This window comes from Nannobrachium achirus, assembly GCF_963921795.1.
Source record: "Nannobrachium achirus genome assembly, chromosome: 4".
NCBI lineage: Eukaryota > Metazoa > Chordata > Actinopteri > Myctophiformes > Myctophidae > Nannobrachium > Nannobrachium achirus.
The window spans coordinates 69,888,499-69,960,436 of record NC_137813.1 but is presented as its reverse complement, the minus strand read 5'-3'; the positions used below and the strand labels follow the sequence as shown (position 1 = coordinate 69,960,436).

At 40.5% G+C, this 71,938-nt stretch overlaps 1 protein-coding gene across 1 annotated transcript; it reads left to right on the top strand.

Annotated features, from left to right (window-relative positions):
* Window positions 1-13,626: 13,626 nt before the first annotated feature.
* LOC308283167 (interferon-induced very large GTPase 1-like) lies at window positions 13,627-61,187 on the top strand (the record flags this gene model as incomplete). Its single annotated transcript, XM_080723545.1, has 10 exons — window positions 13,627-13,701; window positions 14,161-14,164; window positions 14,353-14,631; window positions 50,524-50,632; window positions 50,935-51,067; window positions 53,984-54,110; window positions 55,551-55,588; window positions 55,693-55,942; window positions 56,334-56,371; window positions 56,472-61,187. The coding sequence occupies 10 exons, from the start codon at window positions 13,627-13,629 to the stop codon at window positions 61,185-61,187; spliced, it is 5,769 nt and encodes a 1,922-aa protein (XP_080579671.1).
* Between the last annotated feature and the right edge of the window lie 10,751 nt (window positions 61,188-71,938).

Here is a 71,938-nt window from a genome sequence, read left to right as displayed (position 1 = left end):
CAAAACTTTCTCTAAAATTACACAAATATTTGTGACTCTTCCTGATAATATTCTCTATGTAATCCATAAACATTTTTTTGGTTTAATCATTAATAAAGGTATGATTTTTCACTATTTGGAATGTCACACCAAATGATTTAGTGTCACACCGTATGATCATATCTTCATGTGTCAAAGCAAACTGTGTTTTAACCTACCTATTAGTGAGTACTGAACTTTACTGATTGATTAAACAATTACCCAGGATAACATGGCCTTAATATTTCTGAACAGGATATTATTGTAGGGCTTTAACATGGGATAAGAAAGAATTGTAGTAGTAGATGGATGATGAGGATGTGCACAGGAATGCTACGCACACCTAAGTCTTCTGCCGGCCCACGGCAGAAGGATCCTAAAGAGACAATAAGGCGCATAGCCACACTTGGAGCCAAGGCAACATTTTATTAACACCAATTAGTGGAAACAGAACTCAGCATTCAGGTAAATTGCTTTTTTCCGAAGTCTCCTGAACTTGAACACAGCATTTTGTGTTGAACAAATGTAATTAGGAATCATGACATTACACCACATCTCCACTAGCTAAAGAGTGCTGGGTTGCGCAACTCCGAAAATAGCTGATCTACAAGCTCTCGCAGCACAACGTGTTGAGAGCTTGTAGATCAGCTATTTTCGCTAGTTTTGTCTCGGGTCCTACCTTAACACTGTCCACTGTCCAGTCCAGTGAGTGAAAGTACAAAAGTATTAGATCAGATTAGATTATACATTTAGACTGTATTGTACATCAGCCAGTCGTATTTGGTGAGGGTAGCAAACCGGCTGCCTTGTTGCGGTTCTGCTATGCCACAGACAACCTCCTGCTCTTCGTAGAAAATGCAGTCTCGCCCCTTTGGCTCCTCTCTCCTTGCTGGGTCATTGTTTAGTTTCTCCCTGTACTTTCTCGTTCTCTCAGCACTTGTCATTTTCCAGCTGACAAAAGAAAATGGAATGTATAGTTTAAGACAAAGAGAAAATATTGTTTAGATTGAAACAATATGTTAAGGTTTCTGTGAAGGGGTTTCTGCTCTGTCTGATGAATTTGAAGTATCACTGAATGAAGCTAAATTACATTTTATGTAAAAATGTTTAAAACAAATGTTTAAATGTACAAAAGAAACATGGAACTTTGTTATTTATTGTTATATCTGTAGTTAAATACAGTATAAATCATATGGTGTGACAATCAAGTCATATGGCGTGACAAGCAGACATGTCACACCATTATGATTAAGTGTCACACCATATTACGTTTTCTGCATTTAGGTTTACCTTGAGGCTACTATGTACACATTAGCATGCTAACAGCATGCTAGCTATAACAAAGCAACCTAGATCTACATGGAAATATGACCAAAACTTCAAATAACTTAAGCTTTTTTTAATGAAAAGGTGTCACACCAACAGACATCCAAAGTGGTGAGTTTATCAAAGTTTCAACAAGATGGCATTTCATGAAAATGTTAAAATCATAACTCACCTCAGACACCTGTCTTGCAGTTGTGCTGGGAGTGCTGAATAGCCTTACAGAAGAAGGACCTCTCTAGCCAATAGGTGTCCAAATAATTGCCTGTTTAATTTGTCCAAACTAGTGTCACACCAAATGATTTTGGTTTGGGGGACAAAATGTTTTTGATCAGAAATGACCGAAAACATTATGCTTTGACTTTGAAAAGATATAGGCTCACAAATAGACATTTTTTTTTAGCCTAAATTCATTTTCAAATGATTTTTAGCAATTCTTTTTCTTAGTTTTATTCAAGTTCCCACTTTGAGAAACAAGGTCAGGACAGTCACACCATATGAGTTTTGCCATGTTTGGTTGAAAATTCTGAAGAAATGAGGAATGAAATGTTTTAATCTTGAGTAAGTTCACATAAAGCTTAATGTCCTGCACAATATTCAGAAGGTTTTTGACAAATATATTTTTGCCAGACCCATGAAATGGGTAGGCCTACATAAGCAAATGTCTGTCCGGGTTTTCTATATAAAGGGTATATATGATGATGACATGATGATGACATGCCTACAAAAGGCATGATGTCATAAATGATGATGACAGACAGGGGGTCTGGCACAACCAGGTTGACCTGGTCTAGTTTATTTATACATGTTTGACACCGAGGACAGCGAAAACGTTACGTCACGTCACCCACCCATATACAAAGAAGGGGCAGGGGAGGGTAGGGTTGGGCTAGGTTCATTTTTTTACCAGTTGCGAACGGCTGCTGCCTGTAAGTGGTTTTTCAGGGCAATTTTAAAGGATGCTAGTGATCCACACTCCTTTATGGCCTTCGGTAAGGCTTTCCACATTTTGGTGGTATAGCAGAAAAAAGAGTTTGACCCTTTGTTGGTTTTGACTCTGGGTTGAAAGTGATCTGTGGCGCTGCCTCTGGTGTTGTAATTATGGACATCCTTAATGTTTATAAAGTATTTTGATAGGTACTTGGGTATCATAGTGGTGTAGTGTATCTTGTACACCAGGCCCATTGCAAGTTGCTGTACTCTGTCATCTACTCTGAGCCACCCCACTCTTAACTGGTGAGTAGCAGTGAGGTGAGAACCAGCATGTCTGGTTCTCGCGCAATGAGGGCCTATCCAACTTTTTTTCCCGGGCTGAATCAGGGGCCCAGCACGTCCCTGGCCTTTATATCAGAGAAGAAGCATTACAAATGATTTCAATGAGTTGTTCCATGCTCGCTGCTCAGTAATTGGTAGCCATACAAAACATGAGAAGAGCCTCATCTCTTCACACATTTATAAAATAGTTAGTCTCCCATGGCTCTGAGATAGATATTGAAAAGCGATTTTTATCTGAGAGGGTAATTGCGCACAAATATATTTCAAATTCTAGAACCAAGAGAAACTGAGGGACAGTGAATGAATGAATGGATGTGAGTAAATCTGAGTAATTCTTCCACTACTGGAGGGGAAGCTGTAGCAATGAATCAGTAGATACCAGATTCATGTGTATTGCTCAATCTGCAGATACAAAGAAGCTCATTGTGGTTCATGATACAGACAGCAGGATTAAGTGTCTTTCATCTCTGAACCAAACAAAGACTCTGATGTATTGTATTGATCTATAAGCTCACAACGTGTTACGTTGTGAGCTTGTAGATCTGCTATTTTTGTTGAACCTTCCCCCCAGAATAGGGATGCTGGGGTTCAAGTGGTTAAACATCAAGTATAACCTTATTTTCAGTCAGTTCTGATGGAAACAGATATTTCTCTGTGACATATAGCCTACCGTATCTCAAGGGAAAGATATGCATATTGATGTAGCATAATATGATGTAGGCTAAGATACTAAAAATTAACAGTGTAGTTCAGGGGTGCCGTGGATGAAAAAGTTATTTACACGGGTGCCCTGAGACAAAAAAAGTTTGAAAACCCCTGATTTAGAGGCCCCTTTAGTTGGCCCTGAAGCTTTTTCCCCCTATCGCCTATTTGCCTCTTAGCCATAGTCCCTTTTAAGATCTTGACAGTAATAAACCCCCTTTCCCTTTATACAGTATCTTACCTGATTTCCTTTTTATACTTCACTTGTTTGGGACCTAAATCCTGTGTGAGGTTCTCTCTCCTAATTGGATGAAATTGGTGTCCTGACCTGAAACTGTATTTCCTGCTTATTTAACACTAAGTTTAACCTACATATATTCCAGCTGCTTTAATTGAGACTGATTGTTAAAACCCACTGGTTGGAGGACATTTAAAGGTCATGTGTGTGTCTAGTTATGTTAGTTAGTTATTTAGTAGGCCCTGAAGCCTACTAAATAAGCCTACTAAATACGCCTACTATTGCCTATTTGCCTCTTGGGTTAGCCTTAGTCCCATTTACAGTAATGAATCCCCTTTCGCTTTATATAGTATCTTACCTGATTTCCTTTTTATATTATTTTTATTGTGGAATAAAGACACTTTTGATACATCAGCCTCTGGTGCTGGTGCTGGTGCACACACACACACACACACACACACACACACACACACACACACACACACACACACACACACACACACACACACACACACACACACACACACACACACACACACACATTTTAAATACTTTATTTGGTTCCACAAATTACATTTCATGAACAGGGAAACAAATATTAGGGTTAATCAATACTGAGCACTTATGGGTACACATAGCACCTCCTTCTCCACACTGCTAAGCTGCCAATAATAGCAGAGACAGAGCAATACTTTGCTACTTGTTTTGCTCTTGCCTTCACCAAGCCAGCAATCTGCAGGCCTCTCGTGGTGCATTTATGTACATGTCCAAGACTTCAAAATATCAGTACACTATATCTGCAAGTGTATCCTAGACTGGTGATGGTCTCAAGTAGTGGTTGGTATTTCACATACTTATCTTGGAATGCTTGGTCCATTTACAGGTCAAAGACACAGCCTACCTCTAGCATTAGCACCTCCTTGTGGCTGGTGTCAACAAAGACAACATCAGGTGTATTAGGGATAAGAGCAAAGACATCACAGGCAAACCCAAACCACTCTGGTAACACTCTTCTATACGTATACAATACTGAACTAGCAGGCATGATGTTATGGACTGCATCAGACACAATATCTACGATGCGGTCGTGGCGAGCTATGTACAGTTGTTTGTATGCATGACATCCATTTATTATGTGTGCAGTGGATTCTAGCTGGTGCTGTGAATCTAGATGGTTCAAGCAAAATGGGTTGTGAGTGTGAGGGTACCAGGTAGACAGATTGTATTTAGTGGGTAGTACTTGCAGTCTCGCTTTGATGGTAAATTTAACAATATCCTCACCAACAGCAGCGTTCTTATAAACTGTGTGTGAGACTGAGTGGTCAGCAAATCCTAGACATGCCAGTTTTCCCTGCATTCTCAGTCCACACCAGTGCTGCCTGACCTCAGTCTGCCTTTCATTAAGCAGGACTCTCCTCGCGGACTCGCTGGTCAGTCTGTTGGTTTCTCCCTGTTGTGTGGTGATAGTCGCCTCCACAGCTATACAGGGGTCTGTGACCAGTTCATCAGAGACAGGGACAGTCTGTGTGTTGGGTTTTGTCCATTTCAGCTGAACTCCGGAGCGGTTGCAGAGGTCATTGAGGTCTGGCCAATCAGACCAGACCCCAAAGCCCTTGTCCTGTGAGTCTAGTTTCCCAGACTCCTTTCTCCTGAAGCCCAGGAAGTTGTTATGGTCTGCAGTGGCCAGGGGGACCTTCCTCCTCCGTAGGTCCAGCAGCAGAGAAGCCCTGGCCATTTCTCGAACCGTGGCATCATCATTATTCACCATGTGGAGCAGGTGGGCCAGTCTTGTGGCTGTGTAGGTCCACTCCACGTTGGGGACCCCTAGTCCACCCTCCCCACATGGGAGGAAGATGATGCCCCGTGTAGAGTGTGAGTTGAGACCCACCCACATCCTGACCAGCTCCACTGTTGTGTTGGTCATCTCTCTCAGTGCCTTGAGGGGGATGTGCACGTTGGCAAACAGGTGACACACCTTTGCCAGGGCCACCTCTCTCACAGCCTGGAGTTTCATGAGAACGGGGAGGGGGGACAGGTCAACCAGGTGGAGACGGTGGAGGAACTCTGCTGTGAGCTCCTCGACTTGTTCCCCCCACTCGCCAGCGATGTTGAACCTGTGGCCGAGGTATGGGTAGGTCTCGTGACGGGAGTAGACTCTGATGGGTTGGCCCATTACAAGGAAGGAGGGGGGCATGTCTCTCTTGGCTTTATACCAGCGGTTTCCACCAGAGCGGCGCTCGTGAAACACAGCACACTTGGCCTGCTTCACCTCCAGCCCCGACCACTGGAGGAACTGGTCAGTGCGCGCCAGCATGTTAGTGATGACCTCCTCCTGTCGTGATGACACCTGCACGTCGTCCGCATACCCCTGGACAGGATTCGGAGAGCGTACATTCAGGGGAGCACACTGGTGAATCCACTTCATCCACTGGTTGAGGGCCAAGATGAAGTTCACAGCACTCCAAGGACAGCCGGTTTTTATTCCGACCTTCAGTGCAATAGGTTCTGTGAGCTGCTGCCCACATATGACCTGGAGAAATGAACCCTGGTACACGCTGGACACAATCTTCACGAAAGGCTGAGGGAGCTGGATTTCCTCTAGTGCATGCAGCATCACCTGGTGAGAGAGTGTTCCAAACGCATCCCTGAAGTCCAAAAACACTGTGTAGAATCTAGATGATTCATGCTTGAAATCATCTATTCCAGTTTTTAAACAGAACACATGCTCGTTCATTCCCTGTCCACACACACACACACACACACACACACACGCACACACGCACACACACACACACACACACACACACACACACACACACACACACACACACATAGTGTGAGGGTGGTGTAGTCATGTCTTTATATACTGTAGCTGTACCACACCTGGTTAACTGTTTTAGTGGTGCCTGTGCCAATAGCGGGGCAGATAAATGCATTTTTGCACTAAAATACTTCAGAAGTGGAAAGAAACCTAAAACTTTTCACAAGTACTCCTTAAGGGTTGTTCCTATGATAAAACACATTAGACACTGAAAAATCAAAATGGCTGCCATGTTTCCAAGATGGCTGCCTCTGAACAGTACGCCAGCCAGTTAATGTCCGATTTTCATAATATTAGAGTTGTTTTGTAGGTTTTAAAACATCCTGAGTTCATTTATTACACTTTTAAAGCAGCCAGAATAACTTTTCTGACTTTTGGTTGGGGTCTTTCCTCACCTGGGACCCCCCAAACAGACCCCTGAGCCTATCTCAGTAATCGCATTGCTCCTGCTCCAGAGCAATGTTAAATTAGATCATAACTGAAGCATTAAAGTTGTTGTAACTGGGCTCTGAAAGCAAAAATTAGTAGTAGCAAATACCCAGGGGTCTTCGACAGGGGGTCCGGGACCCCGAGGGGGTCCTCAGAGTTACTACAGGGGGCCTGCCGAATCTTGATGGGGAAGTTCTTTTCTTTTTTTAACTGTTTTAATTAGTATTCTCAGTATTATTTATTACATTTTTGTGTTAGACAGACAGGTTCACAGGTGTTACTGCAGGGATTGCAAGAATTAAGGTATTGCAAAATCTCACTTTGGGCGCGCAGTCTAACATGTCCATTTATTACGCTGCACCCACATTGACAACACAACACACACACACCTCTTTGTTATCATCACCCCAAAAAAAACCACACCCTATCCTCTTAAAGAGCTCACGGTCAATTGTACCCAAAGAAATTCACTATACATGTCCTCCCTAATAGTGTTGACAGTTTCCACTATAGCATTTGCAGGGAGGAGAGTGCAAGGCAGGTTATTGTTTGAGCAGCTGCACCGTCCCTTGTAACCTGCTTTGCAGCCACATGTGATGAGCTCAAGTACTGCCTTTGCAGCAGGGAGGGCAAGAAACCTGACTGTTCATACCCTCCACTCTCTGAATTCCATCTATTTTTTTCAATTGATGGAAGCTCAGGGCAATTTGTCAGGTATGACAAAGTAGGCATCATAATAGGATACCTTCATCAAGGGACATGATTTTGAGGAAGTGCAAACACATGAAGAGGCTGATACCCCGATTCCTTATCAAGTCCTTGCCTCCGGTACAAAAAAAGGAAATTTATATATTCGAGTGAGTTCAAGTTATTGGATGTTACAAATGTCAAGGGTTGCGTACATAGTTTTTCAGGTGCTGACTGGGGAGTAACATTTGTTGGAATCACCAAAAGGACATCAATGCCTACTTGATGATGATGATGATGACCAAGCCATTAACCGCTTCAAGGACCTTGGCAAGGTCATTGGCCATTCCTCCTGAGCTTATAAATGATGAGCTTCCATCAACATTGCAGTCGGAACATTTTGCATGCCATGTTTACAGTTCAAAAGGTCCAACAACCCTGGGATTACTCAGATGGGAACTATTTCTGTCAAAGAACTTGGAGGGTGAGATGCTACCTCCAACTCGTGCTGCACTGCTACCACATTACCTCCGCGCCAACTCTGTCACAATGCAGGATAAATTATACCTGACCATACCATACTCTGTGCTTCCACCAATCGAAGAAAATAGATGGAATTCAGAGAGTGGAGGGTATATTCCAGTCAGGTTTCTTGCTCTCCCTGCTCCAAAGGCAGTACTTGAGCTCATCAAATGTGTCTGCAAAGCAGGTTGTAAGGGACGGTGCAGCTGCTCAAATAACCTGCCTTTCACTCTATGCTATGGTGGAGACTGTGTCAACACTACATTGAAGATGATGATGAAGACGAATATATTCTGCATGTCTGAAATTACTGTATTGTAGTGAATCTCTTTGGGCGTAATTGACCATGGGCTCTAATAAGGTGAGGGTTTTGGGGTGACAATAACAAAGAGGTGTGTGTGTGTGTGTGTGTGTGTGTGTGTGTGTGTGTGTGTGCGTGTGTGCGTGCGTGCGTGCGTGCGTGCGTGCGTGCGTGCGTGCGTGCGTGCGTGCGTGCGTGTGGTTAGTGTGAGTGCAGTGCAATAAATGGAAATGTTGTTCTGCACCCAAAGTGAAAAGTTGCAATACCTTCATTATTGCAATCCCTGCAGTAACAGCTGTCAACCATAACTGTTTAACACATTTTTGTTATAAATAATACTGAGAATACTAATAAACCATCAAAGTACAATACATAAAACCAGGATACATAAAAACATTCGAAGTTTCAAAAAAAAAATTGAGATTTGGCAGGCCCCCTGTAGTAGCTCTGAGGATCCCCCCAGGGGTCCCGGACCCCCCGTGGAAGACCTCTGTTATTTGCTACTAGTCATTTTTTATTTCAGAGCATATTTCAGATCTAATTTAACATTGTTCTGGAGCAGGAGCAGAGCGATTACTGAAATAGGCTCAGGGGTCTGTCTGGGGGGTCCCAGGTGAGGAAAGAACCCAACCAAAAGTCAGAAAGGTTATTTTGGCTGCTTTAAAAGTGTAATAAATGAACTCAGGATGTTTTAAAACCTACAAAACAACTTTAATATTATGAAAATTCGATATTAACTGGCTGGCGTCCTGTAAAACATATCCGAAAAGGCGGCCATCTTTAAAACTGGCGGCCATTTTGAAAATTAAGTGTCTAATGTGATTTTTCTAAAGACTGACCCAAGAGGTACACTCTGTAAAATTTTGGTGCTTCTTTCCAGAACTGAAGTATTGTTCTCCTTAACTGCGCCGCTTTGTAAACATTGAAGCGGCCGCCCTACTGGCCAAAGCTGGAATTTCAGGCGGGGTGAAACATACATGCACGAGCATAAGAGCGCGCCGCTGGGGTCTACAATAGGGTTCAATGGACGTCGATGTCATTTGTGACATCATTACGTCTCGACGTCAAACATTTTGGCCTCTAGGTAGAGAAAGCACCTGGATTAGCTACTTCTGCATGCTTCAAAACGCCACTGAGCACTTGCATTGAAATGATAGCTGGGGGCGGGGCTGGTCCGCTCTCTATTATATACAGTATATATACTCTATGGCCTGTACTCATTCACTCATCTGTGTAAGCTTACAGATATACTTGTGATGTCATGCTGTAGGTGATTTTGGGACTTAAAGTACAACTGATCTACACATTAATGGTGGTTTAAGTGTTATTTTTAGTTAAAAAGTTAAAGGTCTATACAGGGGTCTTCAACAGGGGGTCCGCGACCCCTAGGGGGTCCGTGGGGATACTACAGGGGGTCCCCGAAATTGTTGGAGAAAACCATATTACATTTATATAAAATAAGATATTTTTATTTTAAAAATGCACGTTTAAAATAAAGGCATGAATATATTCATATATTATTTTAATAGCAGATGGCAGTATTGAATGCACAATAACATGGTGTGTTTGTACACATGAAACATAATTGTATACATAAATATAAAATATAAGTTGTAGCCCCACCCCCACCCTACAAGGTAGGGGGTCCCTGCTCCATCTCCCCATCAGTTTGGGGGTCCCTGGCCTGAAAACGTTGATGACCCCTACAGTATACAGTATTCTGATGATCTCTCCAGCTCTTTAGTGAACAGAAAATACATCAGGTCAAGATACCACAATTATTAGTTTATTAGTTCTCTCCCAATTTCAAGCTGAGGGCCAGCTTTCAAGCTGGATTCAGAGTTCCTCTTCTGGGCATTATATTCAGCGAAAATAGCTGATTTACACGCTCACATTGCGCTGTGACATGTTGTGAGCTTGTAGATCAGCTAATTTAGACATAAAGATTCAGGGCCCTATTTTCTAGCCTAGTAAACTGACTCCTCCCATCTTCAGTTCGAATCTGCAGAGGAGTCTAGCCTCAAAGCAATAAAAGCCATTCGGGCCGGAAGCAAGCGCTCTTCCTCGCCAATCAGCATTCGAGCTCAGGAGCTCTATGATTGACAGTGCGCATTGGCCAATCAGGGACCCACTACTTGGTCAACGTCACTACAGAGCGTCTGGACGGAGACTCGGAGAGCAAAACAAACATGGCGGAGCTAAACAACGGTAGCCTTAGCGTTAGTATAACAACAGCAATAAGTGAAGTTATTGCAGAAATAGACTCCATTACAGAAATAAAACAGGAGCAAGAGTCTGCACTTGTTGACTTTCTCGACGGAAAAGACGTTCTCGCTGTTCTTCCGACAGGATTTGGCAAAAGTTTGATCTACCAACTTGCACCGTTGGTGACAAAGAAGCTCTTCCCCAGCATAGATCCTATTTTCATTGTTATTTCGCCACTTGTCGAGCTCATAAACGACCAGATAAAAGAGGCAACAAAACTAGGAATCACTGCCATGCGGATTGGTGTTGATGTTCACAGCGACACGGAGATACAACAGGGACGGTGCCAGCTTGTTTTCGGGAGTCCGGAGACTTGGTTGCTGAATGAGAAGTGGCGAAACATGTTGGCAAATCCCGTATATCGTCAGAACCTCAAGGGGATTGTCGTGGATGAAGTGCATGTGACTTACAGATGGTAAATATATGTGGCCCAACGCCCCCAGCAGCTAGTCATCTCGGGGACTGTCATTATTCCCTACAGCCAAAATGATTTTTTATTTTTTTTTGCTCTCTAAAAAGATAATGCCACAACAGCATCTCATAATATCTAGGCTACATTTCACTTAAACGCCAGAGCTTAACTCTGCATGTAAATAAGACTTTTTTTAATTAATGTGAGAGATCGGTACATAATTCTGTTAGTCCTCCCAGTTTATATTAGCTAAAATGCTAACTAGCCAGCCTTTGTTAGCCGTTTGTAGCCAAATGCGGTAATATCGGGACTCCATTACTTAGCGATGCAACCCACAGTATTGATCCCATTAATTTAATGCCACGTGTGTTCCAAATGAACAATTATTAACCACGTAATGTATGATTTAGTGTATTATTTTATTTATTATTCTTCCGCCGTTCTTCCGCTTTTTCTTCTTCTACGCTGGTGAATGATCCGTTCCTGCCTGGAGCGGCCTGGAGACGTCTGTGACGTATGCGTGCGGAAGCTTCCTTTGGCACTGAGTTAGCTTAGCATTGGGTATGGCAATAGATCAGTGTCGTCCTAAACTATCTAATTCTAACGTTCAGGGCGTTTGTTTTTTTGGACAATAAATTGACAGCCAAGAAAACATGGATGGAATGCAATCGTTCACTCGCCGTCGGAAAGTTGACTTTAGAGTAGACTATTCTGGTTGACTGGCTATGAGTGGCTAACGGCTAACGCTAGCTAGCGTTAGCTAGCGCTAGCTGCAGCGCTAGCTGCAGGCTATAAACAAATAAAACGTGACCCAACTCTATTGTTGCTCTCTTCTACAAGCTCACAACGCGAGGCGGTTAAGCCTGTAGATTGTGTTTTATTATCAGGTCAGATAATCCTTCTGACTAAAGTTACACAAACACTGATTATGCTACATTTAGCACAGTTAGCCCTGTTGCGCACGTAATACATTCACTTCAACCTCGTGTTGAGCAGTTAATCCTATTTGCTACGTACGTCTACAAAAACCTTCATATTTCAAAGATAACGTGCTTACTGAAGTCTCACAGATGTCACAGTATGGTACGCTCAAGCAGAATTACCCGTATCTTTCGTATTGTTTAATAAACTGCATTTTAATCCGATCAGATGCCATTTCTGTTGTTTTTCAGCCATGCGACCCCATCGGTTGCGAGGTGTACTGCACTTAGATACATTAATACCTTTTTAAGGAAACGACGACCGATCGGATTAAAATGCTCCTCATTAAATAATACGATCATTACGGGACATCCTGCTGGAGCGTACCCTATGGTGACATCTGTGAGCCTTCAATAAGCAATTTATCTTTGTAATCTGACCGTTTGTGTAGACGTATGTAGCAAATTGGTTAAACTGCGTAACAGCAGATTGTGTTGAATTCACGGTTGGCGCAGCGTAGCGTCTTTACATTTAGCCCAATAATGCTTGAGATGCTGTTGTGGCATTATCTTTTTAGAGAGCAATAACTACATTTTAAAACATACATAAACCACTTTAGCCCTATGTTATTTGAAAATAGCCGATCTACAAGCTCACAACGCATTGCGGTGCGACGCGTTGTGAGCTTGTAGATCTGCTATTTTCAAACATTTTGTACTTTTACTTTTGGTACTTTAAGTACATTTGGATACCAATACTTTTGTACTTTTACTCAAGTACATTTTTAATTCTGGACTTTTACTTGTAACAGAGTGATTCTACATTGCAGAATTGATACTTTTACTTAATTATAAAATGTTGGTACTTTTTCCACCACTGTGTAAACGTTTGTGTTCTCATGCCAATAAAGCTTCTTTGAATTGAAGATTGAATTGAAGATTGCTCCCCATGTGGCGGAGTCAGGTCATTGCAGGTTAGAAATTTATTTAAAACTTGAATATCTCAAAAGTCCTATTTCAGCATGGCATCATTCTATAAGCCATATCTTCAAAACTGTTGGGTCAATCTCCACAACCAATATATCATTTTGTAGCTATGATCCCCAGCTTTCAAATGAAATGAAAAAATGAAAATGAAAAAAATTGCAATGACTGGCTGCTGGGGGTGCTGGGACACATATACGCAAATTGTATTTGTACATCTCCCTTAATGTCTAAAGTGTATTTGTGCTAGGCCCAATGTTATCTGTGAAGACGTCGCCAGCACACAAGGAAATCCTTTTCACATGATTTATTTACCAGTCTGGACCCAACAACTACGCGTTTTGACCTGGTCGTAAATAAATAATTTGAAAGGGTTTTCCTTGTGTGCTGGCGACTTCTTCTGTGCATCATGATATTGTTTAGCCGTGCACGAAACATATTTTTATTTAATTGAGTGTTGCGGGCTGTCGGCTCTGTTGCAGTCTCCTCCTCCAATGTTTTCAGTGAACAACAATGGAACGTTAGGCGTCAATGTGAACACGTCGCTAATTACCAGTGTTTTAATAGTCTTGGGTCGCCCTATATCTAAAGCGGGGGTCTCGCCTCTCACGCCAACGCTTTAGTGTTACATCTGGATGTTTTATCAAAGAAACGAGCCTATAGGTACTGCTAATTACTATACTGCTTCTGATTAAAATACCGTCTGCCTTATTATTATCATCAGGGGACATGGTGCAAAAGGAAAGCGCCCCTTCAGAGAGAGCTTTGCAAAGCTTGGAGAACTTCGATCCATTGTACAACAAGGTGAGTAAAATTGGCCCTGTAACTATAGTGATGTAGCCTCTCCCCAAAGAATTTGGACACATTTAAATTCAAAGGATTTCTATTGGCATGAGAAAGCACACGTTTACATTGCCAGAGCAAGTCAGTGTGAAATTATACTACTAATAATATTAAATGATGAATGGGGAACAAATATACATTTGGCATTGTGTAAACGGATATGTAAAATGTGCTCTTATGTTAATATAGACAGGTTATGAAGATAATTAAAACCAATAGCAGCAATCTTTTGCAGTCACTTTTGAAAAAAAATACAGCATTTATTTTGTCTTAAAATGATTTACATACCGGTTTTATACCTCCCCCTCCCCTACTACGAGGCTAGTAGTGAGGTAAATAATGAAAAAGTAGATAATGTAAGTACATGTGCTAGGTGATGTGTGTCCTTTATTTTCGATGTGTTCTGATCTCATCTGGTAGCATGGTAAACCAGGTGGCCATGTGATCTCACAAAAATCATCTGGTTGTTATTACCTTAAACCAATAATTAATGTATTGTAATCTGCCATTGCACCAATCGGCAATAAATAGCATTATTTGATTTATGACAAATTATGATCATTAAAATAAACATGCCATGTATTATAATTGTATTCTTCTGTGTTTTTTCAGGAACACCAGTGTTGGCTCTAACAGCATCAGCAGACATGCAGTCCAGAGACAGAGTCACCCAAATACTACACATGGGCGATGCCAAACAGGTGATTGTGAGCCCCAATCGTAGCAACATCCGACTAGGGCTGGCCTCAACACCACGACGCCAACTACAATGCCTGGATTGGATAGTGGATGATGTTCGAGCCAAGGCAGCATCGATGGCACCAATCATTATCTACTGCCGTTCTTTTAAGGCAGTAGGCGAGGTGTTTAGCTACCTGAAAGCAAAACTCGGTGAGGATCTTTGGTTAGACAAGGACCCAGAGCACAAAATAGACAATAAACTGGTTGGCATTTTCCATTCCAAAACTAAAGAAGAAAACAGGGACAATGGGCCTCATTCACCAATAAGTTCTTAACTTTCTTCTTAACCTGTTCTTAAATTTCTTCCTAAGTTAATTCCTAAGTGAAGTTGAGTCCGATTCATGAAACGTTCTTAGGAAGGCAAAATTGTTCTTAACTATTTTCTTATCATGATGAATGCCAATCCTCGTAACTTGAAGGGGTGTGCCAGCTAATACTAATTATCATAGGTAGACGCCCCACATATCCCAATTTGCATCCCTATTACCATAGGGAGCCACCCACAAATTCCCATATAAGGCACGACTTCATGACACTCTCTGCAGTCACACCTGTGTTTGATTGCTGTACACAGAAATCACAAGAAATCAGTCACATAAAGTTGAGAGAATGAAGTCAAGAATCCCTAAAGTGTAAAGATGGTGGAACACTAGACTCCAAACATTAAAAAGATATACTGTATATCAATACTTCTGTGGAGGTACTTCTGAAGTGAAAAGCTAATTATTTGTATTTAATGAATGAATGTATTTTATTATTTCACTATAGACATCAAGGTAAATTTGCTGAAATTAGAATGTTATCCATATTTCATGTTTGGAAATCGCATTATTAGTGGATATAAAACATTGTATTACTGAAAGCTGGTGGGTGGGTATAGAGAGGCTTTAAGTTAGCAGCTGCTTGGTATGTAATGGGGTGAAGTAGGGTAGGGGTGTGGTTGGGATATGGTGCAAGGGGGGCTTTCAGGTAGGAAGGGGACAGGAAAATGGGCGTGTGGCAGCTGTTGGGATATGGGGGTGAGGGTGTAGGGAGTTGGGTTATGGGGGGGGCGGGGGGGGGGGTGGTGAAGGGTTTTGGGGGGGGGGGAGGGGGGTTGGGATGCAATTTCAGACCTGCTGAAAACTAGTCTAAAGCAGTGGTTCTAAACATTTTCATGTCAAGGACCTCCACATTCTGCAGACCCCCACCTGAAAATATTTTCTGCCTGGGAAGATTTTTCAAGATTTATCATAGTGTTTAAAAAATATCCGATCTACAAGCTCAAAATGGGCTGTAATGGTAATGCCTTGTGAGCTTGTAGATCGGCTATTTTCAAACAAAGTTTAAAACTGGGTTAAAATGGTAAAACTCTTCCTCGTTTTACAGTGGACCCCCTGGAACTTGCTAAAGGATCCCTGGGGGTCCCCAAACCACACTTTGAGAACCACTGCTCTAAAGATATGATACAAATATGTTGGTGATTTAAATCATATTATTATACAACCGTAGAATTGAAGAAACTTAAAGAATAAATTATTTTTGCACAACATGTCACACTTAAGAACTAAAAGGCTGCCCTAAGAGTGCTCTACAGTATGCGTAGATTTCTTCTTAACATAAGAACAAATCACAGCTAAGAAAACATTGGTGTATGCCAAATCTTCTTAAAAAACGTCTTAAAAGGGTCTAAGAAGAAATTTCTTCGTAAGAACGTTCGTAAGTAGGTTGGTGAATCGGGCCCATGTGATTAGGTCACTGAATGGACAGGGGAATTGCAGAGTTGTCGTGGCGACAACTTCACTTGGAATGGGCCTAAACTTTCCCAATGTCTCCCATGTTGTAATGTTTGGTGCACCAGAAGACCCAGAAGATATAGTCCAGCAGGTTGGCAGAGCCGGGAGAAATGGAATGCAGGCTCACGCAGTTCTTTACAAAACAAAGCAGCCATATCCTGTGGAGATGTCAGTAAAAGATCTTATTAAGACAGGCAAAGAGAGCTGCCTCAGAAAAGCCCTGTATGGTAAATTTGAACAGAATACCCAAAGTCTAGAGCCAGGGCATATCTGCTGTACATTTTGTCACAAGTCTTGTTCATGTTTAGCTGAGGCTAGTGTGTGTGCTGCATCTGGTCTTTGTGTGGAGCCTGTGCCCAGCTATGAACAAATGAAAAAGATTATTGTACCTGTAAAGACAAGGGTGGTAACACGCAATCACAAAAAAATAATCAGGGACCTGTTGGAGAAGTACAAAAATGATCTGGTTTCAGCCCATCCATACCTCTTCACTTGCCAGGCTGCTTGTACAGGTTTTAGCACACAGTTGATTGATGCTGTTTTGGGAAATTGTGCAAACATTTTCACCTTAGATTACATTGATAACCACCTTCCTGTGTTCAACCCCCAACATGCAAGGCACATATTACAAGTGATGAGTGACGTTTTTGATGACATTGAAAATATGCCGCCTGTCTCTCCCCCGGAGGATAGCTTTTGTGAGCCAGACATATATTACCGTGGTCATTTTGACAAGGCAGATGACAATGCAGACTGTGTATCTGATGTTGATTCAAGTTCCAGCTCAGATGATGACATTTGAAGTTGGCCTGAACAGTTATTTTGTAATCTTGTATTTTTCTGAAATGCACCTGAATAAAGATGTCCTTGTATACTCAATTTTCTTTTTACTGTCAATTTTACAGCCAATAACTACATTAGTAGTGCTGGACTAAAGTTTCTTAACCAATGGTCCCTGAGGGGATTCTAGGTGGTCACTAAATCTATTTAAGTTTGTAACCAAATGGACCCTTACAGATCCATAACCCTAGAGTGTATAATTCATTCTAATTTACATTAAAGCTACCACTTTTGAGAATTGGAATAATTTTGGTTTATGTTTGCTTGTCATCTCTTCAATGCTACCACATTAATACAATATAGCATGAAATTGTGTCCCAATTCTTATCTGATGATAAAATATTAAAAATGTGGGTCCCAGAGCCTAAATCTCATCAAATGCTGGTCCTTCAGAAGCAGAATAAATGGAGCATTATATAAAAAAGATTGAAAGCCACTTTCCAAGAGTCTAGATTCCTGACAAACTGAATCCAGGTGTAGCTTGATTCATTTCGCCATGTTTTGGTGCAAACCTTTTGACTGGGACATCTTCAGATAGTTATATATTTAGATCTTTGACAACCTACAGCAGTATTTGAATATGGAGTTGCCATTGCCTGGTAAACCATTAATGCAGTGCTTCCCTCATCTGTACAGTTTTATTAATAGTGCTGCTGAACTGTGGTATGCTTTTATGATGATTACATACTAAACCAGTCAATATTGATATTAAGAGAGACTACTTTACATGTTAAATGTTCGAGTAGCCACCATAGATATTCTTTGTGATCTCTCGACAATCAGCAGATCCTATCAATCCACCTAGATCATGGGTGGGCAACTTTGATGGAGGGCCACCATGTTTCCACCTTCACGCCAGAGGGCCACGATGCATATTGCTAGACCCTACTTTGTCATTCGATAGTATCTCATACAAAAGAAGCAAAAATAGCCGATCTACAAGCTAGAAAATGCTGTGCGTTGCAACACGTTTTGAGCTTGGAGATCTGCTATTTTTGCTTTTTGATTTAATTTCAAATGCATTTAGTTATACTCATGTTAACTTTATGAACTTCAATACAAATATGTTGGACATAAAAAAAAAAAAATGTGTTGCCCATCATGTATGACCTAGATAGACTAACCACATATTTTACCTTCAGCTCTGTGGTCAACATAAAATGTGTCATATTTGATGTTTCAACTTATGCTGTCTTTCTGTTCTTTGAAGGACTGACGACTGCCTGAAACTCAATAGCCATCCACAATTTATGTTCCAAAGTACACAAACTCCACTTTATGTGTACCGTGAGACTGTTATTTGCTATATTTACACAATAGTGCTTTTAAAGAAATGCAAAATGTTGTTATTGCAAGCATTTTATTTTGAATTTACACAGATAGAAAAAGCAACATTTACTAATATATACAAACAAAATAACTGCGAACTTGTACATCTGCTTTCTTTTTACTGGAATAAAAGCAAATGCATATGGAAATGGAGACACAAAAAAGTCAGGCATTTTCACATTGGAACTACGCTCCAATCCTCCAGTTTCTCCCTCATCCACCACCGGAATTTCTCATAGTTTATTCCCGACAAGAGGTTCCTGTTCGTTGTCTTGCGATTTGGTGTTGGGGGAAGGGGTCGTTGTCTTTTCACTTTCTGTGGCGTTTTATGAGGCGATTCTCTCGGTCGCTTCTCCGCACGTTTCTCCGGTGGTGTAGTTTTGGGTGAGGTTGCAGCCGTTTCTTCGGATAGTTTCCATTTCTTGAGTGTTGATAACGACTCCACCATTGTTTTTACCTTTGTATTGCACTTATTGCAAATACGACATGATTTGTCGTCCTGTGGCTGCAATTGTAGTCCATATGAAGCCAAACGCAAAAAGATGCTTTGCTTGTCTGGTCCTTCGCGTTCGTAAATCTTCTTGGTGTGTGAAAATTTACCAGCTTTACGGCAATTCTCTTTGCAGAGACGGCAAAAATCATCTACAGCTGATTCAGACATAACGAACAATTTCTAACTATGATAATCGATACGTTACGTTGCTTGAGTAGCTTGTTCTGCTAATGTTGCTTGCTCGCTAGTAGCTAGAGGCAAAAAAGAATGGAAAGGGGAGCGCATATGGATGACGTCACTTGTTTTGAAACGCTGATTGGCTGAATGGGGTTGTCTGTCAACGCTTTACTCCCGCCCATGCTCCCGCCCAGTCCAATCGCTCACACACTGCTGGAGGCCAGTCTCTCCTGCTCGCATTCGAATGAAGGCAGGAAGGGAGACTGGTTTACGAGGCTACCTATTTTCGTCCAATGCCTCACCCCTTATACATAAACATTTTTTCAATTTTGAAAAACTATAATTTTGGCACAAATACTGTTCAGGACTCTACACATTAGGGACACTGTTGCTCCAAACCCGCACCCACCCTGTTTGGGAGCCTGCATGACAATAGTCACACCAACACACCTAAACTGTACATGTATCGGGCACTACAGCAGTCTTACAGCAGTGTTCAACACTTGAAATGGCTGCAACTCTGTGACCATTGCTCTGATCAGTGCAACATATAGGGCTGGATTTGAAAATGTAGTGTCATATAAATGCTATTTCACCCACAGCTTCTTCTGGTCCTGATGGCTGCATCCTACAACACGACTGACAAAGCCCTGGGTAGGCAGCCCGACCTGGTTGAGATATTTGAAGAGGTGAAAAGAGGTCAGTGCACTAACATAGACAGCTTTACAGTCAGTCAGCACATTTACAAGAAATGGATACCTGCAAAACCAAAAGTAAAAGAAGACCTTGTTTTTCAAGATAATCTTTGAACACTGTTAATTCTGCTGCAATATACAGTAGATAACAAGGTTGTATTAAGGTCTCATAAACCTCAGCATGACAGCAATATTTAAGGTTCATGGTTTGCCACGTGCACACGTACAAAGTGGAATGCTTGTGCCTGAACGGTTTGACAACAATAAAAATAATGATTGTTCCAATCATAATCTTCACTCATCACTAATCTTTTCACTGGTCTGGTCTGGTCTGGTCTGGTCTGATCTGGTAAGAGAAGTTTAAGTACTGTGACTCTGACCAGTGGGGGTGGCCTATTGTACAATAAGACACTTTTGGCTGACACCAGCATAGGGAGGATGTGTGTGTGTGTGTGTGTGTGTGTGTGTGTGTGTGTGTGTGTGTGTGTGTGTGTGTGTGTGTGTGTGTGTGTGTGCGCGCGCGACTGTGTGCATGAGTGTGTGTGCCCTATTTGTCACAAGTAGTTTAAATCCAAGTAGAAACAGTTGAGGAATAGAGTTCAAAATCATTCTTATTGTCCAAGCAGATTAATTAATACAAATAATGAATATTAATGACTGATCAAGATAAAACACAAGAATCATAACACACAAAAAACAATGAATGAAGAAAGATGGGGGGGGGGGGGGGGGGAATAAGCACGTCAAAGTGAACTTAATACAATGAAGAAATTGTATTCAGTTTCAACTGTTAATGATAAATAAAACACAACCCATGCAAGCCATAAACCCATGAACCTTGGTGTATGGCTTTTTAGACCTGAATTCTAACAGCCACATTAAGACAATACAAACTCAACCATAACCAAGGATTGAAGGACTTCGTAGACTTGTCTACTGTAAGGCTTTGGTCTCCCTAAAAACGACTGCAGTTGATTCAGAATGCTGCTCTGAGTTCTTACTAATACCAAAATGGTGGAGCTATTTCTCCAGTTCTTAGATATTTACATTGGATTTTATTTTATTTTCATTGTTTACACAGACAGTTGTATGATCATGGAAAACAATGTAGCCTAAGTTGCAAGTATTTCAAGACTAGAAAAGAAAATTTCCAAGAAATTTTAAGTGTGCCTGCAGCTCGCTAAGTCTGTGCAACCTTGTGTAGCGGTTGGTGTTAGCATTAGCGTTACATTTTTTAACATTAGCATTTTTTGCATAAGCTTTAACATTATGGTTCTTCATATGACACCACCCACAGCCATTTCGACTAATTAGTGGCGTTTTGGCGCATTTTTGGCCGTTATCACGGGTCGCACTTTAACGACAGTTTTTTTGAGAAAAAATTGTTTTGTGAGAAAAAAATTGTTTTGTGAGAAAAAAAAAGTTTTTTGAGAAAAAAAAATTTTGAGGAAAAAAAAATTTGAGAAAAAAAAATTTTGAGAAAAAAAATTGAGAAAAAAAAATTGAGAAAAAAAAATTTTGAGAAAAAAAATTTGAGAAAAAAAAATTTGAGAAAAAAAAATTTTTGAGAAAAAAAAATTTGAGAAAAAAAAAATTTGAGAAAAAAAAAATTTTGAGAAAAAAAAAAATTTGAGAAAAAAAATGTTGAGAAAAAAAATTGAGAAAAAAAAATTGAGAAAAAAAAATTGAGAAAAAAAAATTGAGAAAAAAAAATTGAGAAAAAAAAATTTGAGAAAATTTTTTTTTGAGAAAAAAACATTTTTGAGAAAAAAAATTTGAGAAAAAAAAAAGTTGAGAAAAAAAAAAGAATTATGATACCAGCCGCGAGTCTGTACGACAAACGGTTCATGAGTTATAGAGGCACTTCCTGTTTGGCGAAGGACACTTCCTGTTACAGAGGGGGCGGGGCTTAATCAATTACAGCTCATCCCTATTGGCCGGAAAAAGACCAAAGTTGTGTGTGCATTTTAAAGTTTAAATCACGTTGCTAGGCAAAAGTATGGCAGAGTTATGTGGCGCCAAAGTTTCTGGGTTTTTTTCGGAGTCCCCCATTCTAAGTCAATGGGGTTTTTGGGCGTAGTTTTTTGCGAATTACATCGCAATCGTATCACGGATCGGAAAGAAAAAAAAAATTGAGAAAAAAAAAATTGAGAAAAAAAAAGAACTAGAAGAGAAAATTTCTAAGAAATTTTAAGTGTGCCTGCAGCTCGCTAAGTCTGTGCAACCTTGTGTAGCGGTTGGTGTTAGCATTAGCGTTATTTCATTTGACGCAACCCGCGTGTCTGTATGACAAACGGTTCACGAGATCAAGGGTCACTTCCTGTTTGGTGAGGGGCACTTCCTGTTTGGCGAAATAGGCCCCAATTAAGGTCATGGACGATTAATGAATTAAAGCTGCAAGCAGCGATGACCAGGCCCTCGCAGCTCTACCCACGTCACAAGGCCAGCAGCCAATCAGAAACCAAACAGGAAGTCAGCCATTTCGACTAATTAGTGGCGTTTTGGAGCATTTTTGGCCGTTATCACGGGTCGCACTTTAACGACAGTTTTTTGAGAAAAAATTGTTTTGTGAGAAAAAAAATTTGAGAAAAAAACTTTTTTGAGAAAAAGAAATTTTGAAAAAAAAATTGTGAGAAAAAAAAATGTGAGAAAAAAAAATGTTGAGAAAAAAATAATTTTGAGAAAACAATTTTGAGAAAAAAAAATTTTGAGAAAAAAAAAATTTTGAGAAAAAAAAAATTGAGAAAAAAAATTTTTGAGAAAAAAAAAAATGAGAAAAAAATGTTGAGAAAAAACATTTTTTGAGAAAAAAAAATTTTTGAGAAAAAAATTGAGAAAAAAAATTTGAGAAAAAAAAATTTGAGAAAAAAAAATTTTGAGAAAAAAAAAATGAGAAAAAAAATTTGAGAAAAAAAAAATTTGAGAAAAAAAAATTTGAGAAAAAAAATTTTTGAGAAAAAAAAATTTGAGAAAAAAAATTTTTGAGAAAAAAAAAATTTGAGAAAAAAAAATTTGAGAAAAAAAAAAATTGAGAAAAAAAAATTGAGAAAAAAAGAAAAGGTATGACACCAGCCGCAAGTCTGTACGACAAACGGTTCATGAGTTATAGAGGCACTTCCTGTTTGGTGAAGGGCACTTCCTGTTAAAGAGGGGGCGAGGCTTAATCAATTACAGCTCATCCCTATTGGTCGGAAAAAGACCAAAGTTGTGTGAGCATTTTACATTTTAAATGACGTTGCTAGGCAAAAGTATGGCAGAGTTATGTGGCGCCAAAGTTTCTGGGTTTTTTTCGGAGTCCCCCATTCAAAGTCAATGGAGTTTTTGGGCGTTGTTTTTTGCGAATTACATCGCAATCGGAAAGCGGATCGGAAAGAAAAGTAATAGCACACCATTCCCGGCCGAGCCGCACATTTTGATGTATATATTGCGGGGGTGGCGTAAATCGTGTGGCAGTTATTACGTGCCGAAGTTTCCCCCATTCTAAGTCAATGGGGTTTTTTGGCGTCGTTTTTTGCGAATTACGTCGCAATGGTAACGCGGATCGGAAAGAAAAGTAATAGCACACCATTCCCGGCCGAGCCGCACGTTTTGATGTATATATTGCGGCGGTGGCGTAAATTGTGCGGCAGTTATTACGTGCAGAAATTCGTGGCGAAAGACTTAATGACTTAAGTATGGCGGATTACAATAAGTGTTTTGCTATTGCATAGCAGGCACACTTAATTATGATACCAGCCGCGAGTCTGTACGACAAACGGTTCATGAGTTATAGAGGCACTTCCTGTTTGGCGAAGGACACTTCCTGTTACAGAGGGGGCGGGGCTTAATCAATTACAGCTCATCCCTATTGGTCGGAAAAAGACCAAAGTTGTGTGTGCATTTTAAAGTTTAAATCACGTTGCTAGGCAAAAGTATGGCAGAGTTATGTGGCGCCAAGGTTTCTGGGTTTTTTTCGGAGTCCCCCATTCTAAGTCAATGGGGTTTTTGGGCGTCGTTTTTTGCGAATTACATCGCAATCGTATCGCGGATCGGAAAGAAAAGTAATAGCACACCATTCCCGGCCGAGCCGCACATTTTGATGTATATATTGCGGGGGTGGCGTAAATTGTGCGGCAGTTATTACGTGCCGAAGTTTCCCCATTCTAAGTCAATGGGGTTTTTTGGCGTCGTTTTTTGCGAATTACGTCGCAATGGTAACGCGGATCGGAAAGAAAAGTAATAGCACACCATTCCCGGCCGAGCCGCACGTTTTGATGTATATATTGCGGCGGTGGCGTAAATTGTGCGGCAGTTATTACGAGCAGAAATTTGCAAGAACATTACTTACTTACTTACTGACTGACTTAAGTATGGCGGATTACAATAAGTGTTCTGCTATTGCATAGCAGGCACACTTAAAAACAAAATAAAATGTATAAATCTTTTTTTGATTGATTGATTATTTTATTAGACAAAAATGGAGAACAGTACAAGTATAGTCAATACAATTGAAATGTAGTACAGTACAAGTACAGTTAAACACCCTGCCTGAAATGAACGTCCCAAATAAGACCTTTTACAGTCTTTTTTTATGTTGGAAGCCCTCTGTATTTAATGCAAGGACATAATAAATAGCAAGCAAAGAACATATTCAATAATATCACAGTACGTGCACTCCATAGAGGCTAAGGAAAAACCTTTGCCTGCATATTTCATATCTGTCTTTTATAGCGCCACCAGGAGGAAGAGTTATGTTAAACTTTTTTGCCTCAAATCATGAATGCAGCTTGTGCTTTCTGTGAAACTTTACGCACACATTCCCACTAGGTCATGGAACAATGCCACCCTTTTCATATTGGCCTGTTATAGCACCACAAGCAGGTCGACCTTTGCACAACTCATTTTTGGAACAAAATCATGCATGCAACGTCCGATTGCTGTTAAAGGCTGAAGAAGACATGGCACCCTTTTAGTAGGGCAGGAGAGAGGGGTCTACCAGCACCCGAATGTTTTCGAAACCTGTTTTTTTAGAACCCTTATGGTGTCTAGTTATGATTTCTGCTTGTTGCTGTGGTCAACTAATGTCCCATGGGGTTCATTTTTAACCTTTTCTTACTTCTATCCCCAATTTGAACCATACATGGACATAACAGAAAATGCCATAACTCTTGAAGTAAACAACCTACAGGGAAAAATTAACACATTTTTCTATGTGATTTTGAGGAATTCATTTCCGTCATCATTTTTAACATTCAAGCACATCTTGACCCTATTTCAGGTCAGAAACAGCGAAAAAAAGACCAGACATGTTCAAAACACATCTATATTTCTCTTTGTACAAATAAATTAACGTGTATTCTTTTTATACCACATATTTTTAGGACCCTTATGGTGTCTAGTTGTGATTTGTTCTTGTTGCCGTGGTCAACTAATGTCCCATGGGGTTCATTTTTAACCTTTTCTTACATCTATCCCCAATCTGAACCATACGATGGACAACATAAAATTCCTTAACTCTTGAAGTAAACAACCTACAGGGACAAATTAACAAATGTTTCCATATGATTTTGACACAAGGATTTCATTTTTTACAGTAGAGTCAGCTCTGGATATAGTGGCTCCTATGAAAACTAAAAAGAAACATAAAGTAAAAGAAGCACCCTGGATAAACGATCATATACGCTCACTCAAGAAACAATGCCGCAAAGCAGAGCGAGCTTGGAGAAAAAATAAACTAACTATCCATCTACAGATTTTTAAGTCATTAACAGCCACGTACAATAAAACCATGCGTCTGGCTAGGCAGGCCTATTTTTCCGGAATTATTAATGAGAACAAGAACAATGCTAGGGTCTTATTCTCCACTATTGAACGCCTCTTAAACCCCCCCCAGTCCTACAAGCAGTCACTCCTTGCCTCTAAAGCAAAGTGTAATGAGTTTGCATCCTTCTTTGACAACAAAATTGTGAACATTCGAGCTGGTATTATGAATAATACTGTCACAAATGCAAATGCGGTTAATGGTGCCATGTGTAAAAGTGTAGATAAATCTAGGGGCAGCCTAGTATCATTTTGTGAAATTGATGAAGAGGAACTTCGTAAAACCATATCGCAAATGACATCGTCTTCTTGCTCGCTGGATGCAATACCCACGCCATTTCTCAAAGAGGTTGTAGACTGTGTGATTGGAGATATCCTAAAAATAGTAAATAACTCTATACAATCAGGTGTCTTTCCAGAAACACTGAAAACGGCCGTAGTTAAGCCCTTACTCAAGAAACACAACCTCGACCCGTCCATGCTGTGTAATTATAGACCCATTTCCAATTTGCCTTTTCTGGGCAAGGTCCTAGAAAAAATTATCTTTCATCAATTGGATGTATTTCTGCAGAACAATAAGGTGCACAACAAATTCCAATCCGGTTTCAGGAAAGGACACAGCACAGAAACTGCACTTTTAAAAGTAATTAATGATCTTAGGGTGTCTGCTGATAACAAAAATGTATCCGTTCTCCTACTGCTGGATCAAACGGCGGCTTTTGACACAATTGACCATACAATTCTAATACAACGTCTTGAACACTGGGTAGGGCTGTCAGGCACAGCTTTGTCCTGGTTTTACTCCTACCTAACAGGCAGAAGCTACTTTGTTAATCTAGCTGACTTTGAGTCAAACAAACACAACATCTGCTCTGGTATTCCACAGGGCTCAATTCTTGGTCCTTTATTATTCTCCCTCTATATACTGCCGCTGGGAGAACTTATTTCCGCTCACGGTGTGAATTTCCATTTCTATGCTGATGACACCCAGCTGTACCTTTCGGTAGCTCCGGACGACCCCTGTGCTCTAGACCCATTGCTGACGTGTGTGTCTAGCATAAAATGCTGGATGAGTGAGAACTTTCTCAAACTAAATGAGGACAAGACAGAAGTTCTCATAATTGGTTCTACTGCGCAGAGAGAATCAATAATAAGTAGACTTGGTAACCTGTCTAAAGAAAGTAACACTTCTGTAAAGAACCTGGGAGTGATCATTGACGCTGAATTGAATTTTAATACACACATTAATCATGTCACCAAGATTGCCTTCTTTCACCTTAGAAATATTGCGCGAATTAGAGCCTATCTAACATTGGACGATGCAAAAACGCTGATCCACGCTTTTGTTTTCTCTCGGCTTGATTACTGCAACGCACTTCTCTCTGGTCTGCCAAAGAAAACAACTGACAGTTTGCAACTTGTTCAAAATGCGGCAGCCAGAGTTTTAACTAAAGCTAAGATGAGAGAACATATTACTCCAGTCTTAGCGTCGCTACACTGGCTCCCGGTTGTTTTTAGGATTGATTTTAAAATTATTTTACTTGTTTATAAAGCTCTAAATGGTCTGGCACCTTCGTACCTCTATGACTGCCTGCATAGATACGTTCCAAACCGCCCACTCAGGTCTTCTAGTGCTGACCTACTCGATGTGCCTAAAATGAAATATAAAAAATATGGTGAAGCAGCTTTCTGCTTCTACGGACCGACAGTTTGGAATAAACTCCCACTACACCTAAGACAGGCAGCCTCTGTGGATAGCTTTAAAGCACAGCTCAAGACCTATTTCTTTACTCTTGCTTTTAGCTGAATTATTTTTTTATCTCTTTGATGCTATTGACGTCCACACTGTTCTGAAATTGTTCTTCAATGTTTTATGTTTTTATTGTTCTGCTTAGATAGATGATAGATAGATAGATGCTTTATTTGTCCTTGCGGAAATTCTTTTTGCACCAAGCAGTCATCAGGACACAAAATCACAACACATAATACACGATACATGAATGACAAGACAAAACTCATAATTCACTGACAACATGGTACACACCACAATACATGAATAACAAGACAAACTCACAGTTCACTAACAACATGATACAAAACAGGCTACCAGTCATAACACCTTATGCACGGAACTGAGCTGGGGCTTGTTTGTTCAGAAGCCCTATACTAGTGGGGACAAATGTCCTCGAGGCCCTCGCCTTCAACGCAGGTACTGTGTACCGTCGTCCTGAGTGCATAAGGTCGTATTGACTGTATAATGGGTGTGTTCTATCCCTAGAAATGGCTTTGCCCTTCCTGAGCACACGGGTCTCATACATAGAGGTCATACTCTCCAGCTGTACCCCAGCTATCTTGCTGGATACATTTATGATTTTATGGAGCCTGTTCTTGTTGACCAACGATAAGGAGCCATACCAGGCAATAAAACAAAAAGTTAATGCACTTTCCACAAAGGAGCGATGGAAAAGTAACATTAAACTTTTATCCACATTATACTTTCTCAGTCTGCGCATAAAATGCAGCCTCTGCTGGCCTTTCTTATAGATGGCATCGGTGTTCGAATTCCATGTCAGCTTTGAATCAATCGTTGTACCCAAGTACTTGTATTCATCAACAGTCTCTACCTCATCCCCATCAATGACTATTTTCTGGTGTGCAGCATCACAACTGGTCCGGAAATCAAATATAACCTCCTTAGTTTTTTTAATATTCAACTGAAGGAAATTATTCTTACACCAACCAGAAAACTCGTCCACTGTTCTTCGATAGCCTATCTCGTCATCCTCGATCAAACCAACAATGGCTGTGTCGTCGGCAAATTTAACAATACAGGTGTTATCAGAGTCGCTCCTACAGTCGCTTGTGTACAGAGTGAACAATACTGGTGAAATCACGCTCCCTTGCGGGGCCCCCGTGTTGGTCGTAATAGGGAGAGATATTGCTTTATTCACCCTGACATGTTGTACCCGATCAGTCAGGAAGGACTCCACCCATCTGATGATATTGGTGTTAACACCCATATCATACAGTTTTCTCATCAGTATGTGAGGTCTCATAGTGTTAAATGCCGACGAGAAGTCTACAAAGAGTACACGAGCATATCGTTTCTTTTCAGGTTTATCTAGGTGACAGTAGATCTTATTAAGCATCACAAGAAGAGCGTCATCAGTACCCCTCCCCTTTCTATATGCAAACTGTAACGGGTCCATTTCATGTTGCACGTTACTAAGAAGGTTATTTAAAACAATGCGCTCCAAAGATTTCATAATTAGTGATGTCAAGGCAACAGGCCGATAGTCATTAAGGACTTTGGGATTGGACATTTTCGGCACTGGGACTATGAGCGAGGTCTTCCATGCTTTTGGAATATAATGTGTATCTATAGATAACTGGAACATGTGTCTCAGTACAGGGCTGAGCTGTTCCCTACACTCCTTGAGCACATAACCCCTTATCCCATCGGGACCCGGTGCTTTGCGTGGGTTAATTCTTTTGAGTGTTCTACACACCTCCTCCTCTGTTATAATAAGTAATTGACCACTGCCAAATTGGTCCTTTAACAAATTACGTTCGGTTGAAAAATCAGAGGTATCAAATCTGCCATAAAAGGTATTTAATTCATTGGCAAAAGACTGATCATCACTAGTGTTAATGACATCTTTCTTTTCCTTTATTCCAACCATTGTGTACAGCCCCTTCCATGCTTGTCTTACATTGGAATCCTTCATTTGTTTTTCAATCTTAAGTTTGTAGTTGTGTTTACATTCAGTGGCTATGCGTTTTATCTCTTTCTGCATAGCTTGCACTTTAATCAGGTCACCCTGTTCAAAAGCACGTTTTTTTCTAAACAATGCTTCTTTCATTTCCTTATTCATCCATGGTTTATCATTTGGAAACACTTTGATCCGTTTGGATGGAATAACACTATCTACACAGAACTGTATGTAGTGTGTTTGAACAGAGTTAAGCTCTTCAAGATCAGCACATGTCTCATTAAACATGTCCCACAAAGTACAATCAAAACACCCCTTAAGACAGTCCAGTGACTCCTCACTCCACTTTAGAATGTTTTTTACTTCGGGTTTGCTTGATTTGAGTCTCTGTTTGTAATGTGGGATCAGATGGACCGCATTATGATCAGAAGTCCCAAGCTTCATTTTCTTGTGACTCCTATATGCGTCCTTTATGTTTCCAAAGCACAAGTCCAGAGTATTTTCCTTACGTGTGGGGCAAGTGACATATTGGTAGAAATTAGGCAGTGTCTGTTTAAGTGAACAACCGTTGAAGTCACCCAGGATAAACTTGGGCGAGTCAGGAGAAATATTCTCCTGCTTGGCTATCGATTCATATATTACCCCCGCGGCTGCATTCATATTCGCCCGGGGATGAATATAGACAACAGTGACAAATAGCTGACCAAATTCCCTTGGCAAGTAAAAGGGTCTTAGTGAGACAGAAAGGAGTTCAATGTCTTCCGAGCAATAGGAGTCTCTGAGTGTGTAGTCTTTGCACCACCGTTCATTCACAAATATACACACTCCCCCGCCCGTATCTTTATCCGTCACCTCACGGTCTCGGTCAAGTCTAATGGGCTCACTGAACCCTGGAACACGGATGGAATCATTGACAATCGTGTCGTCAAGCCAAGTTTCACTGAAACAAAGCATGCAGCTTTCCCTGTACTCAGAGAAGTACCTCACCGCGTTTTGTAGTTTGTTGTACTGCCGCGGGAGAGAGCGGACGTTTGCGAGGAGTATTGTCGGCAGTGGTGGCCTCGATCCGCGGCTGCGGATTCTCCGCCGTACCCCTCCTCGTCGGCCCCTCTTCCGCGTTGATCGCTGGTCTCTTCTCACGCATTCCTCCGGTACATTAAGTGGAACGTTGCCACGATCGCTGTATTCCCTCAGCTGGTATAGCTGATCATGGCCGTAGCGGAGGACCAAGTGGCCCCCCGTGGAGGTGCGATCAGCGGTGTTGAGCGTCAGCGTCGCCGGCAACAGCAGGTAGATGACATAAGCAGTAATATACAAAACAATGGCTATATGCATTGTAGCCAACTTCGGTTGTTCCAACTACCAGTACTTAATGATAGTATAACTGGTGTCTGTCTTGGGCCAGGTGCCCAGTGAACGTACAAAAAAAACACAAAACAAACAAACAGTCCTGACGAGCTACAGGTACCCGTCGCCACAGTGCAGCGCCAGTACTTTAAAGTTGACTTTTTTTTTGCTTTATTGTATTCATATGTATTTTATTTTTTCTGTTAAGTAACTGTGCTTCATTTTCTGCTCTGTAAAGCACTTTGAGCTGCATTTCATGTCATGAAAGGTGCTATACAAATAAAGCTTTATTATTATTATTATTATTATTTCCGTCATAATCTTTAACATTCAAGCACATCTTGACCCTATTTCAGGACAGAAACAGCAAAAAACTACCAGAAAATGTTCAAACACACATCTATAGTTCCTCTTTGTACAAATAAATGAAGGTGTATTCTTTTTATACCACATGTTTTTTGGACCCTAATGGTGTCTAGTCAATATTTCTTCTTGTTGCCGTGGTCAATCAATGTCGCTTGGGGTTCATTTTAACCATTTCTTACACCTATCCCCAAAACAAAACATAAGATGGAGATAATAGAAAGTACCATAACTCTTGAAGTAAACAACATACAGAGACAAATCAACACATTTTCCCACATAATTTGCACCCAAGGAACTCATTAAAGTGGTTATTCGAGCAGCTGAGCCAATCTTTGGTGCGTGTCAGTCCCCATCTCTCTCCCCGTTTACTTGTCAGTCTACTGTCCTGTCAATAAAGGCATAAAGCCCAAAAACATATCTGGGGAAGAAAGTTGCCACATGAACCCCATGGGACATGAGTTGGGCAACAAGACTAAACCTTGACACTAGACACCATTAGGGTACTAAGAAACATGTGGTGTGACCTTAAAGATTTTGTAGAAAGAGAAATATAGATTTGAATATTTTCTGCAATTCTTGTGCAGTTTCTGCCATGAAGTAGTGTCAAAATGTGCTTGAATCTTAATAATAACCACTTTAATGAGTTCCTTGGGTGCAAATGATGTGGCAAAATGTGTTGATTTGTCTCTGTATGTTGTTTACTCAAGAGTTATGGTATCTCCATCTTATGTTTTGTTTTGGGGATAGGTGTAAGAAAGGGTTAAAATGAACCCCAAGTGACATTGATTGACCACGGCAGACATATTGACTAGACACCATTAAGGTCCAAAAAACAGTTGATATAAAAAGAATACACCTTCATTCACAAAGAGAAATATAGATGTGTGTTTGAACATTTTCTGGTTGTTTTTCGCCGTTTCTGTACTGAAATAGGGTTAAGATGTGCTTGAATGTTAAAAATAATGACGGAAATGAAATACTTGTGTCAAAATCATATGGAAAATGTGTTAATTTGTCCCTGTAGGTTGTTTAGTTCAAGAGTTAAGGAATTTTATGTTGTCCATCGTATGGTGCAGATTGGGGATAGATGTAAGAAAAGGTTAAAAATTAACCCCATGGGACATTAGTTGACCACGGCAACAAGAACAAATCACAACTAGACACCATAAGGGTCCTAAAAATATGTGGTATAAAAAGAATACACGTTAATTTATTTGTACAAAGAGAAATATAGATGTGTTTTGAACATGTCTGGTCTTTTTTCGCTGTTTCTGACCTGAAATAGGGTCAAGATGTGCTTGAATGTTAAAAAACGATGACGGAAATGAATTCCTTAATGGGTCAAACTCATATAGGAAAATGTGTTCATTTGTCCCTGTAGGTTGTTTACTTCAAGAGTTATGGCATTTTCTGTTATGTCCATGTATGGTTCAAATTGGGAATAGAAGTAAGAAAAGGTTAAAAATGAACCCCATGGGACATTAGTTGACCACGGCAACAAGCAGAAATCATAACTAGACACCATAAGGGTCCTAAAAAAACAGGTTTCGAAAACATGTCATTCGGGTGCTGGTAGACCCCTCTCTCCTGCCCTACTATTTTCACATTGGCCTATTATAGCGCCATCAGGAGGACACAATAACCTTCCAGACCTGTGTTCGGAAGAGCAATGCTTCTAGTTGTTGTTGCTTTTTTTTTTTTTTGGCCTTGTCTTGACAAAAATACTTTTCTTATGTACTAACAGTACTAACTACAGAGACAGCTTCACAGTCAGTCCGCCCATTTCCAAGAAATGGATACCTGCAAAACACTAAAAGAAAATCTTGTTTTTCACGGAGACACCACAGTGCACGTGTCTCAAGTCCTGGCGCCCCTTTGCCACACAGGCCCAGGAACTGCTCCACACAACACCATCTGGTGTATGAGAGGGTGGCTGGATTCAAAGTTCATCTTCTGGGCATTATATTCAGGGAAAATAGCTGATTTACACACTCACATTGCGCTGTGACGTGTTGTGAGCTTGTACTGTAGATCAGCTAAATTAGACATAGAGATTTGGGGCCCTATTTCCATCCATGCCTCACCCCTTTTTTCAATTTTGAAAAACTATAATTTTGGCACAAAAACTGTTCAGGACTCTACCTTGGGCAAAGTCCCACATCAGGGACACTGTTGCTCCAAACCTGCACCCACCCTGTTGGGGGGCCTGCCATGACAATAGTCACACCAACACACCTAAACTGTACATGTATCGGGCACTACAGCAGTCTTACAGCAGTGTTCAACTCTTGAAATGGCTGCAACTCTGTGAAACTGTCAAACTGTGACCACTGACCATTGCTCTGATCAGTGCAACATATAGGGCTGGATTTGAAAATGTAGTGTCATATAAATGCTATTTCACCCACAGCTTCTTCTGGTCCTGATGGCTGCATCCTACAACACGACTGACAAAGCCCTGGGTAGGCAGCCCGGCCTGGTGGAGATATTTGAAGAGGTGAAAAGAGGTCAGTGTAGTAACATAGACAGCTTTACAGTCAGTCAGCACATTTCCAAGAAATGGATCCCTACAAAACCAAAAGTAAAAGAAGACCTTGTTTTTCAAGCTAATCTTTGAACACTGTTAATTCTGCTGCAATACAGCAGATAACAAGGTTGTATAAAGGTCTCATAAACCTCAGCATGACAGCAATATTTAAGGTTCATTGTTTGCCACACACACACACACACACACACACACACACACACACACACACACACACACACACACACACACACACACACACACACACATACACACACACACACACACACACAATGGTGTGTGTGTGTGTGTGTGTGTGTGTGTGTGTGTGTGTGTGTGTGTGTGTGTGTGTGTGTGTGTGTGTGTGTGTGTGTGACTGCGTGCGTGTGTGCGTGTGCATGCACGTGTGCATGAGTGTGTGTGCCCTACTTGTCACAAGTAGTTTAAATCCAAGTAGAAACAGTTGAGGAATAGAGGAATATAAATAGAACATTTTTGTTAAAAATCGTTCTTATTGTCCAAGCAGATTAATTAATAAAAATAATGAATATTAATGACTGATCATTCAGATAAGTACAGTAACGCTGTGGTCTCCCTAAAACGACTGCAGTTGATTCAGAATGCTGCTCTGAGTTCTTACTAATACCACAAAAAAAATGTTGCACGTATTTCAAGTAAACAGAATAAAATGTATAAATCCTTTTTTGATTGATTGATTGATTGATTATTTTATTAGACAAAAATGGAGAACAGTAGAAGTATAATCAATGCAATAGAAATGTAGTACAGTTACAGTACAAGTACAGTTAAACACCCTGCCTAAAAGGAACATCTCAAATAAGACCTTTTACAGTCTTTTTTATGTTGGAAGCCCTCTGTATTTAATGCATGGACATAATAAATAGCAAGCAAAGAAAATATTCAATAATATCACAGTATGTGCACTCCATAGAGGCTAAGGAAAAACCTTTGCCTGCATATTTCACATCTGTCTTTTATAGCGCCACCAGGAGGAAGACTTATGTTTAACTTTTTTGCCTCAAATCATAAATGCAGCTTGTGCTTTCCGTGAAACTTTCCACGCACATTCCCACTAGGTCATGGAACAATGCCACCCTTTTCATATTGGCCTGTTATAGCGCCACAAGCAGGTCGACCTTTGCACAACTCATTTTTGGAACAAAATCATGCATGCAACGTCCGATTGCTGTTAAAGCTTGAAGAAGACATGGCACCCTTTTCACATTGGCCTATTATAGCGCCACCAGGAGGCCACAATAACCTTCCAGAGCTGTGTTCGGAAGAGCAATGCTTCTAGTTGTTGTTGCTTTTTTTTTTTTTTTTTTGCCTTGTCTTGACAAAAATACTTTTCTTATGTACTAACAGTACTAACTACAGAGACAGCTTCACAGTCAGTCCGCCCATTTCCAAGAAATGGATACCTGCAAAACACTAAAAGAAAATCTTATTTTTCACAGAGACACCACAGTGCACGTGTCTCAAGTCCTGGCGCCCCTTTGCCACACAGGCCCAGGAACTGCTCCACACAACACCAGCTGGTGTATGAGAGGGTGGCGTAGTCATTTCGGTCCCATCCTAATTTACAGTACACTAAGACAGATTAAGACATAATAAAGCCATAATGAGAAATAATGTGTTGGTAACTAATAATTATGTTTTATTAGACAGAAACAAAGACAGAATAGCACAAAGAGCGACTACATTCTCTGGCACCGGCACCTGCCGACCTGCAGTTCGACCATCAGTCGTGCTGCATCGCCCGGCGACTGCTGGTGGAACTGCCTGGCCTATCGCCAGCGACGCAGTGCGACTGCCGTTCGAACTGCCGGTCGTGCGGCGGTACCTGCCGCGATAGTTCCGCGGCAGGTGCCGGTGCCAGAGAATGTATCCGCTCTTTTTGCTATTCTGTCTTTGTTTCTGTCTAATAAAACATATTAGTTCTAATTACCAACACATTGTTTCTTATTATGGCTTTATCATGTCTTATTCGGTCTTAAAGTGTACTTTAAATTAAGATGGGACCGCCACACCTGGTTAAACTTTAACTGTTCTAGTGGTGCCTGTACTCATCTGTGTAAACATACAGATATACTTGTGATGTCATACTGTAGGTGACTTTAGGACTTAAGTTGAAGTAAAATTCAAATACACATTAATGGTGGTTTAAGTGTTTATTTTTAGTTTAAAGATTATGATGATCTCTCCAGCTCTTTAGTGAACAGAAAATACATCAGGTCAAGATACCACAATTTATTAGTTTATTATAGTTCTCTCCCAATTTCAAGCTGATGGCCAGCTTTCAAGCTGGATTCAGAGTTCCTCTTCTGGGCATGCTATTAAGCGAAAATAGCTGATTTACACACTCACATTGCGCTGTGACGTGTTGTGAGCTTGTACTGTAGATCAGCTAAATTAGACATAGAGGTTCGGGGCTCTATTTCCATCCATGCTTCACCCCTTTTTTCAATTTTGAAAAACTATAATTTTGGCACAAAAGCTGTTCAGGACTCTACTGTGGGGAAAGTCCCACTAGGGACTTTCCCAAACCTGCTCCAAACCTGCACCCACCCTGTTGGGGGGCCTGCCATGACAATAGTCACACCAACACACCTAAACTGTACATGTATCGGGCACTACAGCAGTCTTACAGCAGTGTTCAACACTTGAAATGGCTGCAACTCTGTGACCATTGCTCTGGTCAGTGCAACATATAGGGCTGGATTTGAAAATGTAGTGTCATATAAATGCTATTTCACCCACAGCTTCTTCTGGTCCTGATGGCTGCATCCTACAACACGACTGACAAAGCCCTGGGTAGGCAGCCCGGCCTGGTGGAGATATTTGAAGAGATGAAAAGAGGTCAGTGTAATAACATAGACAGCTTTACAATCAGTCAGCACATTTCCAAGAAATGGATCCCTGCAAAACAAAAAGTAAAGAAGCTAATTTTCAAGCTAATCTTTGAACGCTGTTAATTCTGCTGCAATATACAGTAGATAACAAGGTCGTATTAATGGTCTCATAAACATCAGCATGACAGCAATATTTAAGGTTCATAGTTTGCCACACGCACATTTACAAAGTGTAATGAACACGTCAAAGTGAACATAATACAATGAATTGTATACATTCAGCTTCAATTGTTGTTTGATAAAAAAAAACACAACCCATGCAAGCCATGAACCCATGAACCTTTGGCTTTTTAGATCTGAATTCTAACAGCCACATTAATACAATACAATTCAACCATAACCTTATGAATATATCAAGGATTGAAGGACTTCTGTCCTGTATGTAGACTTGACTACTGTAAGGCTGTGGTCTCCCTAAAAACGACTGCAGTTGATTCAGAATGCTGCTCTGAGTTCTTACTAATACCAAAATACGTGGAGCTATTTCTCCAGTTCGTAGATATTTACATTGGATTTACACTGCAGCCAAATCCAGCCTGAATCAGATCTTTGTCACTTCCAGATTGGAATGTGATTGGTTTCATATGACCATGTGACCACTTAAACCAATCAGATTCCAATCTGGATGTGACAGAGATCAGATTCAGGCTGGATTTGGCTGCAGTGTTCGGAATGGGGCTTCGGAAGGGGGGTGTTAGAAGTGGGGGTGACTGTGTGTCTGTGTTTTGGCATAATACTGTGTATTTCTGTGCATCTGTGCTTCCGGGTCAAAATGACCCGAACAGCACTAAAGGTTCAAAAAATATGAGGGGGGTGTAGCATGGGTGTAGTGCAAAAATATTTTTTTTACATGTTCATCTCAGAAGAATCTTTAAGGCCAGTGAGTTTCAGGTGGAAAATTTTTAAACGGCTACCGTTTTTTTTTTTCAAATGAAAATGTAAAACGGGTCAAAATGACCCGAACAGCACTTAAGGGTTAAGTAAAATGTGTAGGTATTTGAACTTTACTTGAGTATTTCCAATTTCCAACACTTTACTTCCACATCTCGGATGCAAATATTGTACTCCACTACATTTATTTGAAAACCTTAGTCACTAGTTACTTTGATGTTGATAATTATTACAAAACATACAGTAACCAATTCAACTCTATTTACCTTTCGACCATTTGAAATTAGCCGATTTACAAGCTCATAATGTGTCGCGATGTGACACATTGTGAGCTTGTAGATATGCTATTTTCAGATTTCAAATGTTTGCACGTTTGAAAACTTGAAGTGGGACATTTGCGTACTGAGTACTTTTACTTTTGGTAACCCATTCAGGCCAGGAACACATTTTGCTGTTTGGGAGGGGCTTACAGTACATGTACAGTATATAGCAACATATTTGTTTTGTAGGCTAATTTCTGATTTAGCCCTATTCTATAGGTTAGGCCTAAATATATTTTGATGCCAATACTTTTATACTTTCACTGAAGTACATTTTGAATTCTGTACTTTTACTTGTAACAGAGTATTTCTATATTGCATGTTCTGCACCCTGTCCGTCCGTGTGTGTGTCCGTCCGTGTGTCCCGTCCTTCTGTCTGTGAACAGATAATCTCCGGGACTGGGTAGGCAGCCCACGGCGTAGGCAGCCCAGCCTGGCGGAGATATTTGAAGAGGTGAAAAGAGGTGAATGTACTAACATAATAGACAGCTTCACAATCAGTCAGCCCATTTCCAAGAAATGGATCCCTGCAAAACAAAAAGTTAAAGAAAACCTTCTTCTTCAAGCTAATCTTTGAACACAGTTAATTCTTCTGTGTGTGCGTGCGCGCCAAGTTAATATTTACACACTAGGGCCTAGTCCATACGGCGCCAGGCAGGAAATTAACCGGGGTGGTAGAGCCACAATTTCCCATGAGTGTCCACATGCAAACGCATGAAAACGGAGGACTAGACGAATAGTTTCCAAAACTCCGGCTGCAGTGCATTTGTGTTACCCGGGCGTATTTATTTTGCCGTGTGGACAGCATAAACGGTGAAGTTCTTTGCCTGCTTACGTCACCTTGTGCTCCTCCTCCTAAGAATATGCATTATGAGGAGCCCGTTACCATTAGAGAGCTGTCTTATTTAGGGATGGAGCCCTAAACAACTTCATAGATGGTGGTCAGCCACAAACTCACAGTCGCAAAAGATACCAGTTGTTCTGAATTTGTCGTCTCATATCTTTCCACAAAATATTAGAAAACGCTCAACAGTGGGCTCGGTAAAAGCCCATAAGCAGGATCGATAAGGTTCTTATTATCAATAAAAATTAACGAGCTACATGCCTACATCCCTAGTCTATCTATAAATGCGAGAAGTCTCTGCGTGTCTGTCTGTCTGCGTGTGTGTCTGTAATCCGCGTATCTCGAGAACCGTTCGTCCCACCGGCTTCAGATTCGGCACGCGCGTTCCCCGCCGCGGCACGGAGTGCAGTGCCGGGCCTCGACCCGACCCGACGCACGTTTTTCCGAAACGGCGCAAAACGTTCGGAATCTCCTTATGCGGAGCTGATTGTTGACATCAGGCTGTTCCGGAGGAAATCGTGTCATTGTGACATCACTTCATAAAAGGCTCTGACATCACGTACACCACATGACCCCACACTCCTATGACAACACAGGCATATTTACATTGTTCCCGAGTTGGCCAGGGCGCCGACTAGACGCTCGGCCGCCCATCTCCATATATGGGCATAAATGGACGTATCGGCGCAAGCGCTGACTCATTGTGACATACAATGGACGCAATCTCCGTATATGGGCATAAAGGGGACACAGATACAGAGATCTCTATATCTGACATCACTTCTGCTGACTCAAAGACAAACAGGCAAACAGATGGTCAAAACGGGTCCTACAGAGATCTCCATATATGGGCATATTTACATTGTTCCCGAGTTGGCTAGGGCGCCGACTAGACGCTCGGCCGCGCATCTCCATATATGGGCATAACGGGTCCTACAGAGATCTCCATATATGGGCATATTTACATTGTTCCCGAGTTGGCTAGGGCGCCGACTAGACGCTCGGCCGCACATCTCCATATATGGGCATAAATGGATGTATCGGCGCAAGCGCTGACTCATTGTGACTTAAAATGGACGCAATCTCCGTATATGGGCATAAAGGGGACACAGATACAGAGATCTCCATATATGGGCATATGGGCATTCTGACATCACTTCTGCTGACTCATTCTGACATCACTCCTGTACTTTGCACGTGTTGAATCTCTATATATGGAGATAACCGACGCATCTCACAAGCCATGGGCATAAATGGACACACGCAAACAGATGGTCAAAACAGATCCTATGACAACAGGTATAATGGGGTTTGCATTAAAGGGCGGGGCATTCATCCCCTATTTACATTGTTCCCGAGTTGGCCAGGGCGCCGACTAGACGCTCGGCCGCCCGAAGGGCGGCCGAGCTTCTAGTCTTAAGTAATGGAGCATCTGACGCGACGCAACGTGCCTCTTCTCATGGTCAAAATCTGGATATTAATAAGCAGCCATGAAAAGAGCACTCGCATTATTCATAAGCCAGTGATTGTTCTCAATAATCTGTGAGAAGTCTGTTAATTTGCTGTATGAGTCATGATTTTATTCTCTCTCTCTCTCTCTCTCTCTCTCTCTCTCTCTCTCTCTCTCTCTCTCTCTCTCTCTCTCTCTCTGTCAAACGATATAAGCACAATAAAGCGTCCAAAAGGCAGAGAATTATTTTCACTGCATTACAGGCCATTTGCAGGTTTTTAAAATGAGTTCCACTAACAGCGCAAGGTCTCCAGGTGTTTTTATTTATAGGCATATAGCCTATATTAGGAGCAAACGGAGAAGAACATTAAACGCAGAAGGAAGGATGATATATAGGTCCTATTTGTGGATTTATAGATATTTCTGGACAACTGCCAATTCAACCAGCATATCTCTTACGGGTTCTGTGAGTCTATTTATTAATTTGCTGTATCAGTAATGAGTTCATTTTCTCAGGCCAATATCGATTTCAAGCATACATATACGCACGCATGCAGGCATTATTCACAGCATTATTGCCGTGAATAATGCCCTAATTTAACCTCACAAAATCTTGTAGAGGCTGAACCAAACCAGGACACAAGACAACAAAATCAAGGGTTGCCAACTCTGGGCAACAAAGGTTCTTCCCCGGTTGGGGGCTGCTGCTCTTCTTTTCTTCTTTCCTCTTAGCCCAGGTTCGAGGTAAGTATAGGTGTTTAGTTAGGGTTTTCTTTCCACAGGGTTACGGTGAGTATCAGGTAGGTCTAATCTTTTCTTTTCCCACAGGTTTTATGGTAGGTATGGGTGAGTATGGTATTTCTTTCTTTACAGGTGGCCGGTAAGTACGACATAAGATAATTATGCATAAGGTAAAGAAAAGGTGAGTATGGTTCTACTCTAGGTTTCCCCGTAATGTACGGTACTAGGTATAGCTTGGATTCCCGGGATCGGCAAGTAAGGTTGCCCGTCCTTTTCCTTCTCCTCTTCACAGGTTTCCGTGAGTACTCTCTCTCTCCAGAGGTTTTGGTACGCTTTCCTCAGAGGTTCAGCTATAAAGGGTAAAGGATAGCTAAACAGTCTGGGGACATTCCATTTTGAACAATATGCCTGAAATCATGAATGCAGCAGGCGATTTCTATGACATTTTGCACGCACATTCCCACTAGGTCGAGGAACAAATGCCAACCTTTTCACATGTTATAGCGACCATGCAACAGGTTGACTTTTGCAAAACGCAATTATCTATTGTCTTGTACTTCATGAATCATACTTTATAATGGTTAGCAGAGGTCAGTATGTTGATTATTACAGAAGGTTTATATACACAAGAGGTAAGGTAAACTATAAACCCTGCAGTCACTCGACTCACTGACAACACAATACAAATAATATGATAGTCAAACAAGTAAGGCTGTAATCTAACCATGTTTTAAAGATTCAAACTTTTTTTTTTCAAACGGACAATCCAACAATTGATTTTTAATTAATTTAATAAAGAACAAACAATCGGACCATCGAACGATCGAAAGTACTGTACCTTTAACCAGCTACAACAGTTTAGGAAATGTATTAAAAAAATGTTATTTTACCCATTAAAAACACGTTCATGTTGTGTTTAAGCTTAATTCGATGGGTTATGTGATCTGTTTTGGAAAATCCAATCGGAGAACATGTTGCGCTGTTTGTTTCCTGATGAATAGGCTCATCTCTGTCAATGTATGGCGGAGAGTTGCATGAATGATGTAATGGTGACCGCGTCACGGACAGGCTGAGCCTGAACTGGTCTTGATGTAACAACCCAGAAACAAACGGAGGTTCGAACCTCTGATTGTTCGCTTACAGCCCTACAAACAAGTTGGAGGTTTCTGAGTTGAAAGGTTAAAGCTATACTGTGTAAGTTGCTAAACTAGTGGTCAGTAGCGGTATTGCTTTTTTCTGCCGTTTTTCGCCTGGGGTCGCGGACCACCGGAGCGGCGCCGCAAACCACCACGACGATACGAATCCATGGAGGGGTAGAACGTAATTTTCTGGCCAGGATTTGGGGATTAAGAGGTTAAGAATCCTTCACCATGGTAAACACTGTAGCTGAGGGAAGCTACTTCCTGAAGATACGGCAGATACGCCTGTGATCTGCCTGTGATTGGCCGGTAGTGTATCATGTGTGTATGATCCGCGATGTGATTGGCCAATGTATACACAATGTATACAGATGATGCAGATGACGTAATTTTTCTGCGAAATCCGGTCCCCGGCCAGGATCATGGAAAACATATAAAGAGAAAGGCTAAGGCTTTAGAAGCTGAAAATAACAGAGTGGGTGTTCTAAAACTTTAGCGATTTAACAGTTAGGACAATTTTAAGATTTGTTTTATAAAAAAAGTTACATGTATGACTTTAAGTTAAGGTAATGTGACATTACGTTTTATTTTTTTGTTTTGGACAGATTACATTATGTCACAAATAATATGTTGATTTAGTGTCACCTGATTAGTAACACATTCATACTGTACACTTAGGTGCTTTTTTAAAATTCAGATTTCTTATTGATATCTGATGAATGTGAGAGCTCTCTCTCTCACACACGTACGCACGCGCGCAGCCGCGCACACACACACACACACACACACACACAGACACACAGACGCACGCACGCACGCACGCACGCACGCACGCACGCACGCACGCACGCACGCACGCACGCACACACACACACACACACACACACATACACACAGTTTCTCTCTCTCTCACACACACACTACTTATCAGAGGTTGGCATGTTACATATTACAGGAAGAAGGGAAGAAGTTTTTATTATGCCACATGTCTGGAATGACTGTCAGGTCCAGGGTCAGCCAACAGTGTCTTATCGTACAATAGGCCACCCCCACTGGTCAGAGTCACAGTACTTAAACTTCTCTTACCAGTTCAGATCAGACCAGTGAAAAGATTAATGATGAGTGAAGATTAGGATTAGAACAATGCATGTGTTCTGTTTAGAAGATAGTTTTAGGTAGGGACTTTCTAAACTGAGAACTAAGAAGATAGAAAGTAAGTATGTTCAGCTTTCTGGTTACATTTAGTTGCAATTAAATTAGTTAAGTTGTTTTATATCAGTCAAAAGTCATTGTAAAATGAAAATTTCACCACTTTTCAACATATCTTCATATAACTGATCCTCACTAATGTCCAAGATAAAATAGCACACTTCTTTTCTGTCTGTGTCTCAAAGGAGGGCAGTTCAGAAACCCACACTGATGCCGCACTGACACAGTTCCTTGTTCGCCAAGCGGTCTGTGAAATAAGCATGTTGATTATTTTTTTATTTTTTTTATCTAACTCTGGCTGTTGTTGTTTAGGCTAGTTGTATGCAAAATTGCAAATATAAACTGCTGGGTAACCAGAAGTGTGGTCACCTGAGAAGCCTGATTTGGAAATATAGTCTGAAATGTTAATATTTCAACAATTGCTATACAACCTTTGGGTGTCTTTATGGCATACAATAAGTTGAAGGGTAATTTTGCAGGTTCAAATCATGTGTATTTCACTTTGCATTATTTCATACCATTTCCCAAAGCATACTTCTATTCTTGACTCATTTACATTTTTGAAAAGTGCAAAACATACATGCATTATGTCTTTTGTATGGTTGAAGCATTGCATTTCCCTGTGATTGTGGTATGAATAGGAATTGTTTGTTACAGTAAGTGTAGTAATACTGCTGTAAAGACCTGCCGTGTTTGTATTGTGTTATAACTACACAGTACCTGACTGTGCCTGTGTGGTTTTCTGTCAAATAATTTACCCATCATTACTGTGAGTTGGCAACCTTAAACTCTGTGGCACACTATGCGCTGTTGGTGCACAATGTGTGTGCAGGCATGTAAAGCAGTGTTGTTTCTCATTCGTCTGTTTTTCAATCATCAACCTCAATTACTGATTAATGGTGTTTTTGTTTTTTGGCCAGAAAGGCCAAATTTGGCACAAAACCTTCTGTCCTTTTCCCCCCGGGAATGTGGTTCAAAGTTTTACCTTGATAGTTCCAGCATGTCTGAGATTAGCTGTTCACAGATATAAAGAGAGCTCACAGGAGCAAAAACATAATCCAAACATAATGGCTGTTCAGGCACCAGGCCTAGCAGGGATACAATAACTTGAATGAGAGCGTTCTCTGCATGTATAAAGTACATTCAAGTTTTGTTCATTGATTGAAAAATGTATTAGAAGTTTGCAATAGAAAAAGGTACAGTTTCATGACAGTACAAATCACTGGTACAAGGTCAACTAAAAGGAGATCCCAGAAAGCAGAGGCTTATTTCCACAGGAAACTCACTTTAAGTATCTCATATAACATTGAAAGACAGACGGATAGAACATACTTTATCTAAGATAATATCAGTTTCAAAAGCATAACATCAAATACAAAGACAGAAAAAAAAGTGGGGGGAGCATGGGGCATTAGTCTATTTACAAGTCACGGGTAGCAGCCGCCTGAAGGTGACTTTTCATACAAATTTTGAAGGAGGCTAGGGATTTGCTCTCCTTTAAGGCTTGTGGAAGGGCGTTCCACATGTTGATGATAGCAGGAGAACGAGTTATAGCAGGGGCCAAACTGGGAAAGTTTGTGCACTTGGTGAAGAGTTTTAGATTTTTGGAATGGTGTTAGGTATGGGCATAAGGTTTTCAAAAACCATCGCAAACAAGTTGGGCTCACCCCCTAGTGGTCTGTTTGCAATGAATCAAATATTAGATATGTTAGTATATGGTTGAAACCCCAAATAATTCATAAAAGAGATGTGTCAATGGTTTCTGTTACTATTGGGTATTAGTGTGGTACGATGTGTACTTCCGTAGGATTTTTGTGCTAAAATTGTTTTTTTTTGCAGATCCTGGTTCTATAGAGTCCAAACTATGAGAAAATGATGGGTGTCAACTTTTCCGGACCCCCACCCCCTTTCTGGGGGTCATCTAGTTTGGGACCTCCCAGAACAGTACGCCAGCCAGTTAATGTCCAATTTTCTTAATATTAGGGTTGTTTTGTAGGTTTTAAAACATTCTGAGTTCATTTATTACACTTTTGAAGCAGCCAGAATAAGCTTTTTGACTTTTGGTTGGGGTCTTACCTCACCTGGGACCCCCCAGACGGACCGCTGAGCCTATCTCAGTACTCGCTCTGCTCCTGCTCCAGAACAATGTCATATTAGATCATAATTGAAGCATAAAAGTTTTCTCTGAAAACAAAAATAAGTAGTAACAAATACCAGGGGTCTTCCACAGGGGCTTTGGGACCCCTGGGGGTCCTCAGAGTTACTACCTAGTGTGATACGAAGTGTACTTCTAAGGATTTGTGTGCTAAAATGTATTTTTTACTGCTTTGGCTTTTATAGAGACCAAACTGTCAGAAAATGATGGGTGTCAGATTTTCCTGACCCCTGCCCACTTTCTGGGGGGTCATCTATTTTAGGACTTGCAGAACAGTATGCCAGCCAGTTAATGTCCAATTTTCTTAATATTACTTGTTTTGAAGGTTTTAAAAGTCCATATATTGTACCTTTGAAGCAGCCAGAATAACCTATCTGACTTTTGGTGGGGGTCTTTCCTCACCTGGGACCCCCGGGATGACCCCTGAGCCTATCTCTTTCAGGTATCATTTATACTGCATTGTGACGTAGTTGGCATGGAGGATATGTGGTAGCAGTGCAGCTCCAAGTTCTTTGACTGAAATCCCATCCCATTAACCTGCATTATCACAGATGTGGGGTTGTTGGACCAAAGTGTTCCAATGACTCCAATGTTGATGGAAATTAGTAAGCCTTGCCCAGGCCTGAGGCTCTTAGGGCAGGAGTCTATGTCCTGTTTCTGTGAGGCAGCTTGATGTACAAGTACCCCTGGCCAGTGGACATGATAATAGTTTGTCACAGGGACATACCCCAATCCAGCCTTTGATGCTGAGGTCATACATTCAAGATGTATGACAAGGTCCATATATGGAGTTCCCTGATGTCTTCAATATTAAGCCCATATCTACAGTAACAGGACTTCATATGGGAATGCCCATATATGGAAGCCACATCGGCCACATACCACACTAACAGAATCCATATTTGGCCAAGACAGATGGCCAAGACAGCCCATATCTGTGTGGCTGGTTCTACAGACAGGGATCTCCATGTATGGGAATAAAAGTGATTGTATGTATGATGTCAGATGTCATAGGACTTTCACATAACAAATAACTGAGTAAGCATGTTTGGGCTCTCACAGCATATCTCCATATACAGTACATGGATCTCCATATATGGGTACCAGGGGTCTCCATATATGGGTAACAGGTCCGATATACATCACTGGCCAGATGGCAAAGAATTGGCGCCCTGAGGCATCTTACTAGTAAATAATACTGATAATACTAATAAACCATCAAGTACACTACATAAACCCAGGATACATAAAACTAACAGTTTCTAATATTATTAAAAAATAGATAGCAAATTGCAGAACTGGTTGCAAGAATAGGGCCAAAACTGAAACAGCCGTTTGGCTGGCCCCCTAGTAACTCTGAGGACACCTGGGGGTCCCGGACCCTGTGGAAGACCCCTGGTATTAGCTACTCATTTTTGTTGTCAGGTACAGAGCCAAGGTACAGGTACAAAAGCTTTTATGCTTCAATTATGATCTAATTTGACACTGTTCTGGAGCAGGAGCAGAGCAAGGACTGTACTGAAATAGGCTCAGGGGTCATTCCGGGGGTCCCAGGTGAGGAGAGACCCCCACCAAAAGTCATAAAGGTTATTCTGGCTGCTTCAAAAGTGCAATATATGAACTTAGAAACTTAAAACCTTCAAAACAACTCTAATATTATGAAAATTGGACATTAACTGGCTGGCATACTGTTCTGCAAGTCCTAAAATAGATGACCCCCCAGAAAGTGGGCAGGGGTCAGGAAAATCTGACACCCATCATTTTCTGACAGTTTGGTCTCTATAAAAGCCAAAGCAGTAAAAAATACATTTTAGCACACAAATCCTTAGAAGTACACTTCGTATCACACTAGGTAGTAACTCTGAGGACCCCCAGGGGTCCCAAAGCCCCTGTGGAAGACCCCTGGTATTTGTTACTACTTATTTTTGTTTTCAGAGAAAACTTTTATGCTTCAATTATGATCTAATATGACATTGTTCTGGAGCAGGAGCAGAGCGAGTACTGAGATAGGCTCAGGGGTCCGTCTGGGGGGTCCCAGGTGAGGTAAGACCCCAACCAAAAGTCAAAAAGCTTATTCTGGCTGCTTCAAAAGTGTAATAAATGAACTCAGAATGTTTTAAAACCTACAAAACAACCCTAATATTAAGAAAATTGGACATTAACTGGCTGGCGTACTGTTCTGGGAGGTCCCAAACTAGATGACCCCCAGAAAGGGGGTGGGGGTCCGGAAAAGTTGACACCCATCATTTTCTCATAGTTTGGACTCTATAGAACCAGGATCTGGAAAAAAATCAATTTTAGCACAAAAATCCTACGGGAGCTGTTTTTTGGACGCATCGTACCACACTATATGATAAACAACATACTAAAAGTTTAGGAAAAAATAACTACCGGAAAGGCATCATTTTCAAGATGGCGTCCACGATGGCTGCCGGGAGCTAAAAATGCCTATTTAATGTGTAAGAATTCATATAAAATATGCACTTGTTAACTAGCATTTTCATTTTTACATGGTGTTAGGTATGGGTATAGGGTTTTTAAAAACGATCGCAAACAAGTTGGGCTCACCCCCTAGTGGCCTACAATATACTGACCTATCTAATTTCGGATTCATTGCAAACAGACCACTAGGGGGCAGGCCTTTCCGGTAGTTATTTTTTCCTAAACTTTTAGTATGTTGTTTTATCATACCCAATAGTAACAGAACCCATTGAAAAATCTCTTTTATCAATTAGTTGGGGTTTGAACCATATACTAATATCTCTAATATTTGATTAATTGCAAACAGACCACTAGGGGGCGAGCCCAACTTGTTTGCGATGGTTTTTGAAAACTTATACCCATACCTAACACCATACCAAAAATCAGAAACTCTTCACCAAGTGCACCAAATTGATGATTTTTGACCAGTTTGGCCCCAGCTATTAGAGCCTTGTTAAGTGTTAAATCTACATTGATGATGATTAGTCGAGCTGCCTCTGGTGTTGTGATCGTGAACATCCTTGATAGTCGGGGACCCCAGGGCAATAAAAGGACCGTTTGGTTCAGTTTCTCGCAAATTCCCTAAATTTGGCACAGATGTTGTCCAAAACATACTTAATCATTTGAAGATGGGTGCCAAGATGGGCACGCCATGGTACTGCCATATTGCGCAATCCAATTGGTGTCCCATTAACTTTACATTACAGGGAAAAAACGCAACAAAAAAAATCTGCTTTAAGTAGCATATAACTGGTCAAACTAGGGGGTTTTCATGATTCTGAATCCATTGCAAACATCCGTTTTGCATTAAAAAGAAACATTCATTGGGCTAAAACGGCCGCCAAAAAAGTGTGAAAAGTGATGACTCATCACTTTTCATCACTAAACCATAGTCTTGTAGGGCAGTTTTTTAGCCCAAGGAATGTTTTTTGTGCAAAACAGATGCTTGCAATGGATTCAGAATCATGAAAACCCCCTAGTTTGACCAGTTATATGCTACTTAAAACAGATTGTTTATTTATTTATTTTTTTGCTTTTTTTTCCTGTAATGTAAAGTTAATGGGACACCAATTGCATTGTACAATATGGCAGTACCATGGCGTGCCCATCTTGGCACCCATCTTAAAATGATTAAGTATGTTATGGACAACATCTGTGCCAAATTTGGCGAATTTGCTAGAATCTGAACCAAAATATCCCCGGGGCCCCCGACTATGACCTTTAGGAAGTAGTTTGTCAGGTTGGGTATCTTGGAGGTGTAGTGTATCTTGTACACCAGGCCCATTGCAAGATGCTGTACTCTGTCCGCTACTTTGAGCCACCCCACGCTTTCGTGGTGATGATCGGTAAGGTGGGCCTGAGGAGGAAGACCAAGCACAACCCTAATTAGTTTGTGCTGGGCTGTTTGGAGCTTTAACTTTAACACACGGGTGACTAACCGGTCCTTTAGGCCGATTTTGAGATTTCAAAGTGCAATAACTCTCCCCTTGAATGTCTCAGAAATTTCCCCTTCCATGACTTTTCCTAAATACTCAAGATATATGTTCTCGTTTTTTTTCCACTTCTGAAACGTTTCCTAATTATGAAATAAAATACAATTATACCACTCTGACGGCACTTATCGGCAGAAAAGACCGTTCTCCCCCATTTCTCCCAGCAGCAAGAGACTTCACACCTACAGCCCCCCTGGAGTGCGCCTTTGTTCCTTCTAATAGAACATTTACATGTCCCTGTCAGCAAAGATAACATGACTAAATACACTATCTCTAATGTTGTATTTTATAATTGAAAATAATAATGATAATATCAATGTATCAATTGTATTGTTATCGCACATTATCGCACCACGTAACAGTTCTTCATTTCGTTGCGATAGAGAATGCAGATATGCGGTGGTGTAAAGTAACGTTACGTAGGCCTACAGTTTTGGGGTATTTGTAGTACTTGAGAGTATAATATATACAGTATACCATATATAATGAGCCAAATGAAACCAAATGGAACCGTCCGGGTCCATTTGGTTTCATTCTACAGACAAACGTTTGGCGAGGCTGTTTTTTCCCCCCAGCTGTAGCCTATCATTATCGCCTAATTCTTCTCTGTCCTGCGATGGTGTTTGCGTTCGTCAATCATATCTGATCATTTGAGTTATAATTTGAGGGTTATAAATGTTTGAGTTATAAATGTCCATAACGTTGTACACTCTGTCTCTTCTCTTTCTCTCTTCTCTCTCTCTCTCTCTTTCAAAGGTGAACTGTAAAAACTATTGTGTAGCGACATTATTATTATGTACATTTCCATTTGTTAACTTCAAATAAATGTTTCAATCCATTGATCAGTGGCTGCATTCTTTACTGATAGCTGTGTAATTTGAATAGCCAATGTGTTAGTATTGTTTTGAAATAGGCCAATTTGTTAGTTTCGAAACAATTCACACAGTACTGTGTGAATTAAAGTGGTTTATGTATAGGCCTATTTTATATTATAATTTGTAAATACGTTTTGAAATAAATGTCTAGTGGAGTAGAAGTTAAAATATTGGAAATTGGATTTACTAACGTAAAGTACAAATAGCCAAGTTCTCCAAGTTAGAATGTATTTTTTTGTACTTTACTTTACTTTACTTGAGTATTTCCAATTTCCAATACTTTTTCTTCTACTCCACTACATCTCGGAACCAAATACTCCACTACATTTATTTGAAAACTCCAGTTACTAGTTACTTTGCAGATATAGATATCTTTTACAACTTGCTGGACCTGGCTGCCATCAATGCATATGTGTTGTTCAAAGACTGCATGCGCAAACCCCGACTCACCAGAAGAGAATTCCTACAGGAACTCGGACTTCAGCTATGCAAGGAATACATGGAGGAAAGGGGCCGAGCCATGCCAGTGCATACACCTAGGCGATCGCGGACAGCACTACAGGTAATTACATTGTTTTTATAGTCATTAGTTACAATATATATATATATATATATATATATATATATATATATATATGTATATATATATATATATATATATATATATATATATATATATATATATATATATATATATATATATATATACACACGCACATGTACACATGTATTGTGCATTACAAATCATGTATTCACTCCTTTCTCTCTCTCTCTCTCCCCCACAGCCGCTGCCGACCACACCAAACACACCACGAGCTGCAAAGAGGGTCCGAACACCAAACACTCCCCAGACACCTGACACAGACACCCCGAAGAGGAGAAGGCAGTGTCAGCTGAACAGATGCGGAAACAGAACTCTAGATTCCTGTCAGAAATGTGGCATCAGAGCGTGTGGCTCGTGTGCTGGGGAGTTCTCCATGACTTGTCCAAAGTGCCTGTAAATGCACCAGAACGAACATTTTTTTTTTGTGGTGAACTTGAAGTTGCATGCCAGCATGTTTTATTTTTTGCCCGTTTTTATTACACACTTGCTTTATATTCTGATGTAAACTGTTGAAAACAATAAACGTTGTTGAATTATGACACTTTCTTCGTTGCTGTTATTTATTCATTCATCAGTATGCCTGTATTATTATTATTATTATTATTATTACCCGTAATAGTAGTATTATTTACCACTATTACCATCATTGTTTGATAATATAAGCATACGGGCATAAGGGGACTAAACACAGCAAAATCCCAAAATAATGAGAGTTTTATAATAGCCTATCAAGCAACAGAAATGAATTACTACTAGTTGTAGGCTGCCTACAGAGAATTATTGTCTCTCTGTCACAGTCACCGCCGTGTTCATATTTCAAGCTCAACACACATTGATTGGATGACAGAATATTTTATTAGACATACATGTATAGCCCTACCACATGTAAAAAAAAAAACATTCGTGAAAGCAACCTCTCTCTCGCTCACGCACACAGACAATTTAAGTATCTCATATAACATGGAATGACAGGGATAGAACACAGTACTATGCAGTAGTAATAGTAGGCCTAATAATAATAACTAATAACTATGGGTAATAATAATAGTAATAAGAATAATAAAGTCGGGACATATGAAAGCTTTGGCCTAATTATTTTATTTTGTCATGTGTCTAATCTAATCTCCACATTAGATTAATAATCAATAGCGCGGTGCGTGCTGTGTTGGCCTTGAATCTCCCAAACCGTAAATAAAACAAAGCCATAAAAGATATGTTTCTGGATAAACAAACGTGTCTATAACCACTCAAACTGCATGGCGCACTGTGCGCAAAGACGCTGATCATTGATTTATTCCTGCATGCAAAACTGAACTGTTTTAAAATGACTTTCAAAACTCAACAATCCGTTATAATACAAAGGCCTCGGCGGATGCTGGGCTGCGCTGCGAAGCGATACGAAATTAAACCAGTGACATTAAAAGTAAGATCATGATACAGTAGGCCTAGGTCATTTTCTCAAGCCTGTTCCCAAACCATGAAGTTAACATTGAAAGCGAGAGTGTTTGAGAGGTCAATTGAAATGCTAATTCAAATTCGGAAGACAATAGAACCCCCGCTGGCAGCAGGGGGAGGAAGTGTTGCGCTCCTGGGCAAAAAGGGAGAGAAAATAACGGTCAAAATGAACGATAAATGCAGGCGTAGTGGTAGTTTTTTATTTTCAGTCACCCAAGTGTTAAGGCAGCTGGGGCGTCGCAATACCAGACAATCAAGGAGGGGCCCAATAAGAGCATCTCCTAGTGTATTTTGAGATTTAATATTGATCAGTTGGGCAACCCTTTGCGAGAAACAAATTTGTTGGTTGACTTTATTGATTACCTTGGTAGTAATTTTTCACTGGATAGGTTAGCCTCCAGGATGCAACCCAGGTAGCAGATGTGTTTTCTTCTTTCTATCACAGTGTCACCTACTTTAATTGTGAAGTTCTCAACTAGGCTAAGTTTCTGACTAGATCCGAAGAGGATACATTCAGTTTTACCTAGGTGAATTGAGAGTCTAGGCCTTTTCAACCTGCAATATGTCATCCGAGTCTTCCGCGAACAGAAACAGATTGCAGTCACAAGCAGATGACATGTCGTTTATGTATTTTAAGAACAACAGTGGGCCTAGTATACTCCCTTGAGGTACTCCACGGTTTACTGGGAGGGGGGGGGGGGGGGCAGGGTTCCGTTGACTTCCACCATCTGTTCCCTCCCCACCAAGTAAGAGTGCATCCATCTCACTGCCGTGCTGTCAAGACCAATAGCTTTGAGTTTTTCAATCAGAATAGAATGATCGACGGTGTCAAATGCGTTCTGGAGGTCCAGCATGACCATGCCACAATATTTGCCATCGTGAATTTCATGTTTGATGTAATCATTCAAATAGATGAGGCATGTATCTGTGGAATGGGACTCTCTGGAGCCAGAATGGAACTCGTAGATCAGTTTATTCTCTTGTTCATAGACACCTTTTTCAATTACCTTAGAGATGGAACTAAGGATTGAGATTGGCCGGTAGTTGCCAGGGTCAAGTTTACTGCCTTTTTTGTGCAGGGGGGTTACCTTAGCAAATTTGAAGTCCTGGGGGACATAACCCTGCTTGATAGATAGATTAATAATATGGGTAATGATTGGGGCAATGGTGGCAGCTGAGTCTATGAGAAAAGTGGCACTGTTGAGCAGCCTAACTCGTTCACTCTCACTGGGTGGGATTTATTTTAATTAATTGTGAAACCTACAGTAGAAATTACTTACTGCCATGCATTGCATCCCACTCTCTCTCAGATGTCTGACAGTAATAGCGATGTGAAACACCCATCAACCCGCCGTCGCATTGAGATAAAGGAGAACAAAGGAGATCTGACAATCACAGTGGAACTTCTGGGACAGAGCAATAGCATATCACAGAAGACAAAAATATGGTAAGACTCCTCCCTCCGCGTCATCAGCGCCCAGTGGAGTCGGCGATAGGGCCTTTCTGTGTGGAGTTTACATGTTCTCCCCATGTCTCCTAGGGTAGATGCCCTCACAAAAAATGCAGTAGTCCTGGTTTCTATACTACCTCCCCCTAGCCAGCTAGGTGCTCCCCAATTCCTCTGGCGCGGCAGGGGGGGAGTGGAAACCAGGACTAGAGGTTAGGTAGTTGGCACTGGGTGAGAAAATGGGTTGCAAAAACCGTGGGATAAAAAATATTTGTAAAAAATAAAATATGGTAAGACTGTATTTGATGGCATAAGACTTTCAAAACACCTTGCCCAAATTATGCATTATTATTCATTAGAAGTATAGAATGTTTAATACATTCTGTGGAATTTACCAATTTTCTTAGAGTGATCCCAAAGCGGTTGATACTGGAAGCTCAGAGCTGAAAGATTCTGTTGGAGATGATGACAACACAATAACTGAAAACAAGCCCTCAGATACCAGCAGCACTGTTCCTGCTCCAAGTGAGACAGGTAAACACCTCTACTAATTAAGTGTGCCTGCCATGCAATGGCAAAACACTTATTGTACTCGCTCATACTTAAGCCGGACGGACGGACGGACGGACGGACGGACGGACGGACGGTCCTATTCCCCAAATTTCGTCACGTAACTACTGCCGCACCATTTACGCCACCCCTGCAATATATACATAAAAACGTGCTGCTCGGCCGGGAATGGCGTGCTATTACTTTTCTTTCCGATCTGCGTTACCATGGCGACGTAATTGGCAAAAAACAACGCTTAATTTTCCCCATTGACTTCACATTCAAGTATTTTTCTCTCGCAAACCATATGGGCTAAAGTTTCAAAACTCGGAGAGGAGATTCATAATAGTTTTAAGAATGAATAAATGAATGAAAATAATAATTACATCACTCGGCCTCATGGTGGCGCTATAACGGGCAACTTTACGTTTTGCCCCGTAACTCGAACCGTAGATCGGAAAATGAAATTTCTTTTTTCCCTGAACAAATGCGCAAAACGTAATCATCTCATGCCAGAACGCGTTTTTCAGGGGGAATGACCCTCTCAAAACAACTTGTTTTCCTTCATAACGTCATATAGTCTACCGTCCACACAGACTGACTTTTGGTCAAATGTATCCTGCGATTCCATTGTCCCTACGCCGTTTCCCCCACTTAACCCTAACCCTAACCTCATTAAAACTACGCCTAAACCTAACCTTAAAGGAGTAGTTCACTCCCAAATATTATATCACAGTATTACTCACACCATGGAGACTTGAATACATGTTTTGAGGAATGTTCCACCCCCAATATAAGCAAGGAAAATCCTTTAAACAGAGTCATGTTTGCCATCTAATTGTAACCATTTAATGACTCTAAAATGTCAATCTGTTGTTATAAAAACCTTCATCAATATTAAAACTGTTATTATGGCAAAAAAAAGAAAAGAAATCTAATGCATTTAGCCCTATTGTGGAGTGTGTGTGTGTGTGTGTGTGTGTGTGTGTGTGTGTGTGTGTGTGTGTGTGTGTGTGCGTGTGTGCGAAGGGAGAAGTAGCCGATCAGAGCGCTTTGCTTGGCCCAGTGGATGCGAAATTTAGATTTAAAAAACTCACTTGTTGATTCACTCGTACAACAAAATGTGTTTTACTTGAAAAAAATGCTTCTCAGGTAGAATATCGATGGGTGATTAAAATGTAATTAATTGCGATTAATTAATCACAGAGCCTGTAATTAATTAGATTAATTTTTAATAGCATCCCAGCCCTAATATATATATATATATATGGTGTTTGGATACAGTATGTGTGTAAACATATGTATACACACAATATATTTACCGGTATGCTTATTATTAAAACACAGGCTTATAGAATATGTAATGTAATATTAAATGAAGCAGCATTTAGATACTTGTACATGTGTGTACCGTATATACTGTAGGTGACATCAATCAAGATAGTTTCAAGATCAACTCGAAGGTAAGTATATGCTGATAATCATCGTGCATAGGGGTCTTTAATACAGATTTATTATGTAGGGTGTAGGATGTTGCAAGATATTTGTCATGTTTCCCCCCCATAAGATGATCCTTGATACTCTGATGGATGTGGGAGACGAAAACTTCAAAGTGTTCAAGTCATATCTCAACAAGTCAGACTCATCCAGACGCATCCCCTGGAGTAAACTGGAGAATGCTGACAGAGTGGATGTCAGTCATATAATAATGTCAACCTACCCTGAGACAGCTGTGACGGTCACAATCCAGCTTTTGAGGCAGCTCAACTTGAATGACCTAGCAAAGAAGCTTTCAGAACGTGAGGCAGCACTCAAAGGTATGTCATGTCCCCTATGTTCACAACTACAACAAATTGTTATAATCTATTGTTGGTTTCAAGCCTTGATGATGCCCGCCAACAGATATGAGTAATGTTGGAGAAACGCCTGAAAACACCACAGCATCTTCCCATCCACCACAGCATGGTAATAATGTCTTTATTTGAAATGGATGTTCAACGTCTTTGCTTTACTTTGCACTTTGCTAAGAGCTTGGAGCTCTTAATTGATCCCTTTGAACTTTAAAAGCATACTGGGTCAAATCTGCATATTTGTGTCACGGAAGAAGAAGAAGAAAGACAACTATGACAAGATATGACAAAATATACTTAAACAACACATAATTGAGTTTAATTTAAAGATTTAACGTCTATTTATTGATACAAATAGGTTCCTTTGATGAAGTTAGCATCAAGAACACGTCTGAGGTAAGATAACTGTATTTGTCTCAAGACATTCAGGGCTTTTTGCTTTGATCAAATTTTATGAACAGGCTTTTTGTAATTGTTTTGATTGCTTATTTTAAAGGTCAGCCAAGGACAGCAATTTGTGAAGATGTGTGAAGCAATCATCCCAGAGGAGAAACGTACACAAGAATTTAATGAACTGCTTTGCAGACTTCACCTCAAAGACAACTATGTAGATAAGTTGACAACTGCTAACATTCTTGAAATAGGCTCTTCCATAAAGAAGACAGATGAAATAACCGAGAAAGATTTAGTTCATACTTTTCTTCAGAAGTTGTTGATGCTAGACCACAGTGCCAGGTACATTCCAGTAACAGTAGAAGACAATTTAAAAGGCACTCAAGATTCTGATAAGGTTTCCAAAGAAGTAAGTTTCTTTGATGCTTTTGACATGGCCACTGGTCAGAGCATGAAGCAGAGCCATGTCCATCCAATGGACGTTCAGATGGCTGTGTTTCACTGCTCAGATAGCTTTCTCAGGCAGAACATGATTACCAAACTATCACAGTGTCAGTATGCCTTACCTTTACTTGTGCCTGATCCATACACAAAGGATATCCAATGCCCGTTGTGGACCTTTAGGCAAATAAGAAAAACATGGAAGGTAACTGATAAGTCAGGAAACACAAGTAAGAATTTGCCTATTTGCCAGGCTGAGACACCTATGGTGTCTTTTTTACGCTTTGGCTCAGTGTCATCTAAATCTAAATCTCAGCTGATGAATATCTTGATCAATAGCCGCCACAACACATTCTTTCATAAGAATTGTTCAGGTGCCACCAAATCTCACTGCCTGATAGATGGTATGGCAGAGATTGCCTGGTACTGTCCTGCTGGAAAACCAAATGATGCTTTCTCTGACTGTGTTGCCTTCTGTAATCTTCATGGAGATGCTCTAACACATGATAAACAGCGTGAAATACTGGTTGATAAGGCTTCAGTCAACGTTGTCCTTTTACCTACTCTGAGAAGAGATGATAAAATGGTAGCAGACCTTGTTAAGGGCCCAAAACCTCTCATTTGTCTCCTTGCTGATAATGACTCTGTTGCCAAAGAGATCAAACCAGGAAAGTTCATAATGGGTGTGAAGGACAGAAGTGAGTCAAATGTGGCTGAAGAAATGACAAGAGTAATTAGAAACATTTTGTCAAAAACAAAACCATCCTTCCAACTTGAAAGTATGGGAAATGTTTCTGGAATCATAATAGACGAAAAAGACCCTGCATGCCAAAAAGGGAAATCTTGTGCTCAGCATATATTGGATTTGCTCAAAGGAAAACAGCTTTCAGAGATCAAAGGCACCTTTCTACCATGTCATGGCCAATTGTGGCATGAGTGGTGCGAAACAAACAAAGACCTCTTCCGCCTCAAAGGAGACAGTTTAGAGAAGGACAAAAGTGAAAAAGAAAATAAACTGAAGTGGATAAGACAGAAACAATGTGCCAAACCACCCAGTAAGCTTATGCAGATGTTTATTGAAAACATGCAGTCTCTGGATGAGAATGAAAAACTCTACTTCCTAAAATGGATTGTATTCTGTCTCGATGACAGCTTCACGGATAAACTTTCTGAACTCAACCAGGAATATGATGCAAAATGGTCTGAGGTCTTGGCTTTGAAAAAGAAGAAAGGGCAGGCCACATCACAGCTGCTGACGAAGAAGCAAAAGGAGTTGGAGGACATTTCAGTTAAACTACAGTCAGCAACTGTTGGACTTGAGCACATCTTGAGAGAAATAGGACAAATCTATGAAGCCAATGAATGTATTGGTAATAGAGGAAAATGGTCTCAATACCCTAAGCTGGCTGCAGAGCTTATGATAGCAGGACACCCAATGGAACTGATGGATGGAGATGCAGCTCATGTGCCTTTAACATGGATCACTAGTGTTCTAGATGAGGTCATCAAGACACTCGGAGACAAGAGAGTTTTTGTTTTGTCAGTTTTAGGCATCCAGAGCAGTGGAAAGTCCACAATGCTGAATGCAATGTTTGGATTGCAGTTTGCAGTGAGTGCTGGCAGGTGCACAAGAGGGGCCTTCATGCAGCTAGTGAAAGTGTCAGAGGAGTTCCAGAAAGACGTCGAGTTTGACTATGTCCTGGTTGTAGACACTGAAGGACTGCGTGCTCCTGAGCTGGCAGGGCAACATACTCATCACAATGACAATGAATTGGCAACATTTGTCATTGGTCTAGGAAACATGACTTTGATCAACATCTTTGGAGAGAATCCATCTGAGATGCAAGATGTTCTTCACATTGCTGTTCAGGCCTTCATGAGAATGAAGAAGGTTAAACTGTCTCCAAGTTGTCTGTTTGTTCACCAGAATGTTGCAGCTATTGAAGCTGGTGACAAAAACAAGGAGGGAAAGAGACGACTACAAGAAAAGCTTGATGAGATGACCAAGTTAGCTGCCAAAGAGGAAGAGTTTGATGCTGACTTCTTCAGTGATGTCATTGCATTTGATGTAGAAAAAGATGTGAAATACATGTCTCAGCTGTGGGAAGGCAGTCCACCCATGGCCCCTCCAAACCCAGGTTATAGTGAGAACATCCAAGAGCTGAAGAACATGATCCTTTCAAAAGCAAAAGAGTCTAATGGAATGACACTTTCAAAATTCAGCAGCACCATTAAAGACCTTTGGGATGCCCTGCTGAATGAAAACTTTGTATTCAGTTTCAAAAACACAAAGGAAATTTCATTGTACAGAAAACTTGAAGAAGAGTATGCAAAATGGACCTGGGCTTTAAGGAAAGAAATGCTGACAATTGAAAACCAACTTCACAACAGAATTGAAAATGGAGGACTTGACGACATTAATATGAGCGATCTTATCAAAGAAATGAATACGTCTTGGGAAGAAGTGGAAAAGGCTGTGAAGAAATATTTTGATGAAGATAAAGATGAAGTACTGGTTCAATGGAAAACACGATTTGAAACCAAAATTAAGGCTTTCCGTGATGAACAAGTGAGAGGAGCCAAACAAAAGCTAGGGGAAATTATTCAGCAGAGGAATGCTCGAAAGAATATGGATGATAAGAAGACAGTTTATGAGAATACACTTCTACAGAAGAGCAAAGAGCTTGCCAGCAAGCTAAAAGACAAGGCAAAGGATGAAGATGAACTTAAAAAGGAGTTCAACTCTCTTTGGGAATGTTGGGTTTCTGAGCTCACGGCAGGTGTTCCTCGCATAAAGGACATAGACATCCAAAAGGATGTGGATTCTATCCTTTCGGAAATGGGATATGAGTGGAATCTTCTAACAGACCGCAAAACGCAAGGTTGTTACAAAGACATGACAAAGAGAGGGAATTATTTTGATTGCATAACCAGTAAGCATAGCAAATTGTTTGCAGTTGAAGTTCTCAAAAAGGCTTATAAACAGTTTTCTTCATGGCTGAATTCAACAAAAGAACCTAATTATGATGATCTGATCAGAGCCCTGATTGCCAATGTTGAGAGACTAACCAATGCCTTAATTAAGAAGAAACCTGTTAACACAGATTACCATATTGGTCACATGCATGAAGTTGCCTTAAATGTGGAAGAAGAAGTGAAAGATTTTGAATCCCACGTTGCCCTCAAGAAGGAGTTTAAACTTGATCTATTGCTTAACGCCTGTACAATTGCAAAGGCAAGTTTTCAAGATGCTCACAATGAATTCCAGAAGTCCAATGATGCGTGTGCATATTTGGAAAACCAGAAGGGACAATACTATAATGCATTCAAAAGCTTTTGTGAAGGTAACTCCTCTGCCGCTGTGCTTGGTGAACTACTTTGTAGCAAACTGAAGGAGTCTGCAATTCTGCCTGTCCATGACAAGACTGCCCTTGACTTGGCTGGAGAGATGGCAAATAGTCACCCTCCCTTCAGTGGGAATAGGGTGAATTTGGAGAAACATGTTTTACAATCACTGGCAGAAGAAAGGGACTTTGACAGTTACGTGACATATATCAGACATCCAAGGAAACAAGTAGAGCTTTTTATCAAAAAATCTGTTGATACTTACATATCCACCAATCAGAACATTGTACACGGTATCATGAAGAAAAATGTGGAGGATATAGTCAGGCTTCTGAGTCAAGCAGTGCATGATGCAACAGAAAAAGTCAAAACACAGAGTGGAGACACCAGCTTGTGGTTGAGGGAGTTCTCTGATCAGTTAAAAGATGACCTACGTGTGGTCACCAACTGCTATGATCATGTTAATGACATAGATGATTTTGACTTTCTTAAAGAGGAGATTGAGAAACACCTTAAGTCCATGAAGGCAGATTTGAACAGCCTCTTAACCAACCTGGCGGATGTCCGGTTGAAGACTGACACAATTCTTATCGAACAACTGTGCAACTGTTGCTGGGAACAGTGTCCTTTCTGTTCTGCCATTTGTACCAACACCATTAAGGATCACAGTCCAGATGATCACAGTGTCCCTTTTCATCGCCCAAGAGCCGTTTCTGGAGGCTCCTATAGAGGTACAGAGAAATTTGTCATTGATTTCTGCACAACGCTGGTTGCAAGTGATAGCAGTTTCTTCCCTGGAGAAGATTCAGAGGAGAGCATTCCATACAAAGAGTATCGGAAAGATCCAGACTGTGCTAACTGGAGAATTACCCCTGATGAGTCAAAACTGACATACTGGAAATGGTTTGTATGTCACTTTCAAAAGAAACTGGAGGATCATTACGGCATGAAATTTGAGGGGAGAGGAGAAATTCCTGTAGCATGGAAAGGGCATACAAAAGAGGAGGCTATCAAAAGCTTGGAGAACATGTAGTCTGTGAATGGCTCACAAACAACCATAACATGCTATACCAAATAGCAAACCTAATTGGCTAATTATTTTTTGCTTTGTGGTTTAGTTCAACAAAATAACATAATTATAGCAATCTGATAAGAGCCCTCATTTCCAAAGTTTAGACACAAACCGATGTCTTAATTAAGAAGAAAACCTGTTAACATAGAAGGCTACCACATTGGTCACATGCATGATGTAGCAAAACATGTGGAAAAACTAGTGAAATATTTAGAATCCCTCATCGCTCTCAAGAAGGAGTTTAAACTTGATAGTTGCTTAATGCCTGTACATTGCAAAGGCAGGTTTTCAAAATGCTCACAATGAATTCCAGAAATGCAATGATGCACATGCATATTTGGAAAACCAGAAGCGACGGGGACTACTATAAAGCATTCAAAAGCTTTTGTGAAGGTTACTCCTCTGCCGCTGTGCTTGGTGCTAGCACTTTGTAGCAAACTAAATGTCTTTGACAAGACTGCCCTTGACTTGGCTGGAGAGATGAAATGTAGTCACCCGCCCTTCAGTGGGAATAGGGCAAACTTGGAGAAACATGTTTTACAATCACTGGCAGAAGAAGAGGACTTTAACAGTTATGTGACCTATATCAGACACCCAAACAAGTAGAGTAAAAAAATCTGTTGAGACATATCCACCAATCAGAACAAGGTACTCGGTATCATGAAGAAAACTATGGAGAATATTGACCATCTTCTGAGTCAAGCAGTCCATGACACAACAGAAAAAGTCAAAACACAGAGTGGAGACACCAGCATGTGGTTGAAGGAGTTCTCCGATCAGTTAAAAGATGACCTACATGTTTTCACCAACTGCTATGATCATGTTAATGACAAACGATTTTGACTTTCTTAAAGAGGAGATTGAGAAATAATCTCTAATAGCCGGGGAGCCACAGGCCAAAAATGAGAGAGGACCTGTGATGTCATGACATACTTCAAATTTGTGTTTGTCCTATTAATTTCGTTATGGGGTTCTTCATGATTCTGAATCCATTGCAAGCACTTTATTTTGCATGAAAAACATTCCTTAGGCTAGATTTCAGCCCCACAAAATGGTGAAAAGTGATGAGTCATCAAAAATCACAGTTTTGAGAGGCCGGAATCTTGCCCAATTAATGTTTTTCATGCAAAACAAACTCTTGCAATGGCTTCAGAATCATGAAGAACCCCCCTCACATGCTACTTAAAGCAGATTTATTTTGTGTATTATTTACCTGTATAGTGAAGTTGATGGGACAAGTGATACAAATGGCCATAACTTTTTGCAGGCCTCTCATTCTGTGTACCTTAATGACAAAATGAATAGAAAAAACAAAAATAAAAAGTATGTAATGACGTCACAGGTAAAACCCTATTCTTTGAGCTTTTGGGCCTGTGGCTCCCCGACTATAAGTCCATATAGGCAGATTTGAACAGCCTCTTAACCAACCAGGAGGATGTACTGTTGAAGAGTGACACAATTCTTATTGACCAACTTTGCAACTGTTGATGGGTACAGTGTCCTTTCTGTTTTGCCATTTGTACCAACACCATTAAGGATCACAGTCCAGATGATCACAGTGTCCCTTTTCATCGCCCAAGAGACGTTTCAGGTGGCTCCTATAGAGGTACAGTGAAATTTGTCATTGATTTCTGCACAACGCTGGTTGCAAGTGATCATAGGTTCTTCCCTACAGAAAGTTCAGAGGAGAGCATTCCATCCAAAAATATCGAAAAGATCCATACTGTGCTAAATGGAGAATTAGCCCTGATGAATCAAAACTGATGTCACTTTCAGAAGAAGCTGGAGGATCATTACGGACAGAAATTTGGGGGCTGAAGAGAAATTCCTGAAGCATGGAAAAAGCATACATTAAATCATTTTCATTTTTTAAAAGCAAACAAGATTTCCAAAAATTACTGTCCATTCAAGCAAGGTACTGGTATAAAGCATTTCCCCCCTAAGTTATGGCTAATGTGTTATCCCAAAACAATTAAGATTAAATTAATAATAAGAGAGTAATTTATTTTCTTTTTTTATAATCATTGGGCACAAGGATATGTAAGGAACAAAACAACCTCATTTTGGTTGTAAACAAGATGATGAAGCAACACATTTCCATTGTTATTCTTTTCATTTACGGAAACAAGTGAAACAATGCACTGACACTGTAGAATAAATCAAATCTATCTATCTACAATATATAACATTTGTCATTTTCTGTTTAGTTAGCCTTGTGTCATATTTCCTGATCAAAGACATTGAACTAAAAAATGTGTAACATCTACATATGAGAAGATTTCATATCAAAATTGAGAATCTATTTGACACAGTACATTGTGGATGAAAGACATTGTAACAATTGAACACATTTATAACTTTACCAGCATTTGATGTAATTTACATGGAATATTCTTCAAATAAACATGTGTGTTCAGTTATGAATGGATTATTCCTTAGTCTGTCTGTCTGTCTGTCTGTCTGTCTGTCTGTCTGTCTGTCTGTCTGTCTGTCTGTCTGTCTGTCTGATGTACATACTCTAGCATACATATTTACAAGTTTAAACTTGCTCTACCACACAGGTAGATCTATAGTTTTAGCATACTCTAACACAGGGGTTTTCAAAGTGGCTGACAGGGCACCCTGGGGTGCTAGCTGTGACGGCAGTCCAAGGGTGCCACGAGATCATTTGATAATATTTGGAATTTATTTGGACACTTATAAGTACACAAAATATTAAGTAAACTTGAAGTACAAAGTTATTTTCAGTCAGTTCTACTCCTAACCAAAATGGCTATTATCTCAAAGTGTTCCTCGCAAAACAAAATCACTGTCGGTAAAGCAAGGCCCTGCTTCATCATACAAGACTGTTGCACAAAACTAGTGAAAACAGGCGATCTACAAGCACATCGCAAGGTGTTGTGTGCTTGTAGATCTGCTGTTTTCACTAGTTTAGTACATAGACTAGCCCTTACCCGTTCAAAGATATGAGCTCCGAAATGATGTGCAGTGTGTGGGTTATGGGGTGTGCACTGTGCACACAGTATATGAGGGATGGAAAGTAACTTTAACTGGTGCTTGCATGATAATATGTAGGAGCATCAATGTAAGAAATACCCGTTTCGTTTAATGGCTACAGAGATACTGTGTACCGATCTGCATGATTTTTGGACAACATCTGTAACAGGGCCAGACAACACCCCCCCCCCCCCCCCCCCCCACCACCACCACCCCCGCCCGCCTACACACACACACACACACACACACACACACACACACACACACACACACACACACACACACACACACACACAGCTGGTTAAACATGTTGCCTCATGCTAGATGCAGAATAGATATGCCTCATGCTAGATGCAGAATAGATAGTAGATACACCATTAAAATGCTAATATACAGCATACGATTTGTGAAAGTGACAAACAGGCTTCACAGTTATGTTAGGTGTGTTCATATGCTAATGGTGATGGGATTTCAGATCAATTGCTCCAGCCACTGAGGAGAAACACTGTTTCAGACAGACACTCAGACAGACAGACAGACAGACAGACAGACAGACAGACAGACATTCGGAAAATTATATGTTTGATGATAACTGTTTTGGAGATACAAGGTTTCCACCCGACAACGACGATATTCTATAAATATAAGGTGCTGGGAGTGAAGATTATAATGTAGGGGTACCTCGGATTAAACAAATATTCATGGGGTGCCCTGAGACCAAAAAGTTTGGGAACCCCTAATGTAACACACGCTGCCATACTAGTTATATTCTATTAACATGCTTTAGTACTCAGATGCACTAGTTAGATTGTATTAACATACTCATACCTTATAGAATGATTCAAATAAAGTTGTATTCATACAAAAGTTTGCAGCTTTAATGGTCAGTTGACAATACTGAACCTTTCACATTCTAGTGCATCTTTAGTAGTACAGTAGAACACATATTTGACAAGCTGTATTATAGAATCATTATAAAGGGTATGGAAAACGTTTAAATGATCATTACTGTTAAAATTACACAGTAATGAGGCTTTTCAGTAATGTAACATATTGTTGTTGTCGGGTGGAAACCTTGTATGTCCAAAACCGTTTGTTTTGTATTTATCATTTTAAAAATGATTTAAACTGGTTTACAACCGCGAGGCGTTGTGTGCTTGTAGATCTGCTGTTTTAACGACTTCTGGGCAACGGCCTTGTATGATGAAGCATGCAGGGCTTTGCTTTGCGAAAAAAATTACAAATTTGAAACTTGGCGATACAAGGTTTCTGCCCGACAGTGACAATATAGTAACATCTATAGTTGTGTTTAACTCTGATGTAACTGATGATGCCATGACATATGGTTGTTCCTCTGCAACAGTAAGCTCTGCTTTAACAACAATGTGTACTTAGTTATAGGGGTCTGTTATACTGCCCTACAAAGGCAGAGTGCAGTAACTACGTTTTGGGACACACCAACTTATTTGTGTCGCCCAACGGTCAAATTAGCCTTCTTGATATTGGGGGATGAACAATTACCTCAAGAACAGATGTACAATCAGTGCAATATCACTTTTATATCTTTATCTCATTTGGCTGATAAGCTGTAACACTTTTAAACCCATTTTTTGGTGAAATTCGAAAACGTAGTTACTGCACTCTGCCTTTGTAGGGCAGTGTACTTGACCCCCTTTTTTTCTCCAGTCTACACCAGGGGTTTTCAAAGTGGGTGACGGGGCACCTGGGGTGCCATGACAGCTGTCCAGGGGTGCCGTGAGATCATATTATATTTGGAATTTATTTGGACACAAAAATATTATTTAGTATAATTTTAAACTTGAAGTACAAAGTTATTTTCAGTCAGTTCTAACCAAAATGGCTATAATATTGTCACTGTCGGGTAGAAACCTCGTATCTCCAAGTTTCAAATCTGTACGTCTTTTGCCCTGCTTCATCATACAAGACCGTCGCACAAAACAAGTGAAATCAGCCGATCTACAAGCACACAAAGCCGGCGTTGTGTGCTTGTAGATCTGCTGTTTTCACTAGTTTAGTACATTTTATAGATGAGAAATACAAAACGAACAGTTCTGGACATACATGGTTTCCACCCCACAACGACGATATGCTATAAATATAAGGTGCTGGGAGTGAAAGGGGTGCCTCGAATAAAAAAAGATATTCATGGGGTGCCCTGAGAGTTTGGGAACCCCTGCTCTACACCAAACCTCTTTTCCAAAAACAGTGGACCTACAGTACATGCTCAGAAAGCTTGGTGTTGTGACATTTTGTGAGCTTCTAGATTGTCTATTTTCACTGAATGTCCTCCTATTAAAACATGCTAGGGACAATAGCGTTCATGTCTCCATTCATCTTCATTTTAACGAAGCAGAAAGACAAAAGTAACTTGTCACTTTTATGACCATATATGGAGATCCCTGATGTCATCAATATTAAGCCCATGTCTTGGAATGTCCATTTATGGACATAATTGTTGTGTCACTCTCATGTTGTCTATGACGTCAGACATCATGTCAGTCTCCACATTTGGTAATTAGTTATTTTTATTTATTTATTTATTTTCATTTTCCCATTCAAGTCAATGGAGAAAAATAATTCACAAATACATTAATATATAAATTAAACTATGTAACGTTTCTCTTAGCAGAATGCAAGCAGAGGTCTGCTGATGAAGCCGGTCAATTTGACATATGGCCCAAGTGCATGGCACCAAAACTGTGGGAGGAGTAGATTGGCAAAATAAAATGTATCCTGAAATAAAGTCGGACAAGTACTAAAGTCTGGTTGCCATATAGGGCAACCACACTAATTAATGATAGAATGATACTGTATCACGTCTTTTCTTGGGGTAAAACTCCAGCTTGTATCCATCACCTACTTACTTACGCCTCGATTATACTTCATACTAGTAATGTGCATTGAGAAGAACAGATCTGTAAGCTCCCAACGAGTCGCACTGTGTAGATCTGCCATTTTCAGGTTCCATCATCATCGTCATGGAAACGAGGATCATCTGCATCCCAGCTGAGGTCAATCCACAACCTGGAGGAAGATTTATGACGTGTATTTTCTATTTTTGAAGCGGTGAAAGGAGCTTCCAAGGAGTGGCTTTGTCTGTCCCGTACATGTTTTTTGAGGATTCCCATAGATTCTCAAGGAGTGGCTTTGTCTGTCCCGTACATGTCCCGTACATGACCAATCAAGCTTGACTTGATTGGTCAAGCTTCACATGACAATTTGGCCCTCCAGACAAAATCATTCATTCATTCAGAATTCATAAAAATATAGAACTAAAGCACATAGAAAGTATAGATCTAGAACACAGATTTCATAGCTCTAGAACACATAGAATAAAAATTCCCCGCTTCACTTCGAACCGAGGTTTGATTTTTAAGAACAATATGGGGTCCAACTTACTATAATGTAAATTCAGTACCGGTATACTCATTTTACATTCCTCAAACCCACTGATGAAACGTTATACTGTATCACTGTCTGGTGGAAGCTTTTCAGGAAATGTCATTTTATCAAATGTAATTTAATTACAATAGCCTACTTGATTTTGGTTAAATATTTAGATGGCACAAACACACACTTCACAACACGTCATAATGTGAGGCCTTGTGAACAACTGATTAAAATAATTTAAAACTTTGAAATATGGAGATACAATCTGTCTACCCGAAAGCAATGATAGGTCATGATGTTATATGCATTAGGTTCCCATAGGCCTACTGAAAACTTGATTAATTCATTCTTAGTCAAATTATTATGATTTTTTCCTCCCCAGTTTACAGTAGTAGTTATGGCAATTGATTCCTCCCCACGTATTGTCTCTGCTGTTGTCTCCTACTGACTCACCTGCCAGTGAGGATCCCTCAACCTCCACAGTGATGGGCAGCCACTTTACCTCTGTGCCACCTGAGAGCCCTAAAAGTTATTCTCTTTTTAATAAACTTTGGAATATAACATGACTGTTTTCTTGTGTGATATGTCTGGGGAGCAGTCAGATTCCTTTCATGCACAGCTCTCGTTCAAAAGTACTAATTCTTCTGGGTGAACACATTTTTCAAAAAGATTCTCAGCTGAGAGAGATGTATTTTGGATATCATTGTGTTGGATATTGACCACTTAAACCCTTAGTTGACTGGATTCCCAAGGACACTAAATATCTTTCCCTTTGTATATTTCTGACTTAATGTCATTTGCTAAAATGAAAAACATTTGAAACTATAGCCCTATTATATCCTTCCCAAAAATAGCAGATCTACATGTTCCCTTGAACAACTACTTTTGCTACTTTCAGTGAATGTTCTCATCATAGGGATGCTAGGGTTCAAGTGGTTCAATTTATACAAATAAATAAAGTCCTGGGCTACACCACAGTGTAGGTCATTGGACATTCAGCCCATTGCCTGCTCCAGCAATCCCAAACCCCAAAGACACTCCCATCAACATCATATTAGACCCATATTAGATTTTTTCCTTTTTTTCCCCCTTTCTTTTAATAAGAGATCCCCTTCTGAACATTTTCACCTTTTTGGTTGTCCTATGCACCTGTCACCAACCTTTGAGATGTGCAATCAGACTTGCTCTAAAAGTTAACACTGCATCTCCATATAGAAATTACTTCCAGGAACCAGGGCATGAACGAGTGATGTCAGGACTACTATACTGTGTGGACCTTTTGCAATTACAGTGTAACAAGTTGTACAAGAATCATATATTTATATCAGACATGCAATTTATTCAGAATGTTAACCTGTTGCTCCATACTAGTCGTGTAAACATTGGCAACGGTGGGATAGCAGCAATTCCAAATAAACTATGGGTGTGGTTATGGTGGGCGTCCAGGACTACAGACCTGGATTTTACCGGAGGACATTAACATCATCATGACACCATTTGGCTTGCAGGGAAAGTGATTACATAATGGTGTGTATGAAGAGCATCCATGTATGTATGAAATATTCATTTCAGAGAACATTATTGTTTTTTAAGCTGTGTTGATTTGTGTGTTTATAAAGATCACTATTTCATAATATAATTTCAGCCAAATGAGACATTAGTGCAGGCTATATAGTCAATATTCCCACAAGCAATCTGTGTCAATATGGAACCACTTTATGATGTGTGCAGCTTCATTCATAAATTGTACACGTTAACTTATTATTGATAGCTACAATTTGGACATGCATGCTTGTTTTGTTGCCCCTGGTCTAAAGTCTGTTGGCCCTGTGACATTAAACATCTGAGTCCTTCTTTGTTCCTCATTAATAGTTCTAACTCCAATGGGCTGATATATACTGCCACCTTCTGGTGGAACAGTTAAACTACAGGGCCTCCAGTAAGCATTGCACTCCCACATGCCATTTACTCCCACATGCTGCCATGTGAGGTGGGTTTCTTTGGGCAAATCTCTTTTGGTTAATACCTTTGGATATTTTTTTTTTCTTTCCTTTTTTTGCTATTTTGTTTTGGTTAATACATTTGGATCTCCATACCATGACGGTGTTAGCTTGCTGTTAGTATTAATCACTACTTCTCAACGTTGGGCCGTGACACAAAGTAAGCTTGTAGATCAACTATTTTTGTAACTGCAAGGGTGCCTGCGCAAATCAGTGTTGATAGGCATACACATTTATTTATTTTTATTTTTTGAGGTTTTGGATGCTTATTGACTTATCCAAGGACAAGGGAAAATAAAGCTTCTAAAGAATCGTCCTGTGACCACAATCTGTTAGTGTCGGTTCCTGGGTGACGTTCAGCCGGCACTGGTTTGATGGATGACATGGATTTACTTACAATTTTTTTGGCCATACATATGGATCTCTCCTTGTATGGGCCGTTCTGTCCGTGACGTCAATTACTCTGTGTGTGTGAGCACTGAAAAAAAAAAAAAAAAAAAACATGTAGAGGTAGCCTACTTCCATGGCCTACTGGCATCGCGCACAAGACATTTGGTTCAGTGGTTTGCGTGATTCGCCCTGTAGAGACAGAGCAACACTTTGCCTTCAGCCTTGGCAAAGATTATATTATGAGAATATCCAGGAGAAGTTTGTCTATCAGAGCCACCCCGACACCAAGCATGCCAGCCCGCTGCTGTCACAGCATCCCTGTGACAACCAAGTGCAAAGGTCAGAGGTCAGTTCTACTGCTGGACCTCGAAGGATAAACTGCTGCCAATACAGCCTCTGACACCATCTTCTAGTACAGTGGTTCTCAACCTGTGGGTCGGCCGGGGTCCCCCGGGGACCCCCCTGGGCCAGATGATACATTTATTGCAACCGTCAGGTCGCACTTACTACCAAAACCTCCACCGGCTGTCTGTCCGTCCGTCCGTCCGTCTGTCTGTCCGTCACACGTCACACTTTTGCCCTGCTCATATCGCCGCAACTGTTGCACCGATCCATGCCAAATTTTGCACACATACTCCTTGCCTGCCAAACCACAACCTCCACCCAATCAATTCTCACATGGCCCTCTTCTAGCGCCACCATGAGGCCGATTCTTGAAAAACATATTTTTGGACACTGCTCCTACAATTTTTGCCCTAAAATCACGCAAATCGGTACACAGTATGTCTACACTCATCTCATAAACATGGATACGTCCCATTTAGCGCCACCTTCAGGACGATTTTTTAAAACACATTTATGGACACTGCTCCTACAAATTTTGCCCTAAAATCACGCAAATCGGTACACACTTGCTCTACACTGATGTCATCAACATGGATCTGTCCCATTTAGCGCCACCTTCAGGCCGATTTTTTAAAACACATTTTTGGACACTACTCCTACAGATTTTGCCCTAAAATCACGCAAATCGCTACACAGCATGTCTACACTCATGTCATCAAAATGGATCTGTCCCATATAGCGCCACCATCAGGCTGTTTTTTTCAAACACATTTTTGGACACTGCTCCAACAGATTTTTCCCTAAAATCACGCCAATCGGTACACAGTATGGCTACACTCAACTCATCAACATGGATCTGTCCCATATAGCGCCACCATCAGTCCGATGTTTACAAACACATTTTTGGACACTTCACCTACACATTTTGGCCTAAAATCACACTGTGACCTGACGGTCGCTTATTTCCAGATTAGGGAGTCTTACTGGTTGTACAACATTGTTTTCTCTCTCAACAGTAAACAAACCAACATTAAGTTTAAGTATGGGTTTCTTCACATTTCTAAAGTGACAATTTAAGGACTTTTTAATAATTCTAAAATGACAAATTAAACATTGGCCAAATTGTTAAATATTAGGCAGCAATTGTGAAAATAGCCAGTCTACATGCTCACGATCTACTATTTTCTCAATACAACTGTGTTATACAAAATGCAATTCTTCAACTCTTAGTAATCGTCAGGGTGGGTCCCCAGTTCAAATATGATTATTTTGCTGGGTCGCGCCTGAAAAGGTTGAGAATCACTGCTCTAGTACTGTATGCTAGCTCAAACACTTTAACTGAGGCTTCCTGGAGGTCAGCCTGCTCAATGTGTTGTACCGTTAGTTCTTGTTGGTCTTCAGATTCCTAGCGTTGGAGATCGTTGGCTGAAATTGCGGGTTCAAATCCTTGAAACGTTTGAGGCCATCTCACTGGCATTTGTTAGCAGTGAACACAACTGCCAGAATTACTGTCACTTGTGCTAATAACTACACTGTAAAATCCTGAGGGTCTTACTTTAACTCTGGACT